This window comes from Miscanthus floridulus, chromosome 1 (assembly GCF_019320115.1).
Source record: "Miscanthus floridulus cultivar M001 chromosome 1, ASM1932011v1, whole genome shotgun sequence".
NCBI classification, from domain to species: Eukaryota; Viridiplantae; Streptophyta; class Magnoliopsida; order Poales; family Poaceae; genus Miscanthus; species Miscanthus floridulus.
This window is the reverse complement of record NC_089580.1, coordinates 168,542,197-168,606,866: the sequence shown is the minus strand read 5'-3', so window position 1 is coordinate 168,606,866 and position 64,670 is coordinate 168,542,197. Positions and strand designations below refer to the sequence as shown.

Below are 64,670 nucleotides of genomic sequence, written 5' to 3'. Positions count from 1 at the left end.
ATAACCCTTGCGATCCCAATCACAATCGATTATATAGTGCTGACGTGGTGACTTAAAAAAGAACTTAATTTGGAGGATATGTTGTGGATCTGTACTTATTTTGAATGTCTAAACAACGGTTTGGAGTTTCAAATTAGAGTTGCTCTCAGTGATACAAGTCGATAATCGCTCATCCGACCATCACCAAACTAATGTACCACGTGTTATATTTGTATACAAGGACCACGACATTGAAGTTCGCAATCCAATCTACATTGGACCACGAAGGCACGAATAGTTTGCATATAGAACTCCCTGGTCCCTGCTTCCTGTTGATGAAATTAAAGGACGAGGGCAAAAACAAAAACAAAAATAATAATGATGAGGATATGGTAGGGACTCGCACAGGGCTCTGCCATACCGGTGCATGTCTCTGCATTCATGCTATCATCAGGTTTCGCTAGCCCGGCCGGGCCACCCGTTCTTGTCGCGCTTTGTTGTTTTTTAAAGACCAGCAAATGATGGGTTTTTTATGTGAAGACCAGCCGTGAAGGTTGCAGATGACTGGGCACTGAGGACAAACACACTCTTCTCCTTTAGTTTTCTACCTAATGCCCCATTAATATCGTTTTAATTACTCGCATATTTATGCATATATACAAGTACTGAAAGTAGTTCTAATCAATCAGGGTCGATCATTGTAAACCGCTGCTGGATGCACGTGTAATCGCATTCTTATGCTAGCTCTGCAGGATAAAAATCTAGCGATCCAGCTACTGATTGGCTCGACCTAAATGGTCTAGGGTTGGTATGACAAACACGCCGCAGCTTTCGTGCCGGTGTCATTATACCGCACTGCATCGCGGGCGTGGACAAACAAACGCCATGGCCGCTGGCGCTTTGCTATCGGCGACAGCGACGGGCGTGGGCGCGGGGCCGTGTGTCCGCAGCGCAGCGCCTACAGACAGCTAGCGCGGTCCGGACAGGATGTGGCCCTGTGCTCCTGCTGTCCGGCCTGCAGCCGCGCGCCCGCCCGCACCCATCGCTCGCGCCAAGTACAATGCATGCGGCCTCCCTTCCCGCCTAATCCGACGATGCCCAATCCTGCAATCCACCACCCCTCTCGACGTGACGTCTCGATCTTGGCTCGCAGCAGCGCCGCTACCTAGCTCCCGGGCTGTTTGGGTCGACCGGCCTGGTCGCTGGTCTGTTTCTGACTAATAAATCCGACTGAGACTAGGTCGCTGCGAGAAAAAAACACTGTTAACCGGCTTACCGAAACCACAAGACGAACAGGCTGGACATCGCCTCGCGAACTTTGGGGGCTCGCTGGGGCCGCCCCCGGCCCTGGTTTTCTCGACCGACCGGCGACTTACCGGTCTGCACAACAGGAAAACGGGGCTTTGCCGACAGCCCTGGGCTTTGCCGACAGGATGGAATATCCCTGTCGGCAAAGACCCTCTTTGCCGACAGCCACCAAAGGCAGTCGGCATAGCCGGCTTTGCCGACTGCCGATAGACTGCGGTCGGCAAAGAAGTCGCTTTGCCGACAGCCAGCCGGTCGGCAAAGAACCTCAGTCGGCAAATCGCGTCCTGGGGGTAACGGTGACAGACGCCGTCGGCTTTGCCGACAGCCCAACCGTCAGGCTGTCGGCAAAGGCAGCCCTTTGCCGACAGCCAGGACATGCTGTCGGCAAAATTTTTATTTTTTTTTTGAATTTTGAATTAAGACTTTTTGTGTGACCTTACTATATTGTTTACAAGTCTATGTTGAAATTTGGAGGATTTTTGAAAGTTTTCGCTATATTTCGTGAATTTATTTCATTTTCATGAATTTTCCCGCGTAATTCAAATTTGAACTGCAGGTGCATGAAATAACGAAACTTAGTGATTCGAAAGATGATATTCATGTTAGAGAGCATATTTTGAGGCTGTGTGCATAAACTCACCGAAAAACTTGAAGTCCTTGCTCACAGAATAAGCACATCCCGACGCGGTAGAAATGTTTTTAAATTATATAAAATCCAAACGACGTCGAAAAATCACAAAACTTGTGGATGTGTCGTGTTATCGCATTAGAAGGCTACGATAAAAATTTGAGAAAGTTTGGAGCAAGTTTGCGCCGGTGAGTGTTCAAACCCAGAGATCTCCACATGTGATAAGAGGACACATCCAGTTGCGTTATGGGATTTGAACACTCACCAGCTCAAACTTGCTCCAAATTTTCTCAAATTTTTATCGTAGCCTCCACATGCGATAACACGACACGTCCACAAGTTTCGTGATTTTTCGACGTTGTTTGGATTTTATATAATTTAAAAGCACTTGTACCGCGTCGAGATGTTCTTATTTTGTGGGCAAGGACTTCAAACTTTTCGGTGAGTTTATGCACACAGCCTCAAAATACATTGTCCAACATGAATATCATTTTTCGAATGCCCATGTTTCGTTTTTTCATGCACCTACAATTCAAAATTGAATTACGCGAAAAAATTCATGAAAATGAAATAAATTCACGAAATATATAAAAAAACTAAAAAATTCTCCAACTTTTGAATTTGTGACGTATTTAATGTTGGAAGAACGTACAAAAAATATTAGATAGGAAAACACCAAAAAAAGAAAACTTTGCCGACTGCTTGTGGCGGCCGTCGGCAAAGAAGACTTGCCGACTGCTTGCCGACCTAGCAGTCGGCAAAGAGCTGCCTTTGCCGACTGCCGCCCTGTTCCTGCTTATCGGCAAAAGATCCCAACCCTAAAAACAGCCCAGGTCGGCCCACCAGCGCCTTATCCCCTCCTCTTCCTCCCAATCCCTCGCCCGCGCCGCACCACGCAGCGCCGCCCGCCCGTGCCGCCCCGCTCGCTGCCCGCCCGCCTCGCCTGCCCACTGCTCCGCCACCTCCTCCGCCACCCGCCGCTCCGGCCACCCACCTCACCCCCCGCCTGGGGCCGCCCACACGCCCGCCGCCGCCCCCCCCCGCGGCACGCCGCCAGCCCCGCCCGCCTCCCCGGCGACCCGACCCGCTCCGCGCGCTTGAGGACCTCGCCGCTCGCCCGAAGCCCCCCCTCCCCCGTGGCCGCCACCTCCAGCGCCCCCGTGGCGCCCGGCCGCCGCGCCCGACTCCCACGGCCCACCCGCCGGCCGCCCCCCCAGAGTCGCGAGCGGAGACCGCCCCCCCCGCACCTCACCCCGTCCCGGGCAATCCCCCGCCCCCTCCCCCCCCCCCTTCCGCTCCCCTCTCACCTGGCCCTCCCGGCAGCCAATCCCCTCCCGGCCCCGCCGGCCGCACCTCCCGCGCGCGCCCCCCGGCCGCCCCTCCCCGGCCGTTGCCGCTCGCGCACCCGCGCCCCTCCCTCCACTCCGCGTCCCCCACCCGCACCGGCCAGATCCCGACTGCCCGGCCCGCCAGCCCGGCCACCCCGGGGGCCAGCATGCCACTCCAGGTGCCCCCCTGCTCCCTTGCCGCCGCCATCCCCCCTGCCCGCCAGCTCCCTGCTCGCCAGCCCCTGCTCCCTTGCCCCCTGCCCGCCAGGCAGCTCCCCCACGCGCGCCCACCGGTTCTTAATTTACTAGCAATACTTCATTTTATTCACTCGTCTAAATAAATGCTTTGATAGGTTGAGCAATACTGTTCCGTCCAAAAGCCGGTGAAGCCTTTGCACCGCGTCGCCTCGCCACTGCAGCGACTCGCCACTGCCCCGCTAGCCTGACTCCTTCGCCACCCTAGGTATACACATACTCTCTCTCGTATCATTGCCGTAGATCGATCGTGTACCCCAGTTAGGCGTCTCCCGTTCGAAACAGATATGGTTCGAGGTATGCGGATCACTGCATATCTGCGACGGTATCTGTTTCGGATTGTCCACGTTTTTTGGACAGCCCGAGAATGCGTAGATAAGGTTAGGTTCCATGTTCCGCTCCTGTCCGAGTCGGAGTTTCGGCACCACCTCCCCGTTGTTCTTCGGATACACACTCTCCGAAAAGGACGTGTATCTGGAGAACAACGGGGAGGTGCTGCCGAAATTTTGACTCGGACGGGAGCAGAACATGGAACCTAACCTTATCTACGCATCCTCGGGTGGGATTAGGACCTATCCTTCACCTATTAGATGGCAGGAACGCTTTGTAGATGCAAATGCTGGTTTTATTTCTCGCTTACATTGGCGCATGACAGAGGATGGCTGACCGTCAGTGGATGTACACGGGCTTTGCAAGTAAGAGCGGTGACTGGGTGAGGGGTGTCAATGCTTTCCTAGAGCTTGCTTTTGGCGCAGCTGCTAGAGGGTCATGTCGGATGCGGTGTCCGTGCAGCAAGTGCAAGAACAAGAAAAAGAAACAAAAGAGCCAGGTGTGGAAAGATCTTTACAAGAACGGGTTCGTTCCAAACTATACCCGCTGGATCTACCATGGTGAACGCGATCGTATTAGGGAGGAGGTGGTGAGATCCCTCCTCGAGGAGTGTGATGCAGATGCCGGGATGGCAGACATGATGGCAGACTATCACGAAGGACGGTTTGCCGAAGGAGTGGAGGTAGAGGATGATCCAGAGGAAACCGCAAAGGCGTTCTACACCATGCTGGAGTCGGCACAGAAGCCTCTCCACGAGAAGACAACGGTTACGCAACTGGATGCCATTTCACGCCTAATAGCGTTGAAATCACAACTGGGCATTAGTCGAGACGGTTTCGATCTCGTGTTGACAGTTGTTGGCACACTGCTTCCGAAGGATCACATCCTGCCGAAGAACACGTACGAGTCACAGAGGCTCCTTCGTGCACTGAAGATGCCGTACGAGGGGATCCAAGCTTGTCCGAAGGGGTGCGTACTGTTCAGGGGAGACCACGAGAAAGCAACACACTGTCCAAAGTGCAAAGCCTCTAGGTATGTGGAGGTAGAAGGCAAAGATGGCAACAAAAATCAGTCTAAGATACCCGAGATGGTCATACGACACCTTCCTTTCATACCTAGGCTACAACGGATGTACATGACAGAGGAGACCGCGAAACAGATGACGTGGCACAAGAATGGCAAAAGATACACTGACAAGATGGTGCACCCAGCCGATGGTGATGCATGGAGACACTTCGATAACATGAATCCTGGGAAGGCTCTAGAAGCTCGGAATGTACGCGTAGCACTAGCAACAGATGGGTTCAACCCGTTTGGAATGATGGCGGCCCCGTACACTTGTTGGCCCGTGTTCGTGATCCCCCTCAATCTTCCCCCCGGCGTCATGTTTGAACCTAGGCACGTGTTCTTGACGCTGATAATACCTGGACACCCGGGCAACAATATGGGTGTCCTGATGGAGCCAGTGTGGGATGAATTGAAACATGCTTGGGAAAAGGGGGTGCTGACGTATGACCGAGCTACAAAGAGGAACTTCACTATGCATGTCTGGTACCAGTATTCAATGCATGACTTCTTGGCGTATGGCTTATTTAGCGCGTGGTGTGTTCACGGGAAGTTCCCTTGCCCAACATGCAAGGCAGATGTGATGTTCACCTGGCTGGCGAAGGGTGGGAAGTACTCTTCTTTCGACCAACATCGTCAATTCCTGCCAGAGAACCATGAATTGAGACGAGATGTTAAGCACTTCACGAAAGGTGTTCAAGTCACCGACCCCATTCCTAAGGTTAGGAGCCCGGCCGATGTCCTCGCGGAGATAGAGGCTCTCGAAATAGATGAACAGAACGGTGGCTTTGTTGGATATGGTATTGACCACATGTGGACTCATATATCGGGTTTGCATAGGCTACCGTACTTCAAGGACCTTCTTCTTCCACACTGCATCGATGTAATGCATACAGAAAAGAATGTCGCAGAGGCACTCTGGGGAACACTCATGGAGATTGGTAAGAAGTCAAAGGACAACGTTAAGGCTAGACTGGACATTGAAACGATTTGTGATAGACCAAAGCTAGTGATGAAGAGTCCTGAACCAGGCAAGAGATGGAAAAGGGGCCCGGCCGATTATATCTTGAAAAGGTCGGATAGGAAGGAAGTTCTGAAGTGGATACAGAAGACGGTACGGTTCCCTGATGGGTATGCGGCGAGTCTGAATAGGGGAGTGAACTTGGAGACTTTGAAACTCTTAGGGATGAAGAGTCATGACTTCCACGTATGGATTGAGCGGCTCCTTCCTGCAATGACCCGGGGATACGTCCCCGAGCCAGTGTGGCGCGTCCTGGCAGAGTTGAGCTTTTTCTTCCGCCAGCTTTGTGCCAAGCAGCTATCTCGGGATGTCTGTCTTGAACTAGAGAAGGCTGCACCTCTATTGCTATGCAAGTTGGAGATGATATTTCCACCCGGCTTCTTCCTATCGATGCAGCATCTGATTTTGCACCTACCTCGCGAGGCTCGGCTGGGGGGGCCCGTGCAGTGCCGTTGGTGCTATCCAATCGAGAGGTGTCTAAAGCTTCTTCGGAAAATGTGTAGAAATAAAGCCAAAATTGAGGCTTCCGTGGCGGAGGCATTCGTGCTGGAGGAGGTGGCCACGTTCACACGGGCGTACTATACTGAGAAACTTCCCAGCCGGCACAATCCAACCCCTCGTTACAACGCCGACGAGAACTCATCGAACCTCAGCCTTTTCAAAGGGGATCTCGGAAGAGGTGGCGCAGGTACCAACAAGACATTGACCCATGATGAGTGGCACAGTATCATGATCTACTTGTTGTTGAACCTTGATGAGTGCATTCCTTATCAGAAGTAAGTTCTCAGTCATCTTGTTATATACGTCGTCACTATCCTGCACCTATTGATCAAACCCCCTTGTGTGTCTTGTTTTTTTAGGGAATATATTAACAGTCACTGGAGAGGCAATACGGCTCCTACCGAGCAAGAAGAAGACCATATTCTTAGACATGGCGAGCCCGATTTCATTTCCTGGTTCTGTAGAAAGGTATCATCCAAGTAACCTCGTGGCGAGTTTGAGATTGCACTTTGCTCCTAGGAGCGAGTAATGTAACGATCTATACCTGTCCTAACCTTGCAGGCCCAGACGGATCCGGAAATGAGTGATGATTTGAAACAGGTGGGTGGTGGCTTCTCCCGTAAGGTGAAGTCATTCAACGTTTATGATGTGAATGGCTATCGCTTTCGCACAAGAAGCTACGAGGAGAGTCGCCCCAACCTAAAAACCACGTGCAGTGGAGTTCGTACGCCTGGAACGGATGCCAAGGACTATTATGGCACAGTCGAAGAGATATACGAGCTCAAATTTAAGGGTGCCAAAACTTTTAATCCAGTGGTATTCAAATGCCATTGGTTTGATCCTGATGTCGTAAGAAAAGACCTTACGATTGGGCAAGTCGAAATTCGACAAGATTCCAGATATAATGGAGACGATGTCTATATTGTGGCTAACCGAGACGCCACACAAGTTTATTACCTCCCATGGGCGTGCCAAAAAGACAAGAACCTTGAGGGTTGGAGCCTTGTGCACTTAGTATCGCCACACGGTAAAGCGGCTGTCCCAAACGATGATGATTACAACTTTGACCCAAAGGCAGATGAATTCTATCAACCCGAGGGGCTAGAAGGGAGTTTGGAAATAGACATTTCCTCGCTGATGGACATGGAAGAAAACAATGACATCGATGAGGACGAGGGTGATGACGTGCAGGATGCTGAGGACTTACGCATCCTTGAGAAATGGCAGAGGGAGCGCGATGGAGTTGTTCAGGACGATGAGGAATTACGCATCCTTGAGAACAGGCAGACAGATGATGAGGACGATGCAGAGCTCGACAATATTGATAGTGATGACGAGGATAGTGGTGACGAAACGGCACCAACCATATTGCCGTTCGTGGAGATAATTTCTAGACCACGTAATGCTATATTTCTTTTATTGTTATCCTGTAATTATGTTTTTTTACTACTAGTTGTCATTAATTTATGCTAACTTTTTTGCCCTTTTGTCATTGCAGGCACTCGACAAAATGCCAGGCGGAAGGAAAAAGCCGCCGCCACGGAGCTGCCGCTCCAGGTTCGCCCACGCCGCCGACGAGGAGGAGGACCGGCAGGTGGTGGAGGAGCCGCCCAGTAGGGGGGAGGAGCCCCCCCTCGCACGTCGCTTGTCGAGGAGGCTGCAGTTCCAGGAGACCCTGGAAGGGGGGACGTCCACGACCACGACCACGACCAGGACCACGAGGACCGGTGACGGTGGTACCGGCGGTGGCGACGAGGACGAGGACGAGGACGAGGACGAGGAGGACGAGGACGGGGGCCACGACGACTGGGAGACGGGGGCTTCCTCAGGTTCGAGGAAGCCCTACCAGCGCGGGCCAGCTTCACTCCCGGACCCACGACCGCTCCCTGGCCGCCGGCCGGTGATTAGGCCCGTGGGCACGGCGTAAGTAACCATAATTCATTTCAATACTTGTTCATATGACATGTTAATGACTAACAATTGTTAATGACTCTTGCAGTAGCTGGAAGTTTGTGAGCGGCGCCGACGGTTCACGCCATATCAATGGCATCCAAGGCCTGCTCATTAGGGAGTACTACCCTGGCTTTGTCACCCACAATGGTGAGGAAAAGCCGCCCATGAAGTGGGAGCACTTCTACAGCGTCATCTCCAACGGCGAGACCCTTGCGGCGAAGATCAAGAGGGAGTTATGGGTGAGAATGTGTTGTTGCACCGTATTTCTCAATACTACACATTTGTTGGATGCTATTGAAACAATTGATACATGTTGTCTATGTGCAGGACTTCTTCACGTGCGAGGAGGGGAAAGAGCAGCATGCGGCACGAGTTCAGGAGGCGGTGTGCAAATTACGTTTGAAGGACCTGTACCACGAGGCGCGCCTCCAGTGCGTCATTACCTACTGCGCCAACGTGCTTGGCCAGGTGGTGAAGAAGCCGCAAGTCAGGGAGATGTTCCAGCAGAGGGAGACCGACCTCACCGAGGAGCAGTACGTGCAGGTAATTAAGAAGGAAACATCCGTTTTGATTCAATCCGTGAAATATTCAATTCATCTTGTTACATGTTACATACTTGATGTCTTGCAGATGTGTCCGGAGTGGTGTGACAAGTACCAGGATTGCTGGCTGGCCATTGTGCGTATCTGGAGGTCGGACGCGTCGTACGAGCAACATAGAGAACGTCGGCGCCGCCGCTTGCAGATGCAAGGGGCACCACACCACCAGGGGAACCGGTCTCTCCCGCAGTACATTGAAAAATGGGTATGCTTCTATTCAAATTTGAGTTCTAACACTGAATCGTCATTACCTGTAACCATGTTTGTGTTTTCATCCCAGTCCCAGGCGCATGGTGGGCAGGACTGCAACGAGATGATGGGGTACGCCCTTTCTCACAAGGGCAGAGCGACGGCGCCTGACAACGTCTACGACGAGGAGGACGGGCCGGACGCGTACACCAACAGCAGCGTCTACCCCAAGATCGACGCGTACCGCAGGGCGTTTCGCCAGCGCCATGGGGAGACGTCGGACCCCGCCACCGAGCCTCTGGACACAGACCTCCTGATGAGGTTGGGCCCAGGGAAGCAGCACGGCAGTTACATGATGGCCAACAGTGCCATCGACCCGTCGTCTGCCCCCACGCTGAGGGAGATTCGACGAGGCGGTTCCAGTAGCTCCTCCGACATCCCCATAGCGCCTCGGCAGCCGAGCAGCGCACAGATGTTCTCGCAATTTCAGGTAAGTGCCGTTTCATTTGTTGTTCACTCGTTTCACACATGATCTACCTTGCCTTAACATTTGTGGGTGTAATATTGCAGGAGCAGATCGCACAAATGCAGGCCTACCAAGAGGCCCAGGAAGCGAGGCAGGAGGCACTACGTCAGCAGCAGGAGGCACTACATCAGCAGCAGATGCTGGCACTTTCGCAGCACTACCAGCGCCAGCTGACAGACCTGACCGGCTACTTCCGGTCCCAGATGCCGGGAACGGACGAGCCTCCTGCCTCGCTCTTCGCTCCACCAGAAGTTCCACTGTCTGCTCCTGCTCCTGCTCCTGTACCTTTTCCAGTGAGTATATTTGTCTGTTGCTTTAGCTGGTACGCCCATCATGCAGGTACTAATTACATCAATTGGCTTTTGTGCAGGCACAGTCGGCAGGTTCGAACCCGACTCCAGGTGCTAGCCCTCCACTGGGTCCTTCTCCACCCTACCAAGCTTACCCGACCTACCCCACGCAGCCGTACATGTACCCTCCACCGTCGCAGGGGTACTCCTCGTGGCCGCCTTTCCCGACGCAGCAGGGGCACTCCGGGCCGGCAAGCATCACAGCGCCGCAGAACAGGTGGAACTACGGTACGTCTTCGCAGTCGGGTTGGCGTCTGTATGAGCACGGTGGTGGCTCTGGGACCCCTGGGGACGACGCACAGAGCTAGGTATCTTTGCTTCTCGCTTTTGGACCTTCATCGATGAACGTGTGGCACATTGGACATGTTATGTGCATGTTGGACTTGTATGGATTCGTTTTGGACATGTATCGTTGTATTTCGGGACCTTTATGTATGGATTCATGTGAAAACTGAATTTTATTGTTAAATGCGCTGTTTCGGTGATATTATTGTGAATTACTGTGTTCAAATGTGATGTGTATGCAATATGTGGCTTAAATGTGGTTAAAATGCAACTGAAATGAGGAAAAAAAATTGAAAAAAAAAATTGGTTCCCAGCTTTGCCGACAGGAAACAGTCGGCAAAGCTGGGTTTCCCTGACCACGGATTCCAGCTTTGCCGACAGGATTACAGGGCAGTCGGCAAAATGACCAAAGCTTTGCCGACAGCCCTGACCGACGGCTGTCGGCAAAGGCTTTGCCGACAGCCACTGTGCAGCGGTCGGCAAAGTCTTTGCCGACAGCCGTAGGTCAGGGCTGTCGGCAAAGCCTCGGTCAGGGTTGACGGCGCCGTCAGCGTTTGCGGACTGTACAGCTGGCTGTCGGCAAAGGCTTTGCCGACAGCTTGACACGTGGCTGTCGGCAAAGAAGTCATTGCCGACTAATTCTTTGCCGACAGATCTTTGCCGACAGCCACGTGGAGAAACGGTCGGCAAAGCCTTTGCCGACAGGAAAACTGCCTTTGCCGACTGCTTTCGGCTGTAGGCAAAGGACCTGTTTCCTGTAGTGCTGCGTCGATGAACAGCGGCAGAGCGAGCGATTAGCCACCGTTGTTACTCAGAAAGGTAAGCATGCTATAATTGCCATCAGCAAAGACCTTGTTGCGTTGCCTCTGCTACCAGATGCTTCACTCTCACTCTCACCTACTATACTGTATGTCTATCTTTTTCTTTCTTTTTGAGATGTCACCACCTATCAGGTCTTGATGGAGCATGTCAAAACAGCTAGTTTTTTGTCCACTAAATAATCCAGTAGACTAGCAGCCACCCCGTTACTCGTCCTGTTCAATTGGCTTATAATCTATATTTTTTCGGCGAACGAACAGTATTTTTCCTTCACAACGAATCAGTCAACAATCGCCCTATTCATTTTGCTTATAAGCCATACTTTTTCAGCCAACAAATAATATTTTCTCTCACAACAAATCAGCCGACAGTACTTTTAACCATGGCTTATGAGCTAAGCGAACAGAGCAAGTACTTTCACCGTGACTTATCAGGAAAGCGAACAGGGCAACTGTCTGTCTCCGAATTTTTCCGCACCTGGGAATATAATGTGAACTCTAGCTCAACCTTTCTGCCTGGAGCTGTAGTCGTAGTTGAGCAGGCACGTACAAGAGAAGAATCCATGCTTCGTTGCTTCCCTTGCAAACGAAGCAAAGGAGCACACGAGGTTTGACGACAAGCACCTTGCCGACGTCGGCATGCATGCATGGCCGGACTTGGAGCCGGAACATCCATCTATCGTGCTCGCACCGCCGTTGGAGCTATAGCGGCGCGGCCGGCCCGCCGCGCACGTAGTACAGCACGAGACTTTTTTGTGCTGCGAAGCCACTTTTTGCCTCGCCTCTCTGTTGGCCCAACCGGTTGCCCTGCCGAACCGAATCCAGCGCGTGTTCAGACTGAACAACGAACGCACTGGAGGAGAAGCACCGGTGCAATTCGTGTACGGGCGGTACAGCAGAGGACGGCGTGCAGGGTGCACGATGATTTACATCAGCGGTTACGCTGCGTGACGGCGACCGCTCGCTGCAATTGGCGCGGCGTCGAGTCCTAAGACGCCGAGATGTCGAATCGAACCGCATGAGCCGCTCTACCATGTGGTGCCAAAATTCCACAAAGCTCGTGTCTATCCACACATGCATGCTGTCTTCTTCTTCTTCTTCTTCTTCTTCTTCGGTAAAGTTCCGATCCGTGGACTTTGTTCTTTAAACAAGTTTTGAAAAATATACTCCATAGGTGGCCAAGTTGCTTGGCCGTATTCATGCATTAACAGGATTGTGTTGTGTTTTTGAGTTTTGACTTCCTCGGAACAAGGACTGGCTGTACGTACGTGGTACTTGGATTTCAAAGTGTTGATATAGTTTCGTATGCGTAGACGCGTACAGGTATAACAGCGAACATATCAGATACAGAAAGTAAGAGCACTGTTCGACTGCGATTGGGCTTCCTTTCTGGGGGTTTCGTAAACAAAATTAGGGAAGAAAATCACTTCTGCTAGTAGCTGCTATATATAAGAGTAACGACATGTTTTTTAAGGTAAACTAGCAGCTGGACCTGCCATTTACATATGACTGCAAGATCATCATGTAGAGAGTAACGACATAATGATCTTGCGGTTTGACAATGTTGAGTACAGCGGTGAACAGACAGGCAATCAGCTGGCGGAACTAGCTTGATGGCGCTGACTAGGCTAACTCTTTCAATGGACAGGACAAGTTGGCCGCGTGCTACCACGGAACTCATGGGCTACTTCCACGGGTAATGTGAACCACACAATGTTGGACGGGTTGGATGTTTGACCTCCTTCTACGCTGCTCCCCACTTGTCATGCGTGAAGCTTCGAAAGGGACTGCGATGAATTTCCTCTTCTTTCGAAAACCTTCACAAGGCGACCTTAATTTCCGCCTTCCTATCGCCGCTGATAGATGCTTCAGAAAGGGGTAAAAGTCTCACGAGGAGAACAAGTTAACAAATAGTGCGTATTGGCTTTACTGCTCTAGCTACCGCTCGATCGAGAAGTTAGCTTGTGTAGTGTATAGTAAGATAACAGTTTTTTTTTTTTTTTGACAGTTCACAACTTACCAATACACTTTTCTGCCAAAGCCTAGAGATATGCGACCTTTCTATAGGCTGCTTCGCTTCCGATCCACTACTCTTAGCACTCAAAAGCAGCCCGGCCCACGCAAAAGAAAAAGGATGACTTGCTAGATGTGGCCCGAGTATAAAATGAGAGCCCACGAAACTATACAAAGTAGCCTACGACGAGAAGAGCCCACGAAGCGATGGCGTGACCGCACAGATCAGACATCACCAACTAGGTGGTATATATAGGGCTAAAAATATAAATGGCATATGTGAAAAAAATACTGACTATTGTAAAAAATTCCATATTTATATGTCTCGGAACTTGTCAGGAAAATTAGATCCAGAAGAACTAGCGAAGGAAAGGGCAGGGAATTCAACATAAGGATAGACACTGCTACAACAATCTTAACCGCGGCGGGCATTTTGGCTTAACCGAGACGGTTCATTTTGGCTTAACCGAGGCGGGCAAGCCAACTGCCTCGGTGTAAAGGTCACGATTAATCGTGACCTTAACTAAGGCGAGCATTATAAGCCAACGTCATCGTGGTCAAGACGGTTAGCGATTGACTCAAAAAGCTCCGCTTCCTCGGGATCCCTCACAGGCTCACCGCCATCCCCATCATCGCCGCCCCCACCGCCATCGTCGTCAGCCGTGTCTTAGAGCAGATCATCCATCGTGATGTAATCACGATCTGCATTATCTCCAGTAGCAGCATTGTCGTGCCCGCTGGCTGCTGCTGACGAGGTTTGTTGCTCTGCATTCACCGCTGCCGTTGTCGTTGTCGACGAGTTTCCTCCAGATGCACCGGCACTCGGATCCTCTGCTTCCCCATTAAACTTCCAGACGGTGTAATCCTTGACGAAACCATACTGGACCAAGTGAGATTTCACCACGTTATCTTCGTGCAATAGAAGGTTCTTGCATCTCTTACATGGACAGATGGTGTGTTCCCGCTTCAGATTCAGACGATGCCTTTTCGCAGCGGCAATAAACTTTGTCACATGATCCAGGTAAGCTTGATCTAGCCTCGATGTCTTATACATCCATTCCCTGTCCATGATCGCGAACACCTTGCACACACAAACAGTGAAAATGATGCATATAAGCAGAGAAGTATGGAAAAAGGCAACCGGGTAGCTCTAGATCTGATTTCTCTCTCCTCCATATAGATCTAGATCTTGAGAAAAAACACCCAAATCATAGAAAAGAGAGGAGATTGAGGGTTTGAGAGCGAGAATCAACTTCTTACGGTGCCCCCTTCAACTAATCAAAGGGCAACCCCCTAGAAAATGGCCACTTTTTAGGGTTTTGAGGTCAAAATCCGAAAAAATTGAGGAGCCATGGGGAAGAAGGGTGGGTGTAGCTGCATTTATAGCCCAGACTTAACCGAGGCGGGTATTATAAGGAAACCGCCTCGGTTAATCTCCTGTTAACCGAGGCGGTTAGAACAATCGCCTCGGTTAATGGATTAACCAAGGTGGTTGGGTAAGGGCAACCACCCGGTTAATCCGCATTAACCGTGGCAGTTATGTTGCGGTTGCTGGCCTGCCTCGAATACCTGACGTGGGCAACCAGGCCAACCGTCTCGGAGCCCTAGAGTGAAACGTCGCGCAAAAGATTTTTTGTAGCAGTGAGAGCACACTGATTGGAGAACAAAATCAAATGCTAGGATTCAGCCCCCCCCCCCCCCCCCCCCCCAACCCACCCACTATGCAATTGCACAATTTCAATAATACCTTTGGAGTGGATACCTAATAGATGAAAATAACTTGCCGTGAACTTGTGTTTACTTCACCAAAATACGTCCGCATTGATTCATGACTTCGTGGTTTGTGCAAAGAACCTTTTCCTTGTTAGAAAAGAGAACACAGAATCCATCACTTGTCTGCGTGTAAGCAGAACATCTCGATCTTTACAGTGCACCAAGCCAACAAGACCAAATAGAGGTAAAGGTGCCAAACTGTTTTTTCAGATAATGAAATAAAAATATATCTCAGCCTCTACATCATCTGATGCATATGTCCAATATTTATTACAACAGCTGAACCCGCAGTATGAGACCCCAAAGAGTAGAACATGTTAGAAGTGAATGTAAATGAACAAGATTTGGAAGAACTGTCACTTTCATTGATCTTTGAAATATATTTATACAAGTGAAGGGGTGTCACGAAGGGACACGACTGTTCCCAAAGGACATGCCCTTTGGAGTAAAACTAATTGTCTAATCCTATCCACTAATCTTGTAATTGATGGATGAGATCACCGAAGGGGTGTCTGTTGAGAGACACCGTTTCGTAATACCCCCTTGATAGAATCTTCCTTGAGATCAATGCAGTTGTAAGCTGAAATTCCTCGAAAAACCCTATGAGAAAAATATGAGGAATATATGATATGCCATAAAAACTCCTTTAAACCTTATTGAAAAATAAGGAGAAAATAGCATATTTATTTGTGATTTAAGTAAACCACTATGTCATTGGTATCCCATTAAAAACCCCAATGGAAAAAAATATTGGAGATACGACATAAAGATAACTCCCCCAAAAACCTTTTTCAGGAAAAATATGAGGAGCAATATAAAGTGATATGTCACTAAAACTCTTGTAAAAATCCAGTGGAAAAATTATGAGAAAATATGACACATATTATTAGTATTGCCTCTTGGATAACTCACATGAAAAACATTTTCAGGAAAAAACCATGAATGAGTTGTGAGGGCAATATGTGTCTTTGATATTTCCCACAAAAACCCCGATGGGGAAAATAGAAAATATGACACATGCTTAAGTTAATATTACCTCATTAAAAACTTTGACAAGAAACCTTGTAAGTAAAACTTGTGAAAGAAAATAGTATAATATGATGCTGGTACAGGTCAATATTTAGGAGATGTCTCCCCCCTGATTCTGGCAAATCTCAAAGTCGTCGCATACCAATTCCATGTATCAATTTTTGAAACATAGAAGTTGGTAAGGACTCAGTAAATAGGCCAGCGAGATTATCACATGACTGAATTTGCAAGATGTTTATTTCTCCGTTTTCTTGTAATTCATGGGGATAAAACAGTTTAGGAACAATATACTTAGTGATATTGCTCTTTATGTAACCTGTTTGCATCTGTGTAACACAAGTGAAATTATCTTCATAGATAATTGTAGGTGATTCAATTGAACCAATACCACATGACTGTTGTATGTGGTTAATCATTCTGCGAAGCCATACACATTCTCGTGATGCGTCGTATAGAGCAATAATTTCAGAATGATTAGTAGAGGTCGCCGTCAGAGTCTGTTTAGAAGACTTCATGAAATAGCTGTACCTCCATGTAAGAATACAAATCCAATTTGGGTTGGGGACCAGATAAGTAACCATCATCCGTGTATCCAATCATATTAGGATCATGATTTCTCTTAAAGAGTAAACCAAGATCCTTTGTGCCACTAAGATATCTGAGGATATGCTTCGCTCCCGTCTAATGATGGTGAGTGGGATTGGCACTATGTCTAACTAGTATGTTCACTGTAAATGCGATATCAGACCTGGTGCAATTTGCAAGATACATAAAGTGCTCCAATGACACTAAGATATGGAACATTGGTCCCAATATCTTTTCGCAAATATCTCGTGGTCTAAATGGATCTTTCTCTATTTCTAAAGAATGAATAACCATCGAGGTTTTGTTATGATATGATTTGTCCATATTGAATTTCTTCAATATTTTCTGGATATAGGCTGATTGATGCACTAAAATCCCTTAAGGACGGTACTCAAGCTGTAAGCCTAGGCAACATTTGGTCTTACCCAAATCCTCCATCTCGAATCCACATAATGGAAATTGTATCTTAAATGATTGCATAATTATTTCTGTATCATGATGATATCAAAATAACCAATATGCGCAATCATGCTTAATTATACACAATGTATGTTGCGATTTATATTTGGATTCGGAATGTGAAGTCCATTGGGACTTATACGTCCAAATCTATCAAATTCATTTGATATGTCAATTATTGAATTTGGAAAACTTTATTTTCACACATACCATGGGGTATGCTATGCTGGGTCTCTGCATGAAACCATATACTACAAGCTCTCATTGTTCACCACCTTGCTTCTGAAAAGAAACTCTATGAGGGAAGATATTACTGTGGTAATACTTCTCATCATTGAACAAGAGCAATCTCCTTAATTGCCACCTTTTAGTTTGACCAAATTTGAGTGTGAAGACACTCTGCCTAGGATTTTTGGTCTGGATCCAGTAAGATAAAAAGACAATCTTTGAGGAGTATATGCCGCGATAATTTGTAGTCTTTAAATGATTGATTCAGTTCTTGAAATCAATATAGCATGTGAAAATGTTAACCCTTTTGGACTCCAAGTCATTTCCCATATGGAGTCAGGATGTTCCAATGTCCCAGGATCAGAATTTGGGTGCATCGTTGATCCGGGTTTTGGATGCTCATCCATTTTTGGGTGTCTACCAACTTGACGTTGGCTTGGATTTATTGATTTGGAGGATATTATCCTCGGTATCCTCGGACGCTTACTTGGAGCATTATCCTTAGGAGCGGCCGTACTTCTCCCCCTCTTCTTTGGAAGTGAGAGTTAAATGGTTTTAATTGGTACCTCCATTCTTTCGGACGCATTATAAGTAGGATAAGAGAATTTTGTGACACTCTTATTATCAGTAACTGTTTCTGGTAGATTCTTTGCAATATGATGCAAATATAAGATATTCTAAACGATTAGGTTTAGAATTTTTGGTACGTGGATGTGAGGATTGCTTTTTTGATTCCTGGCATTCTTAATGTGCTATAAATCTCCCCCTAATGCCTAGAATTATCCTTAAATATGATCAACATACGGGCAATTTATAAATCCTCTGCAGAGTTACCTCTTGGGATCCCTAATGCCCATTGGTATGTTGGGGTGGTGATCTGGGTATGTGAAAACATACTCGATGCGCAGATGGGAAATGTTTGGCTATAGCCAAAGTTTCACGTACATACTGCAACGGAGGGAGTTGTATAAGTGCAGCTTGATGAATTTGAATTAACGATGCGGTGTGTAATGCCGCATGAAAACAACTTAGTTCTGGTAAATTACAATTCTATTTTAATATGTCATGCAATTTGATTCTCAATAAGAGACTCAATAAAACCATTATTGGTATGGACATAAGGTACTTGATATATAGTACCCAAAAACCAAACTGTTCCATATAAAATGGATTTGATCCCACATCCAGGATAATTTGCTCTAAATTGAAGATTTCGAGCAATGAGTTTGGTATCGTGATGGTTCTCGTAACTAAGAGACACACCTGGGACTATATTATGGATGCATAAATGTGCATTACATAATATATTTATGGTCCATAAAATGGTAAATAGAGTCACATGTATGTTCTTGAATTTCTTTAAGAAATGTAGTGTCTCATATTGATGCTATGACCAATAGAATTGACAATAATTCTCAAGTTATCTCTATAGTTGAATAACCAAGGCAAATGTGCCAAGTCTTGTCGACATCAAGAGAGAGAATTATTTGTACGCAACATTGGATACATGTTATGTATGTGTAGTCAAATCGAACTGAGGATGTTTTGTTTAAGTATTGCCATATCCGTTGTTAAGAGAAAAATATTCCTCTTAGTTATCATCTTGGGGTTTCCATATGAAAACCACATTGACGGATATCTCTATAATTTTAATTGGGTACATTATGGAATCAGAATACAAGAATGGATTCATGATTATTATTTGAGTACCAATAGGGAGTATGATAGTAGCACGACCAAAGCCCACTATCATGACATTGTGTCAAGCGATTAACAAAATATTTTCTTGTCTCTTTGTAAGAGTTTAGGAATATTTTGCTTCCCTATATATAGAGTTTGTGGTGCAACTATCCACTAGACAAAATTCATCTTTGCATTTGGATTGACTCCCGTATAGGTCTATATATAGCATGAAGAATATAATGACATTCTTTGCAGATATATAGATTATATACAAGTTAATTAATGGAATATCAAATGTGATGGCACATTATTGTGATATTCAATTAAAATTGATGATGACATTAACATGTTAGAAGTGAATGTAAATGAACAAGATTTGGGAGAACTGTCACTTTCATTGATCTCTGAAATATATTTATACAAGTGAAGGGGTGTCACGAAGGGACACGACTGTTCCCAAAGGACATGCCCTTTGGAGTAAAACTAATTGTCTAATCCTATCCACTAATCTTGTAATTGATGGATGAGATCACCGAAGGGGTGTCTGTTGAAACACACCGTTTCATAACATAACAATGTGCTTAAGATAGCCCCGCCATTGGTAACAATGTATTGCTAAACTTCCATCCGTAGTTAGCGCTCTGAATAATTATTGTACTTGCATATATGAATGTATCTTCTGTTTATCAAACACAATGTTATTTCTGGAAAGCCATAAGAGCTTCTGTACCAACTAGAAGTTCTTTAGATTCCAAGTTTACTCCATGATGCCAAGAATTAGTCCCCTGCCACCTAGCATGATTAAGTATCTTCATTTAGTGAGAATTACACCTCCTATACAAGAGGCATAGAATTACTCATGTATTTGTGTATTTACCAGAAGACGGGTAAGATATGGAACTTCTCTATAGTGAGTTCTTGTATTTGTACCATTCACAATGGTACGGGGCGATTTCATTTCTTCACTACAACGTGATCGAAATGTGATTTTCGCATGTATGTGTGACATGTATATCTGAGTCTCGTAGGTAATAACGCAACCTTTTATACACAGCGCGAGGACAATATGTTGGTCGCCAGCAGGGAGATACTCTCCAATCCACTATCCACTGCCTGCCGCCCAGAGAACTGGACCTAGCTTCTCTGAGGCGTGAGCACGGATAGCATGCCTTTCACCATTACTACTTTCGTTGGCGTTCCGTGGATAAATAATCACAGCGCAAATGGACCGGATGGTTTCTACGGCGACGTGAGCTCTCCTCTGCCGCAACGTCGTATCCGCACCTCCAGCACCGAGCCCCACCTCGTCCGCTTCGTCTTGCAGCACTGCCGCCGCGGTGCCTGAAACACATCCAGTAGTTCCAACGTGTAAGCAAAGCACGGCTGGTTCCAGACGAAAGGCGATCGGGACAGCTGCGGCTGCGGCACTTACCCGTCTCCAGTCACTCTCGCTCATCCTCGGGGCGATGACCCTGACCGTGTGCACCGTGGACGCCGCACGGAAGCTGGCCTTGTCGCACGCCCCCTCCTTCTCCGACGACGGGGCGGCGTGCCTCGCGTACTCCGTCACGGTGGCGCGCGCCGTCTCGTTCCGGACCTGGCTGAGGAAGAACACGGCGGGGCGGGCGCACGCGTCATGCGGGCTCAGCGGCCGCGTGTTGAACACGAACGGCCCGTCGGCCCAGCTCCGCCAGGTCCGGAACGTCCGCAGCGGCACCTCCAGCTCGTGCGGGGCCACGGCCCACGGGTACACCTGAACGGTGTAGCCCCACGCGACGGAGACGGACCAGACGTAGCCCGGCCCGCGCTGGTAGCAGAAGCTCTGCTGCAGCACCCGCGCCGGGTCGAAGCGGGACGCGCCCACCAGGGGCCGGACCGCGTCCAGCGCCGTCTTGCCCCGCGGGGTTATGGGCTCCACGTGGTCCAGGTGGTGCAGCGACACCAGCGGCGCCACCGGGTGCGCCGCCAACATCCCGTACGCGTCGCCGCGGATGTCCACCTGCAAGCATTGCACGGGCGACATGTGTGTCAATAAAAAAAAGCTGCGATGACTCTCTCTGAAAAAAAAAGGTAAAGAAGCAGTTGCAGTAACTTTTGTGCACGCGTATGAACCTCTAGATTCTCGAGGCCAGTCCAAGGTGGTGTTTAAATGCAGACACTAAAGTTTAAAGGTATCATATTGTGTCACATCGAGTGTTTGATAGTAATAATAAAATAAATTATATAAGCCATCAGTAATTCACGCGATGAATTTATTAAGTATAGTTAATCTATCATTAGCGTATGTTTACTGTATCACCACGTTGTCAAATCGTAAACTAATTAGGCTTAAAAAATCGTCTCAAAAATTGGTCTCAATCTGTATATTTAGTTTCATAATTGATCTATATTTAGTACTCTATGTATATGTCTAAATATCCGATATAATAGAGATTAAAGTTTAGTCTATATTAAATACTCCATGTATCTAAACCTCGTGACTTTTTGGCAACAAAAGTTTCAGCCGCGGAAGGAGACAAACGGCACCCGGCGGAGTGTGCACCACGCGACGAAACGCAGAAGATTTTCGCACATCTGAAGAGTACTCCGTACTCCACGTTCAAAGGCGAACGGGCTCACGGTTCAAAAAACAAAACAGCGTGATGAAACCGGGTGGCGAGTCGTCTGTCCTAGTCCTAGGAAGCGGCAAGTCTTTTTCTCTGGCGACGTAGCACGGTAGCAAATGATGATGGGATGCTGCGCCGTCTGCGCCGAAGCGAATCACGCCCGTTACACAAAGCTCGGTTGGTCCGGCTTCCAGGTGCGAAGCGACCGCTCGCGGGCTCGAGTCCTGATGGACGAACTTGCTAGCCTCACCGGGGCTGCCTCCCAATATTTTCGGTCTCTCACCACAATAGGATTGTGACGTACTCGTCACCTACGAAATTAGAGAATTTTGGTGATCTCAAAGACGCGATCTTTAGATCTGAGTATAGTTATAGGTTTGTTTGTATACGGATGGTGTGAGTAGTGTGTGTATGTTGTGTGGATGTGTGTACGAACAGATGCTACAACTATATTCAGATGAGAGACAACCAAAAATAAGTTAGGGTCCATTTGGCAAAGCCGTGCTCCTTGATTCTCTGACGAAGTGATTCTGAGGCTGAAAATAATTCTCTTTAATTTTTTAGCATAAACTCTTAAAATCACTATAAGAATCACCTCACAGAATCTGGAGAAGCTATTTTTTTCAGCTCTCAGTCTCTTAGTTCATGTCAGAGAATCACTTCACAGAATCAGCAGAGAATCCCTTCACTCGGAAAAAAAAAAAAAAACTATTTGGCAGACGAGGAATGATTGGAGCGCTCCCAAACGGACCCTTACAAGGCCAATCCGATTCTCACCATTTCCCAGGGTCCGACACGCTTCCGACCTAGTACTCGCGGCGCACACTACGCCTAGTCTCGCGCCACCTAGACCGGCAATTTCTCGTCACCCATCACCGGAAGAGGACGGCCGCACACCTGCCCCGGCGAGGTCACGCGTCGCACCAACCAACTACCGGCACGCTCTGGGGATGGCGTCGGCCACAACCGCCCCCGCACGCCACGTTCTTTTACAACCTTCGACTTTACGGGCTCCAAGACGAGCCGACGCTATTCAGTAAAGCTACAGAACACTCAATATCTAGTGTTTTGGAGCTAACTCAATATCCGAATATTAGATTGATCAAGAAGATGGTGTGGACGAGCCACACTAGATTGATTTTAGTGTTAGGTTGTGGTGGATGGAAAAGGATCTAGCATCGCTGCCACCAGAGCCAACGGGGAGGCGGGTTGGCCATGGCCGGCGACCGGGGAAGAAGGGAGGAGATAAGACAGACATTTGATCACAACAGGCCATTTTACATTCTACGCTAAAAAAACACTCTCAGACAGTTTCAATCAAGTCTTACTCTGAGCAAGGATGAAAATAGACGGAAACTAGCAGCAAAACGAAAACGGGATCAGGACAGTCGAGAAACCAAAAAAAAAATGGTAGACAGAAATATTAAGACCAACAAACATAAACAGGAACCAAACACATCATGACAATATGCCTATTGGGCATGCTATTAGGAGCCTTGTTGAAATAACTTGCGGGCTTCTTGATGCTTCTTAGGGCTTTCTAAATCCTTGAACTAATATTTGACGTAAAGACCTAATGTTTAAAGGTTGTTGTAATAATAACTGCTAAATTTTATCCAAGTTTTGTAAATAAGGGGTGTATACGAGTCCACATGTTAAAAACGCAGTCCCAGAAAAACACACGTAAAAGCACCTCATTCGGCTTCCCATTCTATTGACGTACGAAAACGAATGGAGACACTCGGAATTATCCTATCTGTTTTCGCCCCATTCGCTTCGCTGAAAAAAACAAGCCGAAATACTGTTCCGGCTGACTTGATATGACAGAAAAAAACACTGTTCCAGCTAAAAAAGACGAATTATAAGATAAGCGAACAGATCCTTCATCTCTACCTATCATACTCTGAGGCTATGAGCCACTCATCGTGGTCGTGGACAGTGGACACACCACCACTACGGCTCTATGTCTACGGCGAAGGCGTGCGCCAGTTTCATCATCATTTAGTTAGTGCGCCCAACGAAAGGTCAAACACCGAGCGGCGCATCTCTTACGCCCAAAATGCCCATCGAGCCCATGCCCATGCCTGTGACCATGCAACAAGCAAGCAACACAACACACATGATTTGGCTGAATCTCTGCCCGACTCCGCGCCGGAGAAAATCTACCTTTCGGTTCATTGCAGTACTAACGACGCCGGCTGGGGCACGGCAGAAGAAATGCGGTGGCACTGCCGTGGTGCCCGGCAAAAAGAAAAGAAGAGAGGGTGTCCTTTTTTTAGCGGTGGTTGGCTAGGCCAGTCAGTGCTCTCCGCTCTTGTGGCCTGTCGATGCTTGTACTGCTCGATACCCACGCCACATGGCGACATGCCCACATGGGGTGAACTGGTGATTCGTGAAAGAGAGCGAGAGGTGTCGCTCGGCTCAAGCTCAACTCAAGAACTGCACGGACGAGTAGGCCTGGGTCCGGCCTCCGGCCTCCGGCCCGGCGACTCCACGCTGTCCTGAAACTTTAAATCGAATAGGAATAGGCCATGGTCATGGATGGCACTGTCCGTCGCTCCGTCGTCGCATCGCATGCCGCCACGGCGCAAGCAACAGCCGGGCTCCACTGATTTCCGGAATAGGTTCTGCCTTTGCAGCAACCGAAAGATGCTTCGGCGGATTCACTACGCAGGACAAGGGATCCTGAAAGCTGCTGAAGCCTGCCTGAGGCCTTTTCAATGGGGGGAAACAGTGAAAGCTTGGGTCAAAAAACTCTGATCCAGGGTGATGCAGGGAAAATCAAACGGAATCAGCATGGTCAGTCAAACTGCGGCACTATGACTAGCGGAGCTGAATTTGGCATGCGAATCAAAGCCTCAGATAATCCGTTATCGATATACCTAAGATGGTTATAAAGGACATTTTTGGTTTGCTTAGACTTAGACACAAGTTGCGTACTCTTCTTACTAAAAAATGTCATTTTGGAGTCTTTTTTTAGTATTCCATTCCAGTTGACAAGGAAGCGTACTCTTCTTACGGACAAAGAGATGCAATGCAATGCAGCAGCTAGCGTTAAGGACGGACGGTCTGACCTGGTGGAAGCCGGGCTCGCGGGTGAGCGGCACGCCGAGCTCGCTGAGGCAGGCCTTGACGCGCTCATCGCTGCCGAAGAAGAACCTGTACCGGCCGAGGCAGCCGTCGATGGTCTCGGCGAGCGCGGCCGCGGCCGGGTAGCTGACCGCGAACCCGCCGCCGCCGAAGGCCGTGCCGTACGAGTGCATCACGTCCTGCTCCACGCTCTCCGACGGCGCCCCGACATAGTACATCTCCTCGTGGTCGTACTTGCGCAGCACGGCCACCAGGTTGTCCGGGAAGAAGACGGTGTCGTCGTCGCCCATCACGAACCACCGCACCTCCTCCCGGTCCCGGGCCGTCGTGTCGTTCCCGAGCTCCGCCGCGACGGCCAGGAACGAGTCCGCCACGATCCGGGCCATCCGCGACGCCGACGCGCGGTCCCCGAACCGGGACGCGTCCGCGGAGACGCGGTACGGCGGGCACGTCGCCGCCGGCCACGGGCTCACGGGCTGCTCCTCGAGCCAGACGTGCCCGCGCATCTGGTCGGGGCGCCACCACAGCTCCGCGTAGCCGCGGCGCTGGTCCCACGTCCGCGCCGACGCGCCGATGCCGAACACGACGTGCGACAGCGTCGTCGGCGAGCGGGCCACGCGCGCGGCCGCAGGGCCGTCGGCCACGGCCGCCGCGTCGTCACCGGGGAACTCGCCCAGATCGCCCGCGGCGCAGTCCTGGCACCTCCACAGCCGGTACAGCCCGTGCGCGCCGTCGTCCGGGAAGAAGGCGACGTAGGCGAGGAAGGCCAGTGTGGCCGTGATCAGCGTGGACAGCGACGCCGCCACGCACCGCCGGCGCTGGTCGCCGCCGCCCGCGACGCCGCCGGCGCACCCACCGCCCTCCGCGACCTTCCATTTGTGCAGCATCCGCCCCTGCCCGAGATCGCCGCCTTCCCCGCGCTACGCCAACGGCTTGGCGGGAATCTCGCGAGGCGGGGCGAAATGGCCGGCAGGGCTCGAGACCCCCGGCCGTTCCTTCCCTGCGAACAATGATGAGAGGCTGGCGGTGATGCGCCCCTTCCGAGCCCCGTTCTCGGGGACGGCGGGATCGTGGCGGCCACGAATGGGAACGGAACGTTTCTCTGCGCTGCTCTCTCTCTCCTCGAGCTGCTATATCCCGGCGGCGCGGCGCACGATCGATCTCGCCTTCGTTAAAAAACCAGGCGGCGGCGGCAGCGATACAGCGTATACGTCGTGGCCTCGTGGGTGCTGTGGTTTGGACGCCTTATCGCCTTATCGCTCGCAGGTGGTGTTTAGTTTAGCTCTGGAGGACGCCGCGACGTGGCACGACCGGAATAAAACGCGCGTTTTTAATTAACTCTCGGTTTGATAGGGTTTGGGCCGGGAACGCTTGAGAAGCAAGGCAGGTGGCGCGATAATTATTGCTTCCCCCGAGATAACCGAGCCGTTAACCCCCCTCCCGATAAAGGCTCGACTCGACTGGACTCGAGGAACGAAGGAAACTGCTCGTCCGCTCGATCCTCTCCTCGCGGGACACGATGAGTCTGCGTAAGAAACCACGACTCCCACGACCTATCGCTTTCCGTTAATCGGTTGATACTGTTTGTGCCCTCCCGCACCCGCAGGCCGCACGCCGGGTCGTGACGGAGGCCGCAGGAACCGCATGTGTAAGAGACGGCGGGCGGTGGCCGGCCCTCCCGCCGGATGCGGCTTGCTTTTGACGCCACCGCGCTAGGCAAATGAGCAAGCCTCCGTGTGGAGCCATGGGAAGGACCGCCTCCAGCGCCATCGCTTTCTACTTTCTCGGAGTGTTCCGGCCCTTCAGCTAGGTGGCGAGCACATGGACGAGTCACGAGTCAACAACTCAACATAGTCGATCGGGCGCAAGAGCGGCAGGTTCAAATGTGGCTAGCATCTGTTGAGCAAACTTGGATGTACTAGTAGCGACGTACAAGGAAAGAGAAGATGCCGGCATGTCGACAAGGCGCTATGTACTTCGTTGAGAAGATGCGGCATGTGGCGCTACGCCTTGGACGATTTCCAGTTTGAACAAATTGATTGATGCACCCACCGGCTCCCGGTACAAAAGTGTTTCAGATCTATTAATTTTTTTTTCCCAGAAACGTTTTTATGCTGAATTAGAATTATTTCCTGGCATGTGGATAGCTCGTTAAACTATTGAAAGTAGAATTAGAATTAAGAGAAATCAGGTTTTGAGTGTCTAATCTTGGAATAAAGATTCCTCCATTAAAAATTACTAATATAGTGCCTAGTTACATCCATCCCTCCCCTCGATGGAAAATGTGTTTTGGAGACGACCTTACGCTCCAGTGCTCCGTTTCGCCCATATCGCCATTCCCAATCCCAGGCTGTCCCTTGCACGAGAGACAGCTTCGATTTTTCTTGCTCCCCATGTTTTCTCTTGATTGCCCTTCGTCTGCTGCCTAATGATGATTGACCAACTAGTCACATGTGTAAGCCGCACTCATCATCAGTAGAAGAATGCTACGAAGGCGATCATCATTTCGTCAATGCAAATGCTAGACTAAAGTAGTACTAGCTATGTGCAATTTCAAAAATCAGGGAATCCTGTCTGAATTTTGGCGGCGTGACTATAGGGTATGCTCGGCTGCACTTTTTCCTATATGTGCGGCTGCAACATAATAGTTCGTAGGAAAATATAGCAACATTACAATATCAAACTAGTTTCATTAATGCATTTATTTGTAAATTTGATATATTTATAATAATTTTGGTCAGATCTAGAGAAGTTTCCCTTACAAAAAACTTTAGGGTTGTTTGGTTTTCTCGTCTCACCTTGCCAAGCAATGTTAGCCTTGCGAGTCCACGTGAGTCAAACTAGTAATGGAAATTTTTGCTTGGATAGGAAACAAGGCAGGCAGGCAAAGGAAACAAACGCATGTCTATTCTAGTTTCTTGCCCAGCGAGATGAGATGTGCACGAGCAAGGAATCCAAACACCCCAAAGCAACTTATATTCTAATCTTTTTGAATCAAAGGTTGCTCTATGGCCTTTCCATTGGAAACACTGGCTTGACTAAATCACGAGCAACCAGAGTATTTACAAATTCTGGGAGGGGGTGTGCCCAAACATATAGGTCACCCGGGTCCCAACTCAGAGCAAGCTTTGCTAAGTCATGTGCAACAGAGTTACAAGATCTAGGGATAGAAATAATGCCACTACATACGAAATGCTCTCGTAACATGAAACGAGTATCCTTGATCATCATCCCATAGGTCGCCAAATCCATAGTTGAAGATTGTAGAGCATGCTGCAGAACAGACGAATCAACCTCAACCTGAATGCGTGATATACCGTAATCGTGGTCGCTTGGAGAGCTTGTGTCAGCACCCCACTCCCTGCTGGGCCTGGTACCACGACGACTCCTTCAGGCCCACCTCATGGCTCGCCAAGCTCCGGTCGGCCCAAGCGGATCCGGCGGCCCAACCAGAAGTATGCAGATTCTCTGTGAGCGGCGTATGCACTAGTATATGTATCCAAGGCAAGAGAGAGAGAAGGGTGAACAAAAATTGTAGCAAACATTCTGTCAATTTCAATCCTGTCCTCCGAACTGCTTGCTGTTCTCCTCCTTTCCCATCCTCCAAGTTGCTGATCCTCACATCTGGTATCAGAGACTCGTCGATTCTGGCCTCCCCATCCCTTCCCCACGATCACTACACTCGATTCCAGAAATCCCACGGTGCTATGGAACCTAACATGAAGATGGTTCTGGAGGAGATCCAGAAATCCAGGGATGAGTCGGCTCGCCGATTCGACGAGCACGACGCCAAATGGGAGCGCTGATTTGCCGATCTGGAGTCGGCTCGCGCCGCCACCAACCAGCGCCTCGCCTTCCTCGAGTCCACCGGCGGCGCCATCCTCAACCCGGAGTACAAGCGTCGCATCACCGAACTAGAGGGCTTCTGCCTCGACTCCACCAACGTGGGTGCCGTGCTGGATCCCACCCTAGAGCGCTGCCTCCAGGAGCTCGAGTCCCTCCGCGTGGAGCGCGTCCGCGATGAGGAGGACGACCGGATGGACAAGCTCGAGCGAGCCGTGGCCAAGCTGGGCCGCTGGCGTCCGGAGTCCGAAGGGATCCTCGACGCCCTGTCGCTCAAGGTCTCCAAGCTCACCAACCACTGGGACCACGCGGTGTTTGAGACAACGGCGCGCGAACCAGGCATCCTCTCTTCCTCGGGTCCAGCGTCCGCGCAAGCTACTGCGGGCTCCGCCGTGGAATCGCCCATTGGGCCCTGCGTCGCTCCAACTACATGGGATATTGGGCCAGGCGTCGTCACGACGTGGACCAATATCTCGGCATCTGGTATGTCGCCGGCTCTGTCTCATGTTCCATTGCCGTCTACGCTGGGTTCGAGTCTTCTTAGTCCTCCGTGTGTTTTCCCCCTGTCCACTCACTGTCGATTCATACATAACCAGCTGCAGCAATGTCGATCTCCCAGTCCCACCCAATAGTATTTCCCCCACCAATATCCACCCCAATTTCCCAACCCCTGCCTACGCATCATCCTCCCCCAATTTCAAATCCAATGTCCCAATCGATGCCTAACCATTATCCACCTCCACTATCCAATTCGTTTCCCCACCAATTTTCGGCCCCTTACCAACCTCCGATTTCCCAACCTATCCCCAATTTCAGCATCACACCGCCAACTACACAATTCCCCAATCCAGGCCTTCCACACCTTCCACGCCCTGTTGATCAGGCGCAAATCATAGCTACTCTGGGCCGCCTTCCCAAACTTTCGTTTCCCAAATTCAATGGCGAAAATCCTCGCCGCTGGCGGCGCCGCTGTGAAAAATACTTTCACATGTACTTGGTGGATGAACCTCTTTGGCTCAGTATCGCCAAGATGTATCTCGAAGGCCCAGCTGATCGCTGGTACCAATCTATTTAGTCTCAGCTTGAAAACGCCTCTTGGGATACGTTCTGCTGCCTTCTCCACGATCGATTCGATCGCAACCAGCATGAAGTCCTGCTGCGCAGGCTCTTTAACATCCGCCAGCATTCCTCTGTCCAAACCTATGTGAACAAATTCTGTGAGCTCAAAGATCACCTCAACTCCTACTCCCAAATCAGCGATCCCCTCTATTTTACCCAGCGCTTCATTGACGGGCTTAAGCCTGAAATTCGAGCAATCCTCATTATGCAATCTCTGAAAGACCTGGATACTGCTTGCTCGTTGGCATTATTGCAGGAAGAAATGGCGGTTCCCATTGCCACGAAGCACGTGCGAGGTGGTGATTGGTCTTCTTCCTACAAGCCGGTGGCAGCGGCGTGGATGCCCCTGCCACTACCACCACCGCCACCACGCTCTAAACGGCCAGCATCGACCACTACTACCTCGACCACTGCGGTGGCTGGTGTTGTACCAATGGCTGGTGATGCCAAGCTCGTCGCCCTCAAGACCTATCGACGTGCTCTGGGGCTCTGCTTCAAGTGCGGTACCAAGTGGAGCCGTGATCATCGCTGCCCGCCTGAAGTGTTGCACACGGTCAATCCACTTTGGGAGTCATTTTCATCCGATGATTCTTTGGCTGATACACCTCCAACCTCGCCATAGGCTGAGCACATTATGCTGGCCCTCTCCAAGTCTGCACTGTCAAGTGTTCCAGCCGCTCGGACAGTTCGTCTGGTGGGCTTCTTACAGCAGATACCGGTCCAAATTTTGGTTGACTCGGGCAGCTCATCCTCATTTGTTAATGAGAATCTGGTACCACAACTCAGTGGCATTGCCTCAGATCCGCTCGCCAGTTCAGTGGAAGTTGCCGGTGGTGGACGGCTCGTGAGCACATCTCTGCTACATCAGGTACCATGGACGGTTGATGGCTATACATTTTACTTCGAATTCAGAACATTACCGTTGGCAAACTTTGATGTGGTGATTGGTATGGATTGGCTCAAAGATCATAGTCCTATGCTCATTGATTGGCGCCTCAAACAACTTCTGGTTCCCTATGGTGGTCAGTTCAAACTATTGCAGGGCTCTCGCCCAGATGGGCCTCTTCAGCTCTTACTACACATTGATCCAGTCCCAGAGGAAAATAGTCCAGCCCCTCTTCAGTCCATGCCGGTTCCCATCCAGGCAGTACTAGATCAATTTCAGGATCTGTTCCAGGCTCCTACATCTCTTCCTCCATCAAGGGCCTATGATCATGAGATTCCATTGATTGATGGGGCACAGCCAGTGTTCATCAGACCATACCGATACCCGCCGAAACTCAAGGATGAAATCGAGCGGCAGGTTCAGGATATGCTATCACAGGGCCTAATCCGTCCAAGTTCCAGTGCGTTCTCTTCGCCCGTGTTGCTTGTCAAGAAGAAGGATGGCACCTTCTGTTTTTGTGTTGATTTTCGCCAGCTCAACGCCATTTCTCGTAAGTCCAAGTACCCGGTGCTCATCTTTGACCAACTGATGGACGAACTTTTTGGCGCCCGGTGGTTTTCCAGTCTGGACCTCCGCGCTGGTTTCCACCAAATCCTCCTGAAAGCAGGCGAAGAACATAAAACTGCATTTCAGACTCATGTGGGGCAGTATGAATTCTGTGTGATGGCTTTTGGACTCACTAGCGCGCCGGGCACATTTCAAGGTGCCATGAATGTCACTTTGGCACCTGGATTGCGACGTTTTGCTTTGGTCTTCTTTGATGACATTTTGGTGTACAACAGAACACTTGAAGAGCATTTCACCATTTATGTCAGGTCCTCTCTTGGTTATGGGCTAACCAGTGGAAGCTTAAATTATCCAAGTGCAAATTTGCTCTGCAAACTATCTCATACCTTGGTCATGTGGTGAGTGCTGATGGTCTGTCCACCGATCCTTCTAAGGTTCAGGCCATTGTGGACTGGCCAACTCCACAATTAGTCAAGGAACTACGTGGCTTTCTAGGGCTGGCCGGATATTACCGCAAATTTGTCAAGAACTTTGGGATCATGGCAAAACCACTCACAGAACTTCTGAAGAAGGATCACCTGTTCATCTAGACCTCAGTTCATGCTTCAGCATTTCAACTTCTAAAGAATGCATTGTCTACTGCACCAGTGCTAGCTCTGCCGGACTTCTCCATTCCATTTCACATTGAGACCGACGCTTCTGGTACAGGAATTGGAGCAGTCCTTCTGCAACACGGTCATCCACTTGCCTTCATCAGTAAGCCACTAAGCCCCAAAAACCGAGGCCTGACGGTCTATGAAAAGGAGTATCTGGCAATTCTCATGGCTATTGATGCCTGGCGTCATTACCTGCTCCAAGTAGAGTTCTTCATCCACACCGATCATCAGAGCCTCACACATCTTAATGAGCAGCGGCTTCATACCGCATGGCAACAGAAAGTGTTTTCTCGGCTTTTCGGGCTTTAGTACAAGATTCTATACCGCAAAGGCAATGAGAATGGTGTGGCCGATGCGCTCTCTCGTCGCCAACACCCGGAATAGCTCCTGTCTGTATCTTCTATCAAGCATCAGTGGTTGGAGCAAGTTGTCGCTGGGTACCAGATAGATCCTCGTGCCATGGAACTGTTACAACGCTTGGCAATACAGCAGGACTCTACAGGCCCATTCTCCTTGCTTGCCGGTGTCATTCGCCACAAAGGCCGTGTTTGGCTGGGCACCAACAAGGAGGTTCAACAGTTGGTTCTCCAGGCTTTTCATGCTGAACCAGTCGGGGGGCACTCTGGAGCACCTGCTACTTACCAGCACATCAAACGCATCTTCTTTTGGCCGCAACTCAAGAAGGACGTCTGGCAGTTTGTGCAGTCCTGTTCTACATGTTTACAGGCGAAGCCTGACCGTGCCAAGTATCCGGGGCTCCTCCAACCATTGCCTGTTCCCTCGGAATCATGGGAGATGGTGTCGATGGACTTCATCGAAGGCCTGCCGACCTCTGGAACTGCAAATGCAATCTTAGTGGTGGTTGATAAATACTCTAAATTTGCGCATTTCATACCGCTCTGTCACCCGTTCACGGCAGCAACAGTGGCCAAGGTATTCTTTGAACATATTTACCACTTGTACGGCTTACCCAAGTCTATCATTTCAGACCGGGATCGTATCTTCACCAGTCAGTTTTGGCTATCACTATTCAAGTTGGCTGGTACAACACTCCGCCTCAGCTCAGCCTACCATCCGCAGACCGATGGCCAAACCGAGCGAGTAAATCAGGTTCTAGAGACTTTCCTCCGTTGTTTTTCTCATGCATGCCCATCCAAATGGAGCAGCTGGTTGTCGCTTGCCGCCTTTTGGTACAACACCTCTACACATTCAGCTCTGGGCCGAACACCGTTTGAGGTTCTCTATGGGCATCCTCCTCGACACTTCGGAATAGATGTTGCCTCCTTGGCTCCGGTTCCAGATCTGCAGACCTGGCTGACAGACCGCGAGCTCATGCAGTCCACCATCAAGCAACATTTGGAACGTGCTCAGCTACGGATGAAAAGGCAAGCGGACAAAGGCCGTTCTGAACGCTCCTTTCCAGTGGGCGCCCAGGTGTGTTTGAAACTGCAGCTGTATGTTCAGTCCTCCATTGCACGACGTTCCTGTAACAAGTTGCCGTTCAAATTCTTCGGACCTTTCAAGATTCTGTCAAAGATTGGTCCAGTGGCATATAAGTTGGAGCTTCCACCAGGGGCAGCTGTTCATCCTGTGTTCCACGTGTCCCAGCTCAAGCTCTCCCTAGGGTCACAACAGGTAGCTCCAGTTCTGCCTTCTGATTTTGCACCACTGCAGGTCCCTGTGCGTGTTCTTCAACGTCGCTGGTCAGCTGGTGACCGCTCGGTGGAACAAGGCCTCATCCAATGGTCACATGCACCGATCGAGCTCGCCACCTGGGAACCCCTCGATGCCCTGCGTCAGCAGTTTCCCAGGGCGCCGGCCTGGGGACATGCCGGCTCCAAAGACCGGGGGAATGTCAGCACCCCACTCCCTGCTGGGCCTGGTACCACGACGACTCCTTCAGGCCCACCTCATGGCTCGCCAAGCTCCGGTCGGCCCAAGCGGATCCGGCGGCCCAACCAGAAGTATGCAGATTCTCTGTGAGCGGCGTAGGCACTAGTATATGTATCCAAGGCAAGAAAGAGAAGGGTGAACAAAAATTGTATCAAACATTCTGTTAATTTCAATCCTGTCCTTCGAACTGCTTGCTATTCTTCCTCTGCTCCTCCTTTCCCATCCTCCAAGTTGCTGATCCTCACAGCTTGTTGGAAAGCTGTAGCCTCTGTAGTGAGTGCATCTGGTGCCGCACCCAACCGTCCAGCCCCGGCCAGGACTGCATCACCATCATGGTCGCGTACAATGAAGCCCCAGCTGCCTTGGAGCGTCTCCGGAATGAAGGAGCCGTCAGTATTGATTTTTACTTATATTCTAATTTTGACAGTAGTGATCAGGGAAGTCTAATTTATATTTAAATCAGTCTTTTTCCACGCACAACCATGTGCCTATCAAACAAGACAAAACACTTCGAGTTAACACCGCATGTCCGCACAAGTAACATAATAAACCAATTCAGCTGTATTTGTATAAACCTGGTCATTATAGTATTTTGCTACCTCATCAGTGCTGCCTCATTAGGCTTACATTCGTAGATCTCGACAACCAGAGAGTCATCTTCCTTCGAGCTCTCCAGTTTGCAGCATTGCCTCCGTGGAGCCTGGGTGAAAATCGCAGTTCAAGACAAAAACAAAGGCAAGATCATTAGCATCTCAACAGTACCAACATAGTTGATGGATCATAATAATAGGTTCATAACAACAAAGGAGTTTAACTTATGTCTCTGACATGTGTGCATGCATGAGCAGTTGAGCACACGTACCCTCTTCCAGACGGCAGGATCCATCTTGAGCGCGAGCACTCGGATCGTCTGCACCTTGGCGACCGCGTCGAAGCCGGTGCCGTTGCAGGCGTCGCTGCTCACCAGCTCCGGCACGTACTCCGTCGCAGTCCGGTTCTGCCTCTACCCGGCCGACTCCTCCGTAGTGACGCGGTCCAGGTAGAACATGATGGGCCGCCGGTGGCATGGCAGCACGGTAGCGTTCGGCGCGGCCTCCGGGCGCGTGTTCACGGTGAACGGCCCGGCCGGCGACCCGGACCACGCGCGGAACGTACGGAGCGGCGTCTGCAGCTCGTGCGGCGGGACGGCGGACGGGTAGAGGTGGACCATGTAGCCCCAGGAGACGGACACGGACAGGGTGGACAGGGCGGTAGTAACAGATGGACTGCTGCAGCGTGCGCGCCGGGTCGCGGCGTGACGCGCCGACCAGGGACCGGACCGCGTGCAACCGCTTGAGCGAGTTCGGCGAGGTCGGGCGGAGCAGGTCGAGGTGGTGCAGCGACACCAGCGGCGCCACCGGGTGCGCCGCGAGCAGGCCGTACACGTGTCCTTTCAGGTCCAGCTGCAACGTAGTACGAAAGCAACGCAGCCAGCAAAAATGTGAGTGAACGAACCAATGGTCGGCGCCTGTTCTGCAACGATTTATTTTGATGATGGGTCCTCTTTCGCTCTTTGGGTTCATCCAGATCGGCTCTATTTCACTGTGCGTCCTGCTTCTACCAACCGGAAAAGCCAGTCTGAACGAACATGTGTTATACCGACGATACCTTTTTTCCACTACCTCAGCTGTCAGCACCCTTTGATCCAGAATTCCATAGAAGCAAAGACCACTCTGACACGTTTGCCAACAAAACTGACATGAACATCGCAACCGCAGAGATTTTGTTGCCTCCTTGTCTCTCAGGGCATGAGTCGTGACAAGCATCCCTCGTCGGTACGTGGCAGGCCCAGCCAGCACCAGTAGTGAACCGAGTTCACGGTGGGTGTGAGTAAACTGTCGTATTGTTGTATCTCTAACGAGGTGAACGACGTATTTGCCTGATGGAAGCAGGGCTCTCTGGCCAGCGGCACGCCGAGCTCGGCGAGGCAGGACTGGACGCGGTGGTCGCTGCCGTACAGCTCGTTGTAGCGGTCAAGGCACCCGTCCATGATCCCGGCGAGCGCCGCGGCAGCCGGGAAGCTGATGGCGTACCCGCCGCCGCCGAAGGCCATGGCGTACGAGTGCGCCACGTTCTGGCCCACGCTCTCGGAGCTCGACCCGACGTAGTACAGCTCCCGGTGGTCGTACATGTCGAGCACGGCCGCCAGGTTCCCCGGGAAGAACACCGTGTCATCATCGCCCATGACCAGCCACCGCGCCTCACCGCTGCCAGGAGTGCCAGCGCCCTCCTCCAGCCCCGCGGCCGCGGCGGCGGTCGCGTGATAGGCCTCGGCCACCGCCTGCGCCATCCGCGCCGCGGCTGCGTGTTCCCTGCCGAACCGTGCCGCGTTCGGCCGTAGCACGCGGTAGGGTGGCCATGATGGGTGCCAGGGGCCGGAGGGCTCCCCGTCTAGCCAGACGTGGCCCCTCATTGCCCCCGGCCGCCACCACAGGCCGGTGTACTCCCCGCGCTTCGCCCAAGTGGTTTTGGACGCGCCGATGACGAAGACGATGTGGGCGAGAGTAGTCGGTGAGCGGGCGGCTTCGGCGGCGGCTGCGGGCGCAGGAGGGTGCTCGCAAAATGGGCGTTGCAGAAGGCTGTGGTGGATGCTGTTCCTGGAGAATAATGCGAGGTAGGCGAAGTATTATGAGAAGGAGAGAAGCATAAGCGCGTACAGAGATGGCCGGAACCAACTCCACCGCGCGTTCTTGGCATCGGCGTTGGAGAAGACAGAAGACAACCGCCGCTGCAGGGACATGGCAACTGACGCGATGGAGCATCAGCATCTCCGAAGGGGCGAAGACGATACAATTTTGTTGCAACCTTTCCTCTACCTGCCAGATTCAGGACAGAGACTTATATTTCTGTTCTTTCATTTATCCGTACTGGTGTTGCCGCACATGCCTATAATTTTATCTGATATATAAACATTAACAAATATTTATGTATAAATTTAGAATCCAAGACTAATCAAAACCGCTTATATTGCTCAATGCTCATATTATTCTAACACAGTACTAGTGTAGATATTTTTTTTATCTATATCTACTTATCTAATGTAATAGACTTTAATGCATTGCATGGCCAATCGTTCTCTATACTTTCCCATCCTACTTATCGCACCTTAGTATGTGTTAACATACGTTTAGTTGAAGAGCCCTTAGTTGAAATAGTCTCATGTGTTCATATTCTAACACAACACTCATAAATACTTTTTTTTTCTTTATATCTGATCAACATTATTTATCTAGTTACAATTAGTTTATCTACCTTTTTGTCCTTACTTATAATTTTTTCCGTTTGCATTGCACTTCAAAGTGAATTGACTATTGTTCAGTTGATATTCTCTTTTGTATTCCTATTCTGATGGAATACTTAATTTGCATCTACCAGTTATGCCATTAATTATCTAAAATAAACTAGAGTATTCCCTTAGATCAAATTCTAAATTACCAACATGTGCCATGATAAAATTATTTAAACAACAATTCATTTATATGTTTCTTAATTACCCAAATCTATTACTATTAATGTATAAAGAAACTAACTTAAAGTAAACCTATATTTATGGTTTAGCAACCATGAAAAATGTTCCATTAAATATTGATATACAATGATACTAGCACATTACTTAAAATTATATTAATATCCATGTCAACAATTCATGTAAGATATTATTTTAGATAAATCTATACATTTTGACTGAAGCATTATGTCGGTGTTTCATAAACCGGACTAGTAAATTTATACGATTGTCGCGCTGCTTTAGGAAGACGATGGTAGCATCCAATAGACACGACGATTTATACTGGTTCAGGCCAGAGCCCTACGTCCAATCTTAGAGAAGATCGAGTGCGTGTTTCTCGCTTGAATGCTCTAAAGTTCTTACAATGAGGGGTGCAAGAATGGTGAAAGAGGTGGTAGAACTTATGTTAGATGAGGGGCAGCCTGAAGCTCCAGGAGCCCTACTGCTATGGATAGAATGGTAGAGGATGAAGAATGTGACCATGTTCTGGAGATGGGAGCCCTGACTGTCCTTATATAGAGTTCGGGACCAGGGCTCGTTACAAAGAGGAGGTTCCCCCGATCGAAGGGTCGAGAGCCCGAGGGAGGTCCTAGCTGACTCTTGCAAGCTATGCCGTCTTCTGATGCTCGCCCGGGTGTGGCTATCGTCATGGTCTTGTGGACACGTCGCGGCAGGGTCTGACGTGGTGCTTCTGTGCTGGCCGTGGCAGCACTATAGCCATGGTGATGGCTCGTCAGCTGTCCTGTGCAACACGACATCTGTAATGGTCTTTGCAGTCGTCTCTAGGTTTCCTGGGGCGTTGTACCTGTAGTAGGTGGCCACCCTGGGTCATTATTCACCTAGTCGCTCCGTGGGGCTGAGGGCCACAACCCCGATCATTGGGGTCGGGGCACTCCGCTAGCCCGGAAGGTCTCTAGGTCGAGACCCTTGTCATGGATCCCATCCCGTAGTGGGTGGGATCGTACGCGCGTCCTGTCGGTCCGTATTCGGATGGTGGGTTTCATACCCGTTTCCACTGCTGTGCTGTAGGATCACTGGAACGCCTAGAGGGGGGTGAATAGGCCTATAAAAATTCAACTTAAACCGAAGTCAAATTCATCAACGGCACTGCCGCTCTGTGAGCGCGGCACTACCACACCTGCATGAGAGATTAGTTCACAGTTCAAAATTTGCCCAACGAAATTTAGATTGGGTAAATTTCTTAACTTCCTACAGAGTAGTAGATCACAGATCGATAGCTGAAAGTGGTGGGAACACCACACACAAGTAGATTGGCCTCAAACTCTAGAGATCACCTCAACAATAATAAGAACACAAGTGTAGCAACATAAGCACAAGATGACATAATAATTTATTCCGTGGTTCAGCTCGGCACCAAGGCTTGTCTATGTCCACGTTGTTGAGGTATACCATTAAGGCTTAGGGATTTGCAACCCTACCTCATTCTCAAGTCAAGGGACTGAACTCTTGAGATGAGGGGTGATTTTAATCACTGCAAGAGTTGGTTACAAACCTCCTGATGCTGCCACAAACTTGGCAAGCTCACTGGGCGACGCTCTAGCTGGCTAGGAGCCAAGCTCCAAGAGTAACAAACACAACCGCTGGCTAAAATGTGAACCAAGTGCTCTTTAGAGTTTAGGAATAAATGGAGCTGCTCTCTATTCCAGTTTTGGACCCTTTTTCCTCAAGGATTGATGGAGAAATCAATGAATTTACTTGGGGGCTTGAGGTCAACAATAGAGTGAGTGAGAGAGAGAGCGCTCCTGCTCTGTTTTGGTGTGCTGAAGTGAGGAAGAAGAGAACCAGTTGGTTACCGTTGGAAAGGAAGGGGAAAGGTATATATACCCCCAGCCCCTAATGGTCACTTTAAATCATAGATAGCCGTTGACGAGGAAAGAGAAAGGTATATATACCCCTAGTCCTCAATGGACACTGCACCCATGAGGTCGGGTGAGACGAGGACGCGACCAAAGGGTTAGGCGAGCCAGAGCCCATGCCCAAGGGGTCGGGCAAGCCGGAGCTCTCACCCAAGGGGTCGGGTGAGTCGGAGCTCACACCATACAAGACAGCAAGGGTAATAGTAAAGTGCAGACTATCTTGGCTGTGAATCTGAGGATGCTTGTGGTTATTTGAGCACTTTGTAGCATATGTTAGCTTAAGTATTGTGCTCCCCTTTATAGTACAACTTTTCCTATACTCAAATTCAATATATAAAAGAATTTAAACCCCCTTTGAGTTTGAAGCCATCTATATTTGTAATTGGGGACTCCTCCATTTCATGTAGCATCCTCGAATATAAATCTCATTAGTTCTCTAATTACGTTGTCATTTTCACCAAAACCCACATTTAAGGCATGATTGCACTTTCAATCTCTCCCTTTTTGGTGATTGATGACAACCCAATTAGAGCTTACAAAAGATATAAAATAAATACTGAGACCTTTGAGCCATGGATGTAGATCCTCCCCCTAAGTATGTAAATAGAGAATTGAATTCTCAAATTGGCATAAAAAGCCAAGATTCACATTTTAGTGAAAGTGATGGGGCTCCCCCTACATCCATGCTCCTGTGGGGTGCTGTACACTGTGTCAAGAAAATATATACGTGATGCGTATGACAGTTTATGCACATATGTGTTTGCTGCTGTAGCTGAGTGCGGCACTGTCGTACTTGATTGTACGAGCAAGACAGAGTCAAGCACCACACAGCTAGCTCAGATAAAAAATGTAACCTAGCACAATAAGATGACTTCTAATCCACACAAACGATACATGTCCATATCCGATACACAAAATGTCAAATAGTAGCATTATTTCACAATTTAGAGTTTTAAGCGACTCTCAAACTTTCCACCTAGCGAAGACTAACACTCATCAAATAGGACATGAAGCAGCATCTATTAACCATGGCGTCAAAATGTTAAAAGTTGTTGGCCCCACTAATTTTCTCCCCCTTTGGCATAAAGCACCAAAAAGAGAAGAAGAGAAAAAAGATCAACACCTACTCGTCATCTTCCTGGATGTCCATCCAATCAATATCATGACCTCCTATAGCAGTCCCTGCACCACCATCACCATCATTGTCGTCAGAGTCAATACAGTGCATGGCCCTAATGGTGAGTAGTGGTGGTGTAGCGAAGTGGAGCGAGTGGAATGCCTTGGCTCCTGTCTCTGATGGTATCCCTCTAGGGTCTCATCCCAATCTACTGCTCATCCCTGCTACTCCTCATCATCATCTGAATCTATGTCGGAGAGACTCAAAAGATTATACTATGGAGGAGGTGGAATAGGAGGAAGTGGTGGAAGGTCGTGTCCATGCTGCTGACGCTGCTCAAGTTGTGTCTCATATGCTCTGTCAGCTGCATAGGTGCACTTGTCGAAGATTGCCTTCAACCACTTGCCAAACTTCTTTATCTTTCCTCCTCTGTGCGACCTAGAGCGAGAAGAGTCAGGGATATCTACATGAGCATGAGAGGTTCTCGCTCCCTGAGTAGCTGCAGCTGGCTGGGTCTTCTTAATTTTGTAGACGGTGTGTATCCCATCCTTCGAAAAATAAAATCCAGTACCCTCTCAATCATGAACATGAGTAAGGGGCATAGGGCCAGATCCCTCCTCCCATCCTCCACTGCAAATCTCAACTCAGTCCACATGAATCTAGGGACATTGAACCTGTCCACCTAGAGCAAATTTAGCCAACACATTTCTCACATAGCCATTAATATCTGAGGCTGCTCCATCCTTTGGGTTGATGGTGTTCCTGATGAGGTTGTTGAGAATGTAATAGAAGCTGTGTAGACCACTCCTCTTGCCATCTGCAATCCTTCTATCTCTTCGCATGTAACTGATGTCACGGATCTCAACTCGAGGCTCATCATGAATGTAAGTGTAGCCTCTGTGCTCCTCCTCAAAGCCAAGAATCCGGTTGAAAGTGACAAAGTCAACTCGGTAGTGCCGACCATCAGTCATCTAATGAATCTCATCAGAGGTCAGGGTCATAGAAGTATGTGGCATGAAACTATGCAAGGACCTCCTCATTCTAGTTATACTAGAAACCCATGATATCTAAAAGCTGGAACCTGTCACAAATCTTGATTACCTTGTCAAACTCAGGCTCCTCCTTCTCCTACATCTCATCCTAATCAATATACTGTATCTTAATGATCTTGGCTTTCTTGGATGCAAGAATGGCAATGGCATAAAAGTTGGAATGAAACTCATTCTAGAATCTATAATCAATGCCTAAATCCTTGTGCACTGCATAGGGATTGATCCCTCTTGCCTCTTCCACCAGCTTCCAACTCTTGGAATAGATTAACAACTGCATGCTGGCGGGAGTTATCTGGAGGTCTCATGATGATCTCTGTAATAGAACTGCCTAATTTATAAAAGCACAAGTACAATAGCATCCATCGAGGTAGTCAAACCATCACACTTGAGCCCATATAAATCCAGGTAGTCCATCGAGTATCACGAAGGAATCTCGAATCAACCAACATACAAACCAAGATCATACATGATTCAACATACAAGCCACATGTTACAACAAGTTCACAAATAATGTCATACATCAGAGTTCCAACATAGTTATTACAACATTAGTTTAACAATAGCGAAAACAACATAGTTCTGAATGACATCAATAGTAGTTTAGATATATAGCCTAGTTTTCACAGTCATCTCCAACAAAAGCACAAGGGTGAGATGATATATAGAATGAACATGCCCATGATCCTATTCCTCATCCACTGTAGGAGCAAAGCAGTGCTTATAGTAGCCGTGGCACATCACGTTATCTGCAACAATAGGGAAATAAACTCTAAGTACAAGAAGGTACTCAGCTAGACTCACCCGTCATAAACCAAAAATAAAAGACACCAAGGATTATGCAAGGCTTATAATTGGAGCTGGTTGACATCCTTTACCTACAAGCCAAGATTTATCTAGTATCTTTTAACTTTTAAATAACAAGTTTATTATTCCTGTCCCATTCTAGATTAGCATCTATCCTATGCCAAACATGTTGTGTACCATTAAATCATCACAATAGTAACCATATCGAGTTGAGCATTTCCATAATCCACATAACCATTACTTTCATCGATTACTACAATGAAGGGGCTCATGTCAAGTTCTCACTATCCGAGAGAGACGGCGATTCGAATCGATTCCTACCCAGCTGGGGAATTATTCCTAACACACACCCATACTCCCCCCGTCGAGGTTGTATTAGGTCACCTTTGGTACAACCCAGGTCCAAATCACGGGGTAAGACCAGCGTCGCACCCTCAAAGATACTACCAATCTGCCAGGAGGCTCAGGGACTCGAACATATCCTTGGACTCATATCATTAGCTTTCTGCACATCCTTACTACCTCTAGGGTGCGCACTTTAACTACTCGTGTCCTTCGGCCTGAGTTGAGCTACTCGGCTTCACAGTCAGAATGACTTATCTGGCCAACTATGTGAGAGACATGCGTTCAACAGTGATAAGAGGGCCTCCAACGGCCGGTCCTTAAATGACATAGATAGAATCACCATAAGTCACCACACCTAACATATAAAATTCCACCCGGTCTCCAATTGTTCAACATCACCAGGTTATGTTCCACGATAGCACAATATAGCCAACCGTGATCAGATCACCACCTATAGCTCGCATGGACCCAAATAGAAGTATTCCTATATATGTTGGTTTCCTTTCTAACATATTTTGCAACCACTTTCCCACTGCCGTTGTTCTTCAAAATAAAGCATAATGTCAAGCTTTGTCGAGGTGCATAAGTCTTTGGTTGATAGGCATACTTGTTCCTAGGTGGTCCATAATGATTCCTTAGGCTTTCTAGGAAAACCTGTTTCTGCCTGATACACCTTCTTCTTGGGCTTAGTTTGATTAGGAGCAGAATTGATAGCCTTTCCATTTTTGCGGGGCGCAACACTGCCGCCTTCAATGTGGCACAGCCATTGTGCAGGCACTAGCCGCTCTAGGGGCGTTGCACTACCACTGGTCTATGCAGGCTAATCTATACCAATTTTGCCCATTCCTCTCAAACTGCACACACTCATAGCCATTCACTATCCTTCTTTCATTTGTCTTGGCTCCTTTTGTGTGGCCGAGCCCATGCTTGATTGAGGGATGCCTTCCTTGCTTGAATTGTGGCCATTTTGATTCATCAACCTTCTTGTCATTTGATTGGGTCTCATCCCATCCATCCTTTTTCAATGATTTCATTGAGCCTAACAATCTCCATTCTCATAGCCTCCATGTTTGCAAGGTTAGTGGAATAGGCATTCAAATCAAGATTAAAACATTTTCTATAACCTTGACTAGTGGAGGAAGTAGAGGTTTCTTTTGCCTTAGAGAGATGTGAGTTGCTATCCCAAAGAATGCCATATTGCATCTCAAGTTCTTTGTGCTTTTCATCCAAGTCACAATACTTTTTCTTGAGAGCTTTATTTGCTTTCTTTGTGATAGCATGGTCCTCTTGATCTTTGGCCAAGGCCTTGCGCAAGGATTTTCACCTCACTTCTCTTTAATATAAGAGCTTCTTTGCTAGCAATGTAGAGATCCTCTTGTTGGATAAGAGTCTCTTCTCTAGATTCTAACTTGGCTTAGGACTACTCTCTAGGTCCTCCATTAGCTTAGTGATGAATAATTTTGTCTTTCCATTCAAATTTTTAGTTATCATGTTTATTTCTTCATCACTAGATTCATCATCACTAGAGCTATCACTAATATCACTACTAGAGATATCACTAGGAGGTGGAGGAGATTTGGCCTTTGATTTGGATTTTACCTTCTCACATGTTTGCCATGAGATAAATGTGAGGTGAGTAGTAGTCATCATCAGACATATTGTTGAAGAGCCTTGGTGTAGGGGATGACTTGTGAATAGCAATGGTTGCAATCTTCTCATTATCCTCACTTGTGTTCTCTCTAGTTGAGTCCCATTCATGCGCTAGGTGCAAAGTGTCCTATATTTGCTTGGTAATATCAACCCTGATCACTCTATTGTACTCATCACCATCTAAAGCACTAAGCAACACACTTGTGGCTTGACCATTGAGGTGAATGATTCTCATCTCTTCTAGTGTTGGGTTCTTAGGATCAACCGGTGGCTCAAATCCATTGCAAACAATCTCCCAAATGCTAGGGTGAAGACCTATAAGATAGGCTTTCATCAAGTGCTTCCACTTGGCAAAGTTAGTCCCATTGAAATAGGGTAGCTTGCCCATAGACACATTGATGAAAGACCTCCGATAATGGTTAGTCATAGGTATAGAAGAGTAGTTAAAGAATATAGTGGCATATTTGTTGTTGTTGGCTTTGCCCTTTTCTCTCTTCTCCTTCTTGTCCCCCTTCGACACTTGGTAGGACTCATCATCATCTCCATCTTTGGAACTACTTGATATGTCACTTGATGATGCATTTGTTGCCTTCTCTTCTTCTTCCTTCTTCTTCCTAGCTTCTCTCCTTCTTCTTCTTGCTTCTCTTATTAGCTTTCTTTCTTTTTTCTTTGCTTCTTGTCTTCTAACCGTTGTTGCTCCTTCTTCCTCCCTCTTTCTTCTCTTTTGAGCTTTCTTGCCTCCTTCCTTCTTCTCTCATTGTCATTGTGAGCTCTTTTGGCATTAGTAGCCTCAAGATATGGTAGCGTGGTGTTGCTTGCTGTTGATGCTCTCAACTTGCTGCTGTCGGTGTCGACATCCACCGGCTTCACACCACTAGTTCCTCCTCCGGGCTCCATACCTCATGCGGTGAAGCGCACATGAGGTAACCTATTCTGATACCACTTGTAGGATCTCCGGTTGGCCTAGAGGGGGGTGAATAGGCCTATCAAAATAAACACTCAAACTTTTATCAATTTTACCCTGCGGCACTGCCGGATTGTGGCACTACTGGGCCAGAACAGCGGCACTGCTGCACCTGTAGATAACTTCTAGTCATAGTTCAAAATTAGTAAATGGAAACTTAGATCAAAGAAATTTCTTAGCTTACTATAGGTATGATAGTCGTAGATTGAGAGTTAGAAGTAGTAGAAACACCACACACAAGTAGATCGACTAGAAACCCTAGAAATCACCTCAACAATAATATGACATGCAAGTAATATAAATTATGCACAAGAGACACAATGATTTATCCTATGGTTTGGCTTACCACCAAGGCTTGCCTATGTCCACGTTGTTAAGGTTAGCCACTAAGGCTTAGGGCTTTCCAACCCTTCCTTGTTCTCAAGTCAAGAGACTTAACTCTTGAGATGAGGGGTGAGTTTACTAGCTTCAAGAGATGGTTACAAACCTCCCGGTGCTACCACACAAGTTGGCAAGCTCCATGACCGATGCTCTAGCCGGCTAAGAGCCAAGCTCCAAGAGTAACAAACACAACCACCAGCCAAAACATGAACCAAGCGCACTTTTAAGTTGAGGAATCAATGGAGCTGCTCTCTAATCGAATTTTGGACCCTTTTCTCTCAAGTACTGATGAGGAAATCAATGGATTTGCTTGAGGGCTCAAGGTCACTAATGGAGAAAGAGAGAGAGGGCTCTTTTCTGTTTTAGGCGTGCTAGAATGAGTAGGAGGAAGAAAATAACCATTGGGGAGGAAGAGGATGGGTATAAATACCCCATCAACCCCAATGGTCACTTAAGTCATGGTAGTGCCATGGCTTAAGTACCGTAGTGCCGCACTGTGGTAGTGTCTTTCTTCAAGTACGGTAGTGCCGTACCAGTCAAGACAGCATGTGTAAGAGTGAAGTTTATGCTATCTTGGCTATGAATCTGAGGATGCATGCGTATGTTTGAGCACTTGGTAGCACATGTTAGCTTAAGCATTGTGTCTCCCTTTATAGTACGGCTTTTCCTATACTTAAATTCAAAATATAAAAGAATTTAAACCTCCTTTGAGTTTGAAGCCATCAACATTTGTAATTGGGGGCTCCTCCATTTCGTGTAGCATCCTCGAATGTAAATTCCCTGCTTGTCATCTCAATAAATCTCATTAGTTCTCTAATTGTGTGGTCATTATCACCAAAACCCATAATTAGGGCTTGATTGCACTTTCAGTGAGTCATCGGCCTCTCGCCGTGTAGGACGACGAGGTCGTCGAGCAACCTTGGACCTCTCCTCTTGAGTATCTATGAGCTGGAGGTCGTAGGCTTTGGGTGAGTCTTCGGCCTCTCGCCATGTAGGGCGATGAGGTCATCGAGCGACCTCAAACCTCTCCTCCCAAGTGTCTGTGAGTTGAAGGACATAGGCTTTGGGTGAGTCATCGACCTCTCACCACGCAGGGCGACGAGGTCATCGACTGACCTTGGACCTCTCCTCTCGAGTGTCTACGAACTAGGTTGTAGGCTTTGGGTGAGTCATTAAACTCTCACCGCATAGGGCAACAAGGTCGTTGAGCGACCTTGGACCTCTCCTCCCGAGTATCTACGAGCCAGAGGTCGCAGGCTTTGGGTGAGTCATTGGCCTCTCGCCGCGTAGGGTGATGAGGTCATCGAGCGACCTTGGACCTCTCATCCTGAGTGTCTATGAGCTAGAGGTTGTAGGCTTTGGGTGAGTCATCGGCCTCTCATCACGTAGGGCAACGAGGTCGTCAAGCGGCCTTGGGCCTCTTCTCCCAAGTGTCTGTGAGCTGTAGTGTCCCTTCACGAGGAGGGCATTGTTGCACTTTTTTCAGCCACCCATGGCGATGACCTCCCTCAAGAGATCGCCTGCCCTGGGCTCGGCCTTAGGTTGCAATTTTTGGGGCATGAGATGGTGCTGGCCGTGGCCCAGTCCCATTTATTGGGACCCGCTCGGACTAGGCCCTGGCTTCCTTCTACTACCCTTTTTCGTCCCTAGAGGGTCATGCCACCTTGTTATGAGTGGGGTTTAGTTTTCGCCCCACGCAGGGAGAGGCTTGTCCATCGTAACCACGTGGTCGAAGTGGTGCGCCTCGATGGGGTCGATGGGTAATTCGAGTGGGACCCGATATCCTCCCCAATCGACATGGAGCTCGACTGTGCCTCATGTGAGACGTCCCATAAATCATCGGCCATCAATCCTATTGGTCCCCAACCACCTCTTGGAGGGGGTGAACCCAGGAGACTTTGAAGCGGATGACTCGAACACAGGGAGAGATGGTTGCATGGCTCCACACCACCGATTAAAGCCATGGGGTACCATCTCTCTCTACCCCTATCCCTTTTTTGGCCTCGAGCCTGTCTAAGGGCTGGCCCAAGTGTGGGTTTTCTATGCACGATGCGAGTCATGTTCGCAGCGGGTTGCCTTTGCGTGCGGATTTGGGGGCATGTGACCTCCTAGATTATGCGGCCCGGATGGCGTCTACTCACTGGCTGTGAGATGCCCTTTGAACGAAGGTGCATGAATTGAAGCGGTACGAAGAAATGAACACTAGCAGGGCATACCTGGTCTGGGTCACCATGGGGGAGACCGCCGCCCCGCCTTCCGTCCAGTCATCGCTCCTATTCTATGGGATTACCAAAGTGGTTAGTAATGGCTGTGGGCCTATTTTGCTCTGCTGAGGTTATCCTTGTGGATATAAGTCCACTAGGAAGGTGCATTGTGGGAAGCCTCGTTCTCCCGCCTCTCGCATTGCCATCTTCTCCTCTTTTGCTCACGTGTTCCCCACTTTTCTCCCTTCGGTGATGGATCTTAGGAAACATTCCCATGAGGAGTCTTCTGAGGTCGATAGGCTACCGTCGCTTCTCTCATTTTCTTTGCTAGAGCAAGGGTAAGAGGTTTCATGTCGTTATTCGGGTTCGATTGCATTTGAGCTAATCATGAGCGTATTTAGGGTTGTTCCTCCGACGATGGCATTGGAGACTAGGGGAACCCTAGGCGCCCCCATCCTCGGCCCATTCTAGCATCGGGACCGGTGAGCCCGTGTCCCCAATCCCTTTTCATCCGACGACAGGGGATATGGAGCTATGTGCTCAAAAGGGACGAAGCTAGCTGACAACACTCAAATTCTATCCACGAGGTGACCCAGCTGAAGGTCCACATGGACTACCACTAGGTGGCCCTTTAGGTGGCAGAGGAGGAGGTCATCGAGGCATGGGTAGTGGCTACCGCTGTGTGGGTGCGGGCATATGGTGAGGCTTCTTTCATTCCTAGCTTTTGTTTGCTGGGTTCTTGCTCTTAGGATCTGACAGGACTTTGTGTATAGTAGTGCTGGAGGAGCAGCTCATGGTGTCCCATCGTGAGGTGGGGAAGGCCCGCCCTCATGGAGGCTCTTCGAGGGGAACCACCACTAAGGCGTGGTCTCCAGAATCTGGTGGGGAATTGGCTTTGCTAGGTGATCTAGCCGTCGCTGCAGAGGCTATTGCTGCGATCATGAAGATGAATGTGGCCTTCACTAGCGTAGCTAGGTTTTCTAGGTGGCACCGAGCGTTCATAGTTTGGCGGCCCGTGTGCTTCGTCAGCGGGCCAAATTGTAAAGCAAATCTTTCGTATGTGGAGTTTGTTAATGGTCTTTATTTCCATTCGCTCGTGCCGTTACATGGCTTTCGCTGTTTCTAGATTATTTTTACTTTAGCCTAAAGCAATCAGGCCTATGGCTTTGGTTCATGAATTGATCGCTTCACTTCGTGCGAGAGCTGGCTACGGGCCGCGTGCTGAGCTATACCTCTTATAATGTCACATGACGTGGGTGGTGAGAGTGTATTGGTGGGGGCCCTATGTAACCTCCCATCATAGGCCGTGATATTGTGGCCGCCCTTATGGAGCGGATCGTGATGTTTAGGAGGTGAAATGCCTCCGAGACAAAATATGTGGGCTTTTTGTCCCTAGCTTCATCTGGCACTACATGTTGATCGGTTAGGTTTGTCGTCGTGTCTACGCGCATATATGAACATGTTCAAATAACGAAGAGAGGGATAGGAATGATATCACCGGTGCTTGTTTAGGGAGCAGGCGCTTGCTCGCGGTTGCTGCTCGCGTTGAGGAGAGCTCCCGAGCACTCGCTTGTAGAGAATCCATCGTGGTTCCTAAGCCGCGAGCCGGTGAGGGTGGTTCTCGGCTACTTGAGGCAGTCATGGCTGGCGTGGGTCATACTCTTAGGCTGCCTCAGGCTCGCCTTTGCCATTTCAACACCTTCGGTGGGCTCACGATCTTCCTAGGATGTCTTCTCGATGTCTTGTCTATCGTTGCTCTTGGTCAAGAGGACCTACGTGTCCTGGTGCTTGGGTTCTTCTGGTGCGACGATGCTTTCATTGCCGTGTCTCCGCCTTTGGTTGTGACTATTGCTTTCCATGGAGGGCTGGTGTGTCTTGTTGCCGTGGAGGTTAGCTTTGATTGCAGCGCAGTTTGATCTGCTCATCGCGGCGCGCTCAGGGAGCTCACCTCCTCAAAGGCATGTGCCTCCATGCAACATGTGATGGCCCATAGGGACACATCACGTGGTCTGCCTGCTGCGCAGGATTGGATCCTGACTCTAGGTTTGTGTAAGGTCAAGATGGTGGACTAGAGGGGGTGAATAGTCCTTTCTAAAAATAATAGCGTCGGTTAACCGAAACAAGTGTGGAATTAAAACTATCGGTCTAGCCACGACTACACCCCACTATTTATGTTCTCTAGCACCTTCCAAAGATACTAATTAAGCAACAAAGGTGCCGGGCTAGCTAGGGCTTACCTAACCAATTCTAGAAGCAAGGTCACACAAACCTATGGCACTAGTACTTCAAGCAACAAGGGAGCTCCTACACAAGCTAGTAAGCAAAAGCACAAAGCCACCTAAGCTCACTAGCAATGCTCAATAACAAGGCAACCAATGCCAAATTAGAGAGCACAATTACTTAGCTACACAAACTAAGTAATGTGACTAACAAGGTTACACAAACCAAATTAGCCACGCAAAGGAGCTACTTCTATGCTACACAAGCAAGAAGGTAACTAGTAAGCTACACAAGCTAACTAATTACAAGAGCAACTACACAAGCACAATGTATATAAAATATAAATACAAGCTTGTGAAAGGGGATTGCAAACCAATGGGAAGAACATGGTTGACACGGTGATTTTTCTCCCGAGGTTAACGTGCTTGCCAACACGCTAGTCCCCGTTGTGTTGACCGCTAACTTGGTGGTTCGGCGGCTAATTGGCATCACCCGCCAAGCCCGCACGTCGGGCACCACAAAAACCTATCCCAAAAGTGAGGGTAGCTCAATGACACGCTCAACTAGAGTTGCTCTTTGCAGCTCCCGTGGGGCGAGCATAATGCCCCTCACAAAGCTCTTCTCTAGAGCACCGCACAAGCTTCTTGCGGGCTTCGACAGAGACCACCACCAAGCCGTCTAGGAGGTGGCAACGTCCAAGAGTAACAAGCACCACCAGCTTGCAGCTCGATCATCTAGTGCCACTTGATGCAACCTCACGATGCAATCGCACTAGAATCGCTCTCACACAATCGGATGATCACTATCAAGCATATATGAGATGGAGGGCTCCCAAGCACTCTCAAGCATGGACACAAAGTCCCCCGAGGTGCTCCTGGTTAGCCATGGTCAAGGCCACCTTCTATTTATAGCCCCACGGGCTAAACTAGCCGTTACCCCTTCACTGGGCAAAACTCAGGACGACCGGACGCTCTGGTCGTATTGACCGGACGCAGGACCTCAGCGTCCGGTCAATGGATTCTCACCACATGTCGCCTCCATTCAACTTCAGTCACTTGATCTCAACGGTTAAGTAATGACCAGATGTAGCTGCACAAACTGACCAGACGCAGCAACCCCAGCGTCCGGTCGTTTCTAGTAAGGTACCAGTTGCGATCGGACGCGTCCGGTCGGTCACGATCAGACGCAGCATCAGCGTCCGGTCCTTCTCCAACTTTTCTATGTCGCCTACATCACTGTATGTCAGCCTGACCGGACACACCCTACCAGGGTTTGGTCACTTCCAGCACCAGTGTCCGATCGAAGACCGATGCCTGCACGCTCTCGGCCACCACTGACCGGACGCAGGACCCCAGCATCCGATCACTGCATGACCAGCGTCCGATGCACTCTGTGAGACCCTATCTTTTATGTATAGGGCACTGGTGGCACCATCGGACTGTGCGCACTCTATGGGCGGACACTTCGTTGGTGGAGTTTCAAACCCTTCTCACCTCCATTCCATCGCCGAGTTGATCCACATCAACTCCAACTTCATCTCCTTTATAAATGTGCCAACACCACCAAGTGTACACCACTATGTGTATGTGTGTTAGCATTTTCACAATCATTTTTCAAAGGATTAGACACTCAACTTGCCACGCCACTCAATCCTAGCAATGATGCAAAGTTAGATCACTTGAGTGGCACTAGATGACCGACATGCAAACAAGTTTGCCTCTCTTGATTGTATGGCCATCTATCCTAAACCCAGTCATCAACTAATCTACACACCTATGACTAGTGAAATGAAATGCCCTAAGTTATACCTTTGCCTTATGCATTCCATTCCATCTCCTCCAATGTCGATGCAACACATGCACCAACATGATCAACAATGATATGACCCACTTCATATCATCACATGATCATATTGGTTCATCGATCTTGACTTCACTTGCTTTCCACCGTTGCCTTCATCCATCGGTGCCATGTCTTGCTCAAGCTTCACCGCCATGTGGTCCATCGCTCCAAAGCCTCCGACTTGCCCTTTACACTTGCAACCAGTCCATCAAGCCAAGTCTTGTCTTGATCTTCTCCACCTTGATCACATGACTCAATGTCATGTCGTATGTGCAATGAGCTTCTTCATCATTACATGTGTGAGCTTTGCAACATCTCTAAGCCATTTTCACCTTCATAGCATATGTTGCTCACACATATGTACCTATGGACTAATTACCTGTGTATCTCACAAAAACATAATTAGTCCACCTAGGTTGTCACTCAATTATCAAAACCACACGAGGACCTTTTAGTTTGACCCTTCGTGGAGTGATGTCAGTTGGTGGCTTGATTTCTGATGACGATGCCACGTGGCGATAGGTAATTTTGTCGATCATGCGTGCCCTCAGTCATTGCGCTCTACTATCGAGGATGCTGTCCAGGGGCACGTTTCTACTATTAGGTCTAGTTTTGCCATTCGACAGACCTAGACTAGGTAAGAGCTAGTGATGGGCGTTGCCCCGTTAGTTCAGGTGATCTTGTGGTTCCCTACGGGGATGTGGCCACCATGGGCCATGCCCCAGGTGAGGTCGCCATGAGCCGTGGCCATCTGGCTTTCTAGGTGGAAGGCCTGGCCATGGCTAGTGATGAGAGAGGGCTCGGGCCCCCTATGTAGGTAAACTCTAGGATGCAGCCCCGTGGGTAGTTTCGAGAGTGCGCCCGTCATAGGCTGTGGGACCTAGATTTCTGAGGTGGAGGTCTAGGCTGTGGCCAATGGCGGATGTGGGCGCCAACCCTTTGGTGTGGTTCTCTAGAAGGATGTGGCCGGTCGAGGCCATTCCTCAGGTGAGTTTGTCGTGAGCCATGGTCCTTTGGTTTCTCGGATGGAAAACTTAGCCACGGTTTATGACAATTGAGGGTACTGGCCCCCTCTGGGTGGGTGAACTCTGGGATGCAGCCCCTGAGGGTAATTCCAGGAGTGTTTCCACCGTGGGCCATGGAACTCAGATTTCCAAGGTGGAGGTCTGGACTGTGGCTGATAGTGGACACGAGCGCTGGCCCATTGATGCCGATGAACCCATAGTTTTCATGGTGGATGTGACCACCACGGGCCATTCCACCAGTGAGTCCACCGGCGGTGTGAGGAGCCATCGCTTCCTTCCTCAATCAAGCGAGTGTGCATGACTGTCCCCTATCTGGCGCGCCAACTATCGATGTTTCACAAACTGGACTAGTAAATTTTTATGATTGCCACGCTGCTCTAGGAAGACGATGGTAGCATCTAATAGATATGAGGATTTATACTGGTTAAGGCCGCTGCCTTATGTCCAATCTCAGAGAAGATCGAGTGTGTGTTCCTCGCTTGAATGCTCTAAAGTTCTTATGATGGGGGGGTGCAAGAATGGATAAAGAGGTGTAGAACCTATGCTAGACAAGGGGCAATCCGAAGAGAAGCTCTAGGAGCCCTACTGCTATGAATGGAATGGTAGAGAATGAAGAATGTGACCGTGTTCTAGAGATGGTAGCCTTGGCTGCCCTTATATAGAGTTTGGGACCAGGGCTCATTACAAAGAGGAGGTTCCCCCATGAAAGGATCAAGATGCCTTAGAGGGGGGTGAATTGGGCTAATTTTAAATTTTCTTGCAATAATTAAATCATACGGTAAGCCCAATTAACCCCTTGTGCCTAGAAAAGTGTTTCTATTAATCTAACGTACAATGGACTTGCAACCTATGTTCCAAACTTACTCTAGCATGGCAATTCTATAAATGTAAAGACAAGTATTGAATTGCTCAAAGTAAATGCTCAAAGTAAGTGCTCAAAGTAAATATAGAGAGAGAGGAACGCGGCGATGTTTTGCCGAGGTATCGGAGAGTCACCACTCTCCACTAGTCCTCGTCGGAGCACCCACACAAGGGTGTAGCACCCTCTTGATCCGCGCAAGGATCAAGTGCTCTCTACGGGTTGATTCTTCGACACTCCGTCGCGGTGAATCACCCAAAACCGCTTACAACTTGAGTTGGGTCACCCACAAGCTCCGCCGGGTGATCATTGAGCTCCCAATCACCACCAAGCCATCTAGGTGATGGCGATCACCAAGAGTAACAAGCACGAACTCTCACTTGACCACTCGAAGCCTAATGAGAACGGTGGATGCACACTTTGCTACTCTTGATTCACTAATGAGGCTACTCTCTTGGATTCACAAATCTCAATCACCTCACGAGGACCTTGCTCTTCTTGGCACTCACAAACGTGTTTCTCAGCTGTTGGAATGAGCAAAAGTGACTGCACACATGAGTGGAGCTTCTATTTATAAGGCAGCCTGAAAAACGAACCATTATGTGCCTCTATGGGGTGACCGGACGCTCTGGTCATGTTGACCGGATGCTCCAATCTGTTCAACCTACACACTAGTGTTTAAGTGTTGACCGGACGCTGGCAGGGTCCGATCACCACTGACCGGACACGTCCAATCGCATGAAACCCTCACTGGATGCTTACTGTACTCGACCGAATGCTGGATCCTCAGGGTTTGGTCAGCATTGACCGGACGGATCCGGTCATAGATTCACTCTTTTGGAACCTTACTAGAGTCGACTGGACACTGCCTCTCAGCATCTAGTCACTTGACCACTCAACGTCCGGTCGCACCGAACGCAATCTCCTTGATCAAATGAACTAACCGGACCCTATGGCCAGCGTCCGGTCGCACCAGAGCCAGCATCCGGTCAGCATTTGATCCTCCATTCACTTCCAACTCTTGAACATATGTGAATGAAGTTTGCTCTATAGGATTATAGGGCTATTGTGGAGCTACCTAGTGCTAGTTTTAACAAGTGTGCACCACACCTAACTCACTAGACTCATCTAGGTCAAGCTACCCATCCATACCCCCTTAATAGTATGGCCAAAGGAAAAACAAAGTCCTAAACTACTCTAAGTGTCACTCCAACTCCAATCGACACTTAGAACTAGTCATCCTTAACCTTGTCGTCCATCCTTTGAAAACCGAAACGATTTCCATCGTAGGGGCATGACCACCTTGATTGCCCAATTGATCTCCATTACCATGACCTAACTTAATTGCCTCTGCAAAACACACGTTAGTCATAGTAATCTTATATTGTCATTAATCACCGAAACCCAACTAGGGGCCTAGATGCTTTCAATCTCCCCCTTTTTGGTGATTGATGACAATACCACCTCGAGTATGTGAAAGAGTGAGGTTTTTGATATGCTTGGTTCATATAAGCTTTTGTCAATAAGAACAAAATAGTTAGGCAAGCTTATATGACCCAAGCCAACCTGATGTACTCAAAAGATATGAAACAAGCATGAGTACAAGTAATGAAACTCATTTGCATCGGAGTAAAGTGCGGAAGCAAAAGCAAATGGGCATGATATGACATATAAAGGAATTCAATGTAGAGAGCACACATGTCATATATCACAATCACATAGATATCACTATCACATAGATATAATAGTATGCATGAAAGTAAACACATGAATGCATAATAGTAATAGTGTATCACACAAATAAAACTCCAAATATATATAATATACTAATAGCAAACTAGACTCCCCCTAAAAGTTGCCCCCTGAGTCTACATACTCGTACCTTCTCCCCCTTTGGCGTCAAACACCAAAACCTAAGGGTCGGTCAGTGGGGCTGCAATGAACGAGCCGGGCGCTGAGGTATGAGGAGCAAGCTGAAACTAGGCGCCATCATCATCTGACCCTGAGCTCTGTACTGACTGACCCTCTATGGCTAGAAGTGTCTCTGAAGTGGTCTAGGTCTGAGCTGGGGTAGGTGCTACCTATGATGCTGCTGGTATATCTGTCGTAGGATCGGAAGATACAATAGAAGAAGGGAGCCTCTGAGTAGTCACGGCGACATGAGTTGCTATAGAGGGACCGGGGTCATACATATGTGGTGGTGTAGGCATCCCTATCAACTCACTAAAAGATGCTCCAAGACTCCTAGAGACTGACGTGTCAGGCACAAATAGCGAGGGTGACTGATCCGGTGTGAAGCCCATCTGAAGTGGTGTGAAACACGGGGCTAACACTAGCGAGGATAACCACTAGGACACCTATACTATGGGAGAGGCAAACTGAGCTAGAGGCTGTCCTTGACTCTGAAGCCTACTGGGCTGTACTGCTGGAGTCATCATAGTGGTGGTAGGCTGAGCAAGCTGGGGTGAAAGCTGTGACTGTGGAGCCCTAAGTGCTGTTACTACATGCTGCATAAATCCCATAAGCTGTTGCTAGATTAGTAACTGCTGTTGATGCATCTGCTGCTGCTGCTGGAGGACATGCTGCTGTCGCTGGAACTCATCCTGACGAGCCTGAAACTATGCAAAGTTGGCAGCGGTCTCCTGAGCCTGTCGTGTCTAATCCTGCTGCATCCGCTCAAGAATAGCAATCAAAGCGGGGTCCGTCTACGGTGCAGATGGAGCTGAGCTAGAACTGCCGGCCTCTGCATCGTGTCTGCATGGAGGCATCTGAAGAATAGGCAGGTAGTCGTCATCCGAACTATCACTAGACTCGCTCCTCTCCTCCTGAGCCTCAAGTTGCTCCTCCTCAGTAGCTGTTATGACTCTGATAATCTCGTCCTACTGAGCTGCTAACTCTGGAACATCTAAACAACGGTGAGGTCACGATGGCGTTGGAGTAAGGGCTTACCAGCGCGGAGCAATGGATGAGAGCTAGCAGTGAATCTTGGCAGCAAGGGCTGATGGTGGAGCTAGGACACCAGAGCTTGCTGGAGAGTAGTGGGCACAGTGGCGGCTCTGGACAGGGCGCTGGCGGCGTGGGAGCAGTCGACGGCGTGCGCGTGGGTGGGCTGCGGCGTGCGCGTGGGCTAGCGATGGCGTTGGCATGGTGAGCTGGCGTGGGGCAATGCTGTGCGGGCGCGATGGTGGTGGAGGCACAGCGGCGTGGGAAGTCAGCTTGGCTATGATGGCGTCGGCGGTGGAATAGGTCACAAAACGGATGCGGGATAAAAACGGTACGGCTCGGTTAAATAGGGTCCCCCGACATGACAGAGAAGGAAACAAGAAAGAGACCTGATGCTGCATGATATCTACTGACCGAATGCTCTGATGGTAGCGACCGGACGCTACCACCTAGCGTTCGATCGATTCCAGAGAGGTCCAATTCCTCTAGAATCACGACCGGACACGTCCGATGGTCTATGACCGGACGTAGCTAGAGTCTGGTTAGTTGCCTTTAACACCGTGTAGATCGACTGGACACTGGACCCCTTTCTGATCGGACGCTCAAACACAGAGTCTGGTCACTCCTTCAGCTTCTGTTCACCTCCTGTGAACTGACCAGACGCTGGACTACAGAGTTCGGTGCAGCGTCCGATCACCCTTTTCCAACAAATCTTCAATGTTCCTTCGCATTGCCTATTCCCAACCAAGTCCTAACTTGAAATAAGATCCAAATAAACATCAATTGGGACTGATGTGAGTGACCTCTCTCAAACCCTCATATTTTTTCAAAAATATTTTGCCTTAGGCTATAATTCTTTTTAAGAAAATAGGTAATAAGAGGGCAAATGGAACAAAACGACAAGAAAACATCCATGCGTATGCAATACTTGTAAGTAAATCTAGTTGCTTGTCAAGTTTGATTCAAGGTTAAGCTTCTTCACATGCTTTTCGACGGTTATCCTAACCATGTTAGACAAGCCCTACATGCATTAGCAAAAAATAAACATGTTGTATATTACAATGAATGCAAGGGACAACACAAGCTCAATTTTTAGTGAAGTTACTAAAATCAAGTACATTGAGCTCATTTCGCAATCTACAAAATGTAGTCTCATCTAGCGGTTTAGTGAAAATATCCGCTAATTGATCTTCGGTTCTTACACCTTCTAGTGATATATCATTTTTAGCAACATGATCTCTTAGAAAGTGATGGCGGATATCTATGTGCTTGGTGCGAGAGTGTTGAACCAGATTATTTGCAAGTTTTACTGCACTTTCATTGTCGCACAAAAGAGGTACCTTTTCTAGAACTACACCATAGTCTAGCAAAGTTTGTTTCATGTATAATATTTGTGCACAACAAGCACCCACGGAAATGTATTCTGCTTCGGTAGTGGACAAAGCCACACTATTCTTTTTCTTGGAGGACCAAGACATAAGTGATCTACCAAGAAAATGGCACCCTCCGGATGTGCTTTTTCTATCAACTTTGCAACTGACATAATCCGAATCGGAATAGCCAACTAATTCAAATATAGCTCCTTTGGGATACCAAAGGCCAATGCTTGGTGTGTGCTTGAGATACCTAAGGATTCTTTTTATGGCAATTAAATATGTTTCCTTAGGATTAGCTTGAAATCTAGCACACATACACACACTAAACATGATGTTGGGCCTAGATGCGATTAAATATAACAAGCTACCAATTATGGAATGGTAGAGAGTTTGATCAACCAGGTTACCTCCCTCATCTAGGTTGAGATGTCCATTGGTAGGCATTGGTGTCTTGATTGGCTTACATTCATTCATCTTGAATCTCTTGAGAAGATTTTTTGTGTATTTCTCTTAAGAGATGAAGATGCCTTCTTTCATTTGCTTGACTTGAAAACCAAGAAAGAATGTAAGCTCACTAGTCATGGACATCTTGAACTCTTTCAACATCAATTCACCAAATTCTTTGCATGAGTCTTCATTTGATGATCCAAAGATGATATCATCAACATATACTTGACAAATGAAGATATGCCCATCAAGCTTCTTGGTGAATAGTGTGGTGTCGACCTTCCCAATAGTGAAGCCTTTCTCAATGAGGAAGTCCCGAAAGCGCTCATACCAAGCTCTTGGGGCTTGCTTAAGCCCATATAGTGCCTTGGACAACCTATAAACATGATTAGGATATCTAGGGTCTTCAAATCCAGGAGGTTGATCAACATAGACTAGTTCATTAATAAAGCCATTTAAAAATGCACTTTTCACATCCATTTGATATAGTTTCATTTCATGATGTGATGCATATGCAAGTAGGATACAGATGGCTTCTAATCTTGCAACCGGTGCAAAGGTATCTCCAAAATCCAAACCTTCAACTTGGGAGAACCCCTTTGCAACTAGTCTTGCCTTGTTCCTCACAACAACACCTTAATCATCTTGCTTGTTGCGCAACACCCACTTTGTTCCAATAACTCTTGCACCTTTTGGTCGCTCTTCAAGAGTCCAAACTTCATTGTGAGTGAAGTTGTTCAACTCTTCATGCATGGCATTGATCCAATCCAGATCTTTAAGAGCTTCTTCTATCTTGATAGACTCATAGCAAGAGACAAAAGAGTGATGAGCAATAAATAAAGCAAGTTTTTGAGATCAGGTCATTGCACCCTTTGATGGACTCCCTATGATGAGATCTTGTGGATGATCTTATAGGAGAGGTGTATTTCTTCTATTGACCACTTGAGGAGGTGGTTGTGGAGCATCAACATCTTATGCTTGTACCACCATTTGCTCATGGGAGATATGAGTATCTTCATTTTCTACTCTCCCATCTTTTTCACCATCTTGTGGCACACTTGATGAAGAAGGTTGATCAATGACTTGTACATCATCTTCATCATCTTTTGGCTTGATGTCTCCCACCAGAATATTCTTCATAGCCTTCCTCAATGGTTCATCACCTACATCATCAAGATTCTCATGTGTTCCTTGGGAGCCGTTAGATTCATCAAATTCCACATCATATGTTTCTTCAACCAAGCCGGTGGCATGATTAAATACTCTATATACTTTGGACTTTGATGAGTAACTAACAAGAAAACCAATATCACAACGTCTTTGGAACTTCCCTAGGTGTTGCTGCTTCTTGTAGATGTAGCATTTGCAACCAAACACCCTAAAGAAGGAGACGTCCGGCTTCTTCCCATTGAGCAACTCATAATGTGTCTTACCAAGGAACTTTTGAAGGAATAGGCGGTTTGATGCATAGCATGCGGTGTTGATTGCTTCCGCCCATAGAGCTTCGGGGGTATTGTACTCATCTAGCATTGTCCTTGCAAGAGTGATCAAAGTCCGGTTCTTCCTCTCAACTACACTATTTTGTTGAGGAGTATACATTGCGGAGACTTCATGCTTGATCCCAACTTCATCACAATAAGCTTCAATGTTTGTGTTGTCAAATTCTTTTCCATTGTCACTTCTTATCTTCTTGAGCTTCACTTCAAATTCATTTTGAGCTCTCTTGGCAAACTTCTTGAAGCAAGATGCAACTTCGGATTTGTCATGAAGGAAGAATACACATGTATACCTTGAATAGTCATCAACAATCACAAGACAATAGAGATTCCCTCCCAAACTCTTGTATGTTGTTGGTCCAAATAAATCTATGTGTAGAAGTTCTAGCACTCTTGTGGGTGACATGAAAGCTTTTGTTGGATGGGTATTTGCAACTTGCTTGCCGGCTTGACATGCACTACAAAGCTTGTCCTTCTCAAACTTCACATCCTTCAACCATCTCACCAAATCATTCTTCATTAGCTTCTTGAGTGAACTCATACCAACATGAGCAAGTCTTCTATGCCATAGCCACCCAAGTGTTGTTTTGGTGAATTGGCAAGTCTTCAAATTTGTATCTTCGGAGGTGAAGTCCACTAGATATAAGTTGTTATATCTAAATCCATTGAATATCACTTGATTATCATCTACCTTGGATACAACAACCTCCTTCTCGGTGAACAAGCATTGGAAGCCAAGATCATATAATTGTCCAACGGATAGCAAGTTGAAACTCAATAAAGCAACATATAGCACATTGGAGATGGAATGATCATTTGATATTGCCACTTCGCCCAATCCTTTAACCTTGCCCTTTGAGTTATCTCCAAATGTTATTTTCTTTTGTTCATCTACCTCTTCATCTAGTGAGGTGAACATATGAGGATCACCGGTCATATGTTGAGTGCAACCACTATCAATAACCCAATGACTTCCACCGGTCTTGTAGTTCACCTACACACAAGAGATTCAAGCTTTAGAAACCCAAACTTGTTGAGGGCCAAGTTATTAGGACCGAACCGGAGATCGAACCGGCGAGGCCATCGGTTCACTGGTTGAACCGTTTAGAACCGGTTGAACCGCCGGTTCAATTGTTTTGAACCGGACGAATTGAACCGGCCACAAAAACTTTGAACTGGTATATATATATATATAAAATAATTGATAGATGATAAACAACACAAATTTAATTGCACAACTCACAATAACTTAAGTTTCATCTTCATACATAGTTCATACTTCATACTTCATACATCATAGAAATATCAAATCACAACACACTGTCATTGTCATGGCTCACACTCAGTGCTCACAGCATACAGCAACAGCAACACAAGTTCACAGGTTTTTTAGTACAAAATATCAAGTGTGTGATAACATACTGACATGCTAAAAGTTCCAAACAAGTTCATGCTAAAAAGATACAAAGTCACAGACACAACACATGGTAGATGGTACTCAATAAAAATTCAAGGGATCCCATTCATCTTCAGGTGCAGCATCACAACTTGGTCCACCAACATCAAATGAAATACCATCATAATTAAATAGATCTTCCTCCCTTTCATGGTTCTGATTGTCCATAATCTCATCACTTTCGTCCATGGCATCAGCCTCAACAACATCCAAGTCTAGCGCCAATTCTGAATTTTTTTATCAATATTTTTACATGCATTGCAATCTTCAATGTTTTGAAACATTGCATGCTCAACCTTAGGAGCAACCTTTTTACATGCTGCCACATTATCTAGGTATTTGGCTAAATGCTCCTTGAAATGATGGATCCCTCCTCCGACAAATAGCGTGTCACAGAACATGCATTTGATCTTCTTTTTTCCTCCTTCAATGAACTATGTACAATATCCCCATGCTGGATCAGATTTCCTTCTTGTCTTTACTTCTGCGGTTGCCTCTTGAGTAGAAGGTGTTGAATTCTGGTTACTGTCAGTGTCAATCAGAGTTGGAGTCTCTGAAGAATCCACTTTGTGTAAAAGAAAATACATATCAATGCATGTATAACCTTATGTTTGTATCACATTAATCAATAATTAGAGCCATGTTTCTATTCTATCCTATTCTATCACTTTATTTATATCACAATAAAATAGGGAGCTCAATATATTAGTGCATTAACAAATTTTACTGAATATATCACTGCATTGACACTGAAAAAATCTCACTAGAGTACTGGACAAATATCAAAGCAATGCAGGCCATATAGTCTTTTAACAGTTTAACAAAAGCTCACCACTAGTGGCCATGTCGTGGAGCCATGGAGTGGAGGTGCTGCCTGGAGGCTGGAGCTTGAAGAAAGCAGAGCAGCAGTAATAGCTGTCTAGACTAGTAGACTCTAGAATCTGGATCTGCCCGCCGCTCCTTGCCCACTTCTTCAGCCTGGTCAGAAAAGGACCCAAACTTCCATGAACCTACTAGAGATCATCAACAGGATTTGTACATGTATTAACTAAACCTTTTTTTTAAATTATTAAACATAAAAAAGGTAGGGAAAATAATTAACTTACTAAATAAAAGGCTGCCTCTAAAATTTCTTGCACAGTTTCAGGTCCCAAACCTTGCAGTATGGTGCTATGATATTTTTACATTCCTATGGTTTCCCTTCATTTCACAAAAGACTTACTAAAATAGAGGTTTGAAACACTTTAAGTCTACATTACTGAAGAATAAGGAAGTAGGGTGCATAGGCTAGGATGGAGCTCTGCTAATGATTGGCAAACAAACGCAATATCTACAGATTGCAGGGTAATTTTAATTTTCTGAACTTTCTAGCTAACATAAAATTGCTAGAAAGTTTACAATATCTGCATGTTTTGGTGCTACGAAACTATAATCTTACAGTACAGTAATAACAAGAATGTTGTACTCCAAAAATACAAGCCACATACATCTAACTTGGTTATGACATATCACAATTCAAAAACCAAGCTAAAATCCACAATGAAAGATGAAAGTTGCAGCTAGCTCAAGCAATAGCATGCCATATATATTTTGGTGACTGCCTCAGCATACAGACTACAGAGATATAGATACAGAGAAGAGCTGGACCTTAGTTTGATGACGGCGGAGATGGGGGTGAGTGCTGATGATGGCAGGCACGGGTGCTGCGACGACGGTGGGGGCCAAGCTCATCTCCTCGACGGTTGCGACGACGGCACGGGCGGGGCACAGCATAGCTACCCCGTTGCTGTAGGATCCACTCGCCAAGGCCGCTCCCTACGCCGCTGCGTGCTGCTTGCCTCGGCCGCGGCTCGCTGAAGCTGAATCTGCCACCCCCAAATGACTACCTACGTGCACCGCCGCTCCTAGGAGGCAGGACTATAGGAGCAGATCAGCAGAGCCGCTGCCGCCACCTAGAACGCACGCAAGTGGTACCGCCGCCCAGAACGCAAGCAGCGACATGAAAAGGATAACGTGATTTTTTCCTTCCCACAGCCAGCAAACAACCCTAAGGACCCATTTTCACCATTTACATCAATGCCCCTAAGTAGATAAGGCTACACTGAGTGCACAGAGGGGTATTTTTGGAAAAAAAATCAAAACCCACCGGTTCGCTAGGAACCGCCCGGTTCAGTGGTTCGACAAAAACCGGCCGGTTCAACCGGTTTATAGCGGTTCGATTGCACAGACGATCTGTGAAGTGAACCGGACCGGTGTAGGCTCTGGTTCGGTCTTTTACCGATCCGACCGCCGGTCCGGTCCTAATGACATGGGTTGAGGGCCTTTCACCTTCTCAACAAGTGACTTAGCCACCCAAATCTTCTTAGGCCTATTCTTGTTAGGGGGTCTTAAGAACATGATTTTCATCTTTTCACTAGAATCCTTTCTAAGCATGTAGTGAGCATTGAAGGCAAAGGGTCTAGCATGCTTGGGCAAGGGTTGTGGCAGTGGAGTTTGGCACTCATGAGCAAAGTGGCCTTCTTGTCCACACTCAAAACATCTCTTTGGCTTTGGCTTTGGCTTTGATTGTTGTTGTTGAACTTGAGCCTTCTTCTTCTCTACACTTGCCACATATCCAATGCCACTTCTATCCATCTTCATGATGGTGTTCATGAGTAGCTCACTTTGGAGATACTTGCCTCTTACAAACTTGCTCAATCCCATCTTGAGATGCTCTTTCTCTATCTTGAGCTTCTTGTTCTCTTCCTTGAGAACATCATTGTTCTTCTCTTCCTTGAGCTTCTTGTTCTCTTCTTTGAGCTTCTCATTCTCAAGGATCAACTCTTTATCATGATCAAGAGTTTCTAGCACAATGGTTTTATGGCTTTTCATTTCTTCAAGATCTTTCATGAGCTTTTCATTTGCTTTCTTGAGCTTGACATATTCATCATAGTCATTGCACTCAACCACTTGCTTGCCTTTGCCACTAGATCTTTGCTCAATGCTCTCATCAATTAAATCATCACATGATGTAGCTATATCAATCTTAACAACATGGTTAGTAGCATCATGTGGCTCATTTGGTAAAAATTCTTGAGCAATAACAAGAGTATCATGATTGATCTTAAGAGTTGTATATTTATCTTTTAGCTTGTTGTGGCTAGTGATGAGCTCATTGTGCATCCACTCAAGTTTATCATGTTTATCTTTAAGCTCTTTCTTAGAAGATTTGAGCTCCTTGAGTTTGGATGATATAGCATCATTTGTTTCTCTAAGCTCAACATTAGCCTTTTCCAATATATCATATTTTGCTAAGAGTGAATCATTTTTAGCATCAAGCTTTTTATTTTTAGCTCTACTCTTTCTAATGATCTTAGTGTATTTTCTTAGTATTTTGACAAGATCATCATATGAAGGTAAATCATCATCATCGCTATCACTATCAACATCACTAGCTTGCTCATCATCACTACTATCATCATTATTAGTTACCTTGCGTTCACCCTTGGCCATAAGACATA

The 64,670-nt window shown here is 48.0% G+C and overlaps 3 protein-coding genes and 1 pseudogene across 3 annotated transcripts; 2 read left to right on the top strand and 2 right to left on the bottom strand.

Annotated features, from left to right (window-relative positions):
• Positions 1-4,857: 4,857 nt before the first annotated feature.
• LOC136466960 (uncharacterized) lies at positions 4,858-12,372 on the top strand. Its single transcript, XM_066465501.1, has 5 exons — positions 4,858-6,690; positions 6,775-6,848; positions 9,347-9,360; positions 10,123-10,260; positions 12,310-12,372. The coding sequence occupies exons 1-5, from the start codon at positions 4,916-4,918 to the stop codon at positions 12,370-12,372; spliced, it is 2,064 nt and encodes a 687-aa protein (XP_066321598.1). The 5' UTR covers positions 4,858-4,915.
• A 7,444-nt stretch (positions 12,373-19,816) lies between these two features.
• On the bottom strand, positions 19,817-25,915 carry LOC136547568 (uncharacterized). The gene is made up of 3 exons (XM_066539521.1): positions 24,586-25,915; positions 20,338-20,904; positions 19,817-20,246 (listed from the first exon to the last, which is right to left on the bottom strand). The coding sequence occupies exons 1-3, from the start codon at positions 25,486-25,488 to the stop codon at positions 20,145-20,147; spliced, it is 1,572 nt and encodes a 523-aa protein (XP_066395618.1). The 5' UTR covers positions 25,489-25,915; the 3' UTR covers positions 19,817-20,144.
• Positions 25,916-32,131: 6,216 nt separating this feature from the next.
• LOC136466943 (uncharacterized) lies at positions 32,132-33,655 on the top strand. The gene is made up of 3 exons (XM_066465481.1): positions 32,132-32,605; positions 32,981-33,106; positions 33,197-33,655. Exons 1-3 carry the CDS (start codon positions 32,132-32,134, stop codon positions 33,653-33,655), a joined length of 1,059 nt encoding a protein of 352 aa, XP_066321578.1.
• Positions 33,656-33,979: 324 nt separating this feature from the next.
• On the bottom strand, positions 33,980-36,475 carry LOC136501533 (uncharacterized; annotated as a pseudogene).
• Positions 36,476-64,670: the final 28,195 nt, after the last annotated feature.

Bases quoted from the DNA above. Each gene is read 5' to 3' on its own strand.
- LOC136466943 (XM_066465481.1), top strand. From the start codon at position 32,132: ATGGAACTGTTACAACGCTTGGCAATACAGCAGGACTCTACAGGCCCA. The intron at 32,606-32,980 runs GTATTCTTTGAA...CCAGATCTGCAG, and splicing joins CGGCAGCAACAGTGGCCAAG to ACCTGGCTGACAGACCGCGA. The intron at 33,107-33,196 runs GTGTGTTTGAAA...GGACCTTTCAAG, and splicing joins CCTTTCCAGTGGGCGCCCAG to ATTCTGTCAAAGATTGGTCC.
- LOC136466960 (XM_066465501.1), top strand. From the start codon at position 4,916: ATGGTCATACGACACCTTCCTTTCATACCTAGGCTACAACGGATGTAC. The intron at 6,691-6,774 runs GTAAGTTCTCAG...TTGTTTTTTTAG, and splicing joins GAGTGCATTCCTTATCAGAA to GGAATATATTAACAGTCACT. The intron at 10,261-12,309 runs GTACGTCTTCGC...TATACTCCATAG, and splicing joins GCAGAACAGGTGGAACTACG to GTGGCCAAGTTGCTTGGCCG.
- LOC136547568 (XM_066539521.1), bottom strand. From the start codon at position 25,488: ATGCTGCACAAATGGAAGGTCGCGGAGGGCGGTGGGTGCGCCGGCGGC. The intron at 20,905-24,585 runs GTCAGACCGTCC...CAATGCTTGCAG, and splicing joins GCGAGCCCGGCTTCCACCAG to GTGGACATCCGCGGCGACGC. The intron at 20,247-20,337 runs GTAAGTGCCGCA...GATGTGTTTCAG, and splicing joins GCGAGAGTGACTGGAGACGG to GCACCGCGGCGGCAGTGCTG.